A 72,089-nucleotide genomic window follows, 5' to 3' on the forward strand; every position below is an offset into this window, starting at 1 on the left:
TTCAGTGATCTCAGATTTTGCTTCCATTGACTACTTGATTTTGATTTGTTCCGGTCATTGGTCACATTTCCTGCTTTTTCTCTTGTCTTGTAATTTTGTTTTGTAATTGGTCCATACCAAACACTTTGGGTAAAAGAACAATAAAAGTAAAAAAGGTATTAAATATTTATACCAGAAAAGACCCCAGGGCCCCTTCTGTTGGTGTCCCAGAGAAGGAACAGAGTCAATTCATTTTCTAGATGAGCTAGTTTAGAAGTTCACTGCAGCATTTTTAGATGCAGTTCACCAACAGCTTTAAATATTTTGAAGGCAGAATCAGGCCATTCTCTGCAACACTGCTTGAAATTGAAGCCCAGCAAAACTGGAAACACCACTGAGATACAAATCACACCCATCAGCTTTTCAAACCGTTTGAGAGCTCGTGACGCAGTCATCACTGACTCATGTCCCGTGGACTCTGGCCGGCCACGTTCCTCTGTCCATGGGATTTCCCAGCAAGAATAGTGGAGTGAGTTGCCTTTTCCTTTTCCAGGGGATCTTCTGACCGAGGGATCAAACCCAGGTCTCCTGCATTGCAGGCAGATTCTTTACTGACTGAGCCACCAGGGGAGTTGAAACTTTGCTTTAAAATAAGGCCGCCAGCATCAGAGTTCTCTTTGCTCCATGACTTGCTGTGCCTTGAGAAGGTTGTTTTCCATGCCCTACCATGGTCTTTGCAGTTATGTTTGTCAACAAAGTCCTCAAAGATGTCCCCTGCAGTGCCTCTACCCTACAAGAAGGCTCATTGTACAGCTTGACACATAGATGGAGCCCTAAGCAACCCTGACTCATCCTTAGATTTTTTTTTTTTTTTTTAAGAGAAATGCCCCAGTACACTTGATAGAGATTAGTGGTAAGATCTGGGTGTGAGTGTGGATTGATGGTGGAATTAAAGCTTCTCTGAGTATGAATCTCAAAAGCCAGTCTTGGCAAGGCTGCTAATTGAGTACCCCCAAAGGTTCTGGTTCTCCTTCCTCTCATCTATGGCATGTTCCTTGTCCAGCAGTGGTGAAAACACCAATGGGTCTCCCCTGTCTAAAAAGGACTTTTCACTGCATGCCATGCTAAGTCGCTTCAGTCAAGTCTTTGTGACTCTATGACTGTAGCCCACAAGGCTCTTCTGTTCATGGGGTTCTCAAGGCAAGAGACACTGGAGAGGGTTATACTGGAGAGGGTTATACTGGAGAGGGTTACCATGACCTCCCCCAGGGCATCTTCCCAGCCCAGGGATTAAACTCACATCTCTAACATTTCCTGCATAGGTAGGCAAGTTCTTTATCACTAGCCACCTGGGAAGGTTCATTCAGATTTCCTGTGCTTGCTTCTCTCTGATGAGTTAAACAAATAGAAGAATACATACATGTGTGTTTGTGTGTCTGTGTGCGTGTGTGTGTTGTTGTTGTTGTAGTATGTATGCTCAGTTATGTCCAACTCTTTGCAACCCCATGGACTATAACCTTCCAGACTCCTCTGTCCATGGAATTTCCCAAGCAAGAACAGGAATACTGGAGTTGGTCGCCATTCTCTGCACCAGGGGAACTTCCCAACCCAGGGATCAAACCCAGGTCTCCCACATTGTAGGCAGACGCTTTACTGTCTGAGCCACAAGGGAAGCCCTATGTATATATATAAGCCAACTTAATTATCTTGTTCTTGGAATGATGGTCAGAACAACAGTTCTTGGGATTTCTGTATACTAACTGCAAGTGAAAGCCATCATAACTGACTTTTCAACACATTCTTATTGCTTATTTTCTGTATTTTGGGCTATAAGAAATTATATTTATCTGTATCAGGTAAAATGGTGTCTTGAAGGACAAATTAATTATAACTGAAACCAGAATCCAAGAAAGATAAGTATATTTTTCAACAGATGCTATACCATATGGCTAAATTTTAAGACAGAACACAGTCAAGGATAGAAGAAAAAGAGTTTAATAAGTGCAATCTTTCATTTTATGTTCCATAGCAAAGGGATTATATGACTACTGGCTGGAAAAGTATAGGTTCACTATTCAAGAAACCTCTTAAATTCATAATTTTTTAGTCTTTTAAAATTAAAAATCTGATTGTATTGCACACATAATTTTTCCTTCCTTTCCTACATTCATTGATTTTTTTTTTTGAGTAAAATACAAAATTGGAAATAAAATTCTATGGACAATAATATACAATTAAGAAAGAGTTAATTCAGAATGTGAGCTAATTATATTTGAGCCTGTAATATTTGTACAATTATAATAGTATTTATGTATTGTAATTAGAAGCACAAAAACAATGATTAAGCACTTCTATATTAACCTAAGCATGCTACAGAATGCTTTTTTAAGTTTTATGATTTACTAAGGGATATTTGGATTTCATTTACTTTTATGTTTACCTAGAAAAAAGTTCTGCTAATAAATATTGGGCCATGTAGACATACAGAAGAGACAGAATCACACCAGTTACGTGAGCCTGAGCAGATGTTGAGCAGCAAAGCCACTGTCCATAGCTACATCGCCTCCAGAACTCCAGTCATTAGTCAACAGCATAATGACTAAAACCAGACAAAACAAATGTGACACTGAGAAGTTTTCTATCCAATTGCTAGAACCTAAGGAAGAGATAGCATTTGCCAACGAGACGCACGGAACAGTGACAAACGAATTCAAGTGTCCTAACCAAGCTTTGCCGAGTCCCATGATGGAAGTAACAGAAGCAGTGCGGTGTGCTTGTGTAAAGGTTTAGTGTGTGTGTTAGCCACTTAGTTGTGTCCAGCTGTTTGCGACCCCATGGACTGCAGACTGCCAGACTCTGTCCCTGAAGTTCTCCAGGCAAGAATACTGGACTAGTTAGCCATTTCCTTCTCCAGGGGATCTTCCCGATCCAGAGATTGAACCCAGGTCTCCTGCACTGCAGGCAGATTCCTTACTGTTTGAGCCACCAGGGAAGTAGTAAAGTAAGAAACACATTAATTAATTACATTCAATGTGATACTTAAAGGCTTTAGTATCTGGGGCTTCCTTGGTGATGCAACTTAGCAACTGAACAACAACATATCATAAGTAAATTCGTAATTGTAAGTAAAGCTCATGTTAGTTAATTTATAGGAAAATCACTTTGAAACTTACAAAGGTTTGTATTAATATTAGTAAAATAACTGATTAAATGTGGGAGCTAGGTTATCACTAGTGTCACAAAGAAGTAGCTCATGTAGGAGAGGTAAAACTAGCAGGATTCTGAAATATGAGGCAACAAGAAGCCCAGAATAAGGAGGAAAAGGATAGTGTGATCAATGGGTGGTGAAAATGAAAAGATTTTAGTTTTACTAGAGCAAATAATATTTTTATGTGGGAATGGCTCAGTTCAGTCACTCAGTCATGTCCAACTCTTCGGGACCTCGTGAACCACAGCATGCCATGCCTCCCTGCCCATCACCAACATCCCGAGTCCACTCAAACCCATGTCCATTGAGTCGGTGATGCCATCCAACCATCTCATCCTCTGTCATCCCCTTCACCTCCTGCCCTCAATCTTCCCCAGCATCAGGGTCTTTTCAAATGAGTCAGATCTTCGCATGAGGTGGCCAAAGTATTGGAGTTTCAGCTTCAACATCAGTCCCTCCAATGAACACCCAGGACTGATCTCCTTTAGGATGGACTGGTTGGACCTCCTTGCAGTGCAATGAACTCTCAAGAGTCTCCTCCAACACCACAGTTCAAAAGCATCAATTCTTTGAGCTCAGTTTTCTTTATAGTCCAACTCCCACATCCATACATGACCACTGGAAAAACCATAGCCTTGACTAGATGGACCTTTGTTGACAAAGTAATGTCTCTGCTTTTTAATGTGCTGTCTAGGTTGGTCATAACTTTCCTCCCAAGGAGTAAACATCTTTTAATTTCATGTCTGCAATCACCAATTGCAGTGATTTTGGAGCTCAGAAAAATAAAGTCAGCCACTGTTTCCACTGTTTCCCCCTGGTAGGATACAGTATTTCATAAGTGTTTTTAAAAAAAAATACTTAAATTGTTCTGCCTTAGATCGTGTCATTACCGTTACCAACTCTCCATCATCTTTTTCAAAAATTTATTTATTTTTAATTGAACTCCAGAAGATGGCGATGGACCAGTGTGCTGAGATTCATGGGGTCACAAAGAGTCGGACATGACTGAGCAACTGAACTGAACTGAATTGAATTGAAATTTATTTAGATTATTTAAATAAATATTTTATTTATATTTATTTATTTTTATTTATTTTTATTATTTTTAAATTTTATTTATTAATAATTATAAATTTCTAACAGATAAATTATAATTTAAATATGATTAAATAAATTTAATTCACCTAATATATTCATCTCATTTTTAATTGAAAATGTATTTAATTTCATAAGTAAATTTATTAATTTTTAAATTTCTTTATAAATTTTTGCTGTTTTCTGTCAAACATCAGCAGGAATCAACCATAGGTATACATATGTCCCATCCCTCTTGAACCTCCCTCACAGATTTTAATTCCTCTGTTCACTGAGAGCTCAGAGAAAATTGCATGATGATTCTTCATATATTTCAAACCTAATAGGATCCACCATTGTTTCAATGCTCCTCACCTCCCTCATGTCTTCAGTTTCTTCTCCTACCCAACTTTAATTCAGAGTCAATTATTATAACTTAGTTGCATTAGCTTTTGTCCTGTTCTCACTTTTTAGACTCCTCTGGTATCAACTACACTGGTTAAATAGAATTTCCACTACTTCATACTCCATATTCTGTGTGCTTCTGGCTTAACGTGGCTGGATCAGGCCCTGGGGCTTGTCACCATGCTACTTGATAAACTAAGAGAAATTTTGTACTGTATACTGTTCAACCTCAGAATGTTTCAACAGTCAATTTTTTCAGCACCCATTAGGAGCCTAATGTTTTGCAGGTTTATAAAAGTAGTATTGTATACATAAACATATCATAACCATTGTGGCAGTGAGATTCTACAGCCAGTGGTTATACTTAGAAAGCTATTTTCCATTTAGTAATGTTTGCCTAATGTTGATCATGTTAATCATAAAATTTTCAATGTCAAGGACAATATAAAACATGTCAAATGGCAAACAGCTGAAAACATACATATTTAAATAATAAATTATTCACATCATATATTAAAGTATATTTGAAATACGTTTAGATCTTGGGCTAATGATCTCCCAACTCATTTTTATGAGTGTCTTCCAAATCATAATTCGCCTGATATTTTCTCAAAAGTGAAGGATAAATAAAAGTTGTTATGTCACTCGCTTGAAAGAGACTATTTTTCATGACAACTGTTATTTCAGTATAAATTTTATTAAGATTTTGCTTAATAACTTACTCTGTACAAATTCTCCTAATATTGCTAAGCAAATGAGATTTTGTCTGAGAGTTTGTCTCTGCTGAGAATCAAGAGGGCACACAAATATTTCAGAAACCCTCAGTGTGTACCAGATCTTGGTCAAGATGAACATATGGTTGAAAAGTTCAGGATATGGCCTAAGGCATTTAGTGACATAAAGTGGAAATACTACTTCATTAGCTTAGAGGGCAAATTTATCTTTTTTTTTTAAGTTGATAATATATCAGTTATATCCAGAGACAATATAATTTTTAAAGAAAATAATCTACTTATTTTATGAGTGAGTGGCTTTTTAAAGGTATTAATTTATAACAGTATTGTACAAGTTTGGAGATAAGATTTCCTTTTTAAGCATTTTATAGAAGTGGTTTTAAATGATGTATTATTTTAATATCCAAGTACTGAATTTATTTATAAATTTATTTACTATAATAATGTATTATATATGTATTTATTCATGTTCTTTCTAAAGGCTGGTATTCTTCTATATAAGAAATCATCAGGGAATTTTATGGAAATATCTTAAATATTAGTTAAAATTATATACTTCCCAAGACACTTGTAAGTCTTTGAAACATACAGTAAAGCTTTGTGTCAGATTCTAAACTACTTTATCAGAACTCAGCTGCAAAGTGTAGAAGGTTAGATTGTGATGAGATACAGTAGGATCACAATTAACAGATCCAATGTAAAAAGATAGTCAACAAAAATATTTGTAATATCAGATAATTTTTATAATCATAAAGATTGTTTTTTAACCTGCAATTATTGAAACTCTGGAAAAGCCTAATTTCCATAGGTGCAAATTTTTCTACCTCTGAATACTATAATCCTACTATAACTTAGAGAAAGTTTAACATAAAAGTATATGTTTATGTAAACTAGCATTGACTACCTCCCCTTCTGGCCAATTAAAAACCCATGGAAATAATGCATTAAAAATATATTTGCCAAATTAATAGGAAAATTACATTCACTCTTAGAAACACGTATGGAGCTTAAGGTTAGATTAATAAACTGGAATTGATGCCACCCCTGGCCATTGGGTGTCAAGACCTGGGAAATGAGGGCTCAGATACTTCATGGTAGGGATTCTTTTTCAGAGCCTGAAATCTGTGAGAATCCTTGTGTTTAGAAAAGTTCTGCCCATCAGCCTAGAAAAGCTTGCAAAGATGCTCACTTTCTGCCTAGAATCATGATTAGAGAAAACAAGAACAATAACAGTAACAGCCAGTTACAAACAAATGACAGCCCAAGACCTGCTGCTCCATGATTCTATTTCACATACTCCTACTGCAACCGTAAACCAAGAAATCAACATGAGCAGAGAAATCCTCTGTAGCACAGGCAAAAACAACAACAGCAACAGCAACAAAAGACGCTTGGACAATATAAGACAACTGGTACACAATGCTCTTTGGGAAAAAAATACAACCCCCCTCCTACCAAAGGAAAATGAAATTGCAGGAAGAAGTATACTAAAGAGGCTTAATTACAAGGTGTAATAGAATATTTTGATTCCTATAAGTGGAGGTAAAAAATAATGAGAAGGAGTATATAGCATAACTAATTCAAAATGATTAAAGGGATAAAAGTCACAAAGAACTAATAATAAAAAACCAACTACTGTATTTAGAGGGGAAAAAAAGATGCAGTCATTGAAATGAAAACAGAATTTAAGGAATTGCCTTTTGTATTACATGGTACTTGATACTGTAGGAGATACAAATGTTTTGAGAGATTGTTTAATATATAATCAAAATTTAGTGTATAATGAAGACTTTTTCATAAACATAAAATAAGTGTAATGTATAAACAAGAAATTCTATAAGGCTGTATTGTCTAACAAATTAAAGGAAGAACAGCATTCAGAAATCTTTGGAACAAAGGAATTTCATACTTCAGAAATCCAATGTGTTCTTATGAGTTTGTCATTCTTTCTTAAAAACAATTTTAATTACATTGGTACCCTTGTTTTTGTTTAGTAGCTCAGTTGTGTCTACTCTTTGCAACCCCATGAACTGTGGCCTGCCAGGCTCCTCTGTCTGTGGGATTTCCAGATGAGGATACTGGAGAGAGTTGCCATTTCCTTCTCCCCATGATCTTCCCAACCCAGGGACTGAACCCATATCTCCTGCACTGCAGGCAGATTCTTTAACACTGAGCCACACTTATTTTAGTGTGGCATTAACACTATCCCAAATATTTGACTACAGATATAACCTTTAAAACCATATTATATTGTCCATAGAGTAGAATTCCTGCTCTTTGACATTTTTTAAAGTAAATCCATTCTCTGGTTTTTTATTGTACATCATAAAAATGATTTGGATAACACTTAAGATTTTAGAAAGTGCAAACATATGCAAAATGTAGTCTGAAGAATTTTGCCTGAAGCGTCTGTGAAATAAAGACGCTTGATTTTTTCTGAGAATAAAGTACAAAAATACTTGTATTATATAGTTTTTCCTTTTTACATCTCATAATATCCCATGTCATTTTACAGCAGGGCTATGAGGGGGTGATTTCGATTAGATTGTGAAGTAATGACTATTAATAAAAATAAAGGACAGATTATATGGAGATAATGGGAAGCCAGGAGACTTGTTAAAAACTTCGGTAGCATGTATAAAACATCATGGTGGCAAATAAATCAAGCAGAGAAGGCCAGATCAGAAGGGGGGAGTGTGGCTAGACTCTTTAACTCTTAGAATACATTAGATAGCACACCAGGTGACTGAAATCTAAGACTGTGTTGAGCCTCTCCTTGCCTAGTTCATGCTGTAGTGAGTCCCCTACATTTGAACCTTCGAGTTACAAACTTTCAAAGACGCAGCCGTGCATTTGCATGTCCGATCACTTAAGTCAGTTCACATGTCTATTGTATGCTGTCACATATGTGCGGCCTTGACAACTGTTTGTGCTTTTGTGAACTTTGCCGTATTATACTGTTTAGAGTATGGTAGCTTTATTTCAAGCCTAGGATACCAAGTGCAAAAGCAGCAAAGATATAGCTGGCATCTCCTATTGAAGATGAGCCTTCCATTCTACCACTTCCTACCACCTCTTTCTCCTCCAGTCTGATACCGAAGCTGAAACTCCGATACTTTGGCCACCTGATGCGAAGAACTGACTCATTGGAAAAGACCCTGATGCTGGGAAAGATTGAAGGTGGAAGAAGGGGACGACAGAGGATGAGATGGTTGGATGGCATCACCCACTCAAAGGACGTGAGTTTGGGTAAACTCCGGGAGTTGGTGATGGACACAGAAGCCTGCAGTGCTTAGTCCATGGGGTCTCAAAGAATCGGACATGAATGAGCGACTGAACTGAACCGAGGATACCGGTGCAAAAGCAGCAATGGTACAGTGGTGTGTCCTACTGGAGATGATCCTTCAGCTCCACCACTCCCCACCACCTCTTCCTCCTGCACTCAGTAACTCTTCTTGCCGGGTCACTCGATGCCAGCCCCTGTGTGCCAGCTGTTGCACTGTACTACTATACTTTTCACAGTACTCTACTGTAAGATGAAAAATGTCTCCTTTATTTTTGGTTTGTTCTTTATGTATTATTTCTGTGAAAAGTATTGTAAGCATATTACAGTACAGTACCATACAGCCAACTGTGTTAGTTGGGTACCTAAGACTGAAGTGACTTAGCATCAGCATCAAGCTATTTTTACTGGACTTACACGCCTATTCTCAGAATGGAACTTGTTTGCATGTAAGGGACTTACTGTATTCTTTGTTGCCCCCCCCCCTCTTTTTCTTCAAAAATACTACACTGTAATGCGATTCACCAAAAGGAATGTGTTATCATGTCACTCAGGGCAAGTCTTTGAAGAACCATAATATCATGAAAAGAAATGTGCAAGGAAGTGTGTAGGCTGTTACTTCTTGACACTCCGCCTATAACCTCATGGGTGTGTTCATTCAGGTCTGACTGCTACCCCATGGACTGTAGCCTGCCAGACCCCTCTGTCTCTGGGATTCTCCAGGCAAGAATACTGGAGTGGGCTGCCATTTTCTTCATAGAGATTTATTAACCACCAAAGGAAAATGGGAACCTGGGTCTAATTTCAATAGGATTAGAGAACACAAATGTCAAGTGTGGAAACTCACTCACTCTTTACCACCATGGAGAAAGTAAAAGAAGAAAAATTATGTATAGAGTTAAAGAATTCTGTGTACATCTGTAAGGAGTAAATAATACATTGTGGAAACATCAGTAAATTGGGGATAGATGACGAACTTGAAACTGACAATAAAAATCCTTTGGTAATTTGAACCCAATTGCTTTTGAAATATTGCTCCACCTCAACTAATTGATCAAAATAAATATTCAGGAGCTTATTGAGGTGTGTTCCATGAGCAGAGTTAGTGAGAAATCGCAAAAGCACATGATTATAGTCACTGTTCAGTCTCTGTGCTGGTGGAGCTATTCACATGAGATTAAACTTTTGAAGTATTGCAGAACCCAAGTTTTGAAGTGAAAGGATGGAAAGTGAAAACTGGTAGGTTCACGCAGCTCTAAAAATTATGCATCTTGATGAGGGAAAGACACGAAACAGGTTCCCACTATTTGATTACCTGCGCATTTATCATCGGTCTTGTCTGAAATTTCCTCTGAGCACCCTACAGAGGACTGTACAACTAAAAGGTTTTCCATTAGATGTAATTTTAAAGAGCGCAAATGGTATGCAATCATATACAACGTGAGAAAAATTAGGACCATCACTGTCTTGTTTCCAGAGATATTCACATTTAGCCTCAGTCTCGATTTTCTCCCAGGAAACCAGGGACAGACATTCTCGGCAGTTTTCTGAGGGTCGTGGGTGGAGAGGGCATGCTTTCTGCTACTCTAACAGGAGTATGTCAGTCTTCTGCTGATGGCATGCATGTTATGCCCACACACAGTAGATGTAATTGGCAGAGAAGCGAAGTACCAGTAACACAGATACAATGCTCATCTACCTATCATATTGTCGCCCTTGCTCATCTTAAATTCCCCAGATGATAGATGCTCCATCAGTATTTCTGGCACACACATATGCATTTAAACACTGACAAATGATGTTAATCAATTCGTAGGGCTCTCATATCAGGACAGCAGAGAGTACGTGGCACAGTGTTTGATAATGAGTGTTCACAACTTTTGTTAGTGGAGACATAAATCTCTGAGTGAATGGAAGGCTTCTGAGTACACCTCTGATTCCCCATGATGATGACACTCATTACCTAGATATCTATCCTAATTATCCAAGACGATCTGGTCCTTACCCCAATTTTAAACACAAGTTACCTAGAAACAATAAGCTTTTCCCTATACATTTACAATGGAATAAAAGTACCTCCAAATGTCAGAAATGTAACAGGAGAAAATTAAGCAGTTTTTTTTTTCACTGCAATTTTCCGCCTTACATTTTCACTTAGTATTATTTTCATTATAAATGTGTGTCTTTTGTAGACTTCATTTATTGTTTTTTAAATTTGTTTTCATTAAAAAGAAAATATGCACACACATTTCAAAAGTGAAGGAGGAAGATGATATCCTCGGGCTGGGTGGGAAGACCTCCATGCTATGACCATGTGGCCACAAAGGAAGAAAATCAATTTGCAGATTTGTTTCTGCAGAGCCTTGAGAATTTATTTCAGGAGCTGAGCGACCAGGCATCGCCTTCCCAGCAGTTTTGTTTCCAGTTCTGACTTTCTCAAGTCAAGATTCTACAGATTGGCTACCCCAGGATATATAAGTCTTATGCTACTTGGGGTTTGATGTGAAAAAGAATCCTACTGTTCAGAAGCAAAGGCCTGTCAGAACAGAACCAGCATCATTTCCCATCTTTCTCTGTAAGATAACTTAAGACAAGAGTGGGGGAAAGCTACTTTTTCTTTATGAGGAAAAATATAATCAGAGCCCTCACGAGTCTCGCGTGATTTTTGGAACCCCAGCAACATTTAGATTTAGTCACTGCCCCGCTGCTACGACGTGCTTTTCTTGATCAGGGTGCTTTTCCTAATATCCTCTGCCTTGCCAGAGACATACCTTCTGAAAGCTCAATACAGATGAGAGACTTGATTCTGTCTGACGCTTAGTAAAAAGTGAACAATTCAGATCATCACCATAAGGGAACATTTATCCGTTCCTTTAAGTCATATATAGGAATCTTGCCTACCTCCTTAAAGTTAGGACCCTAGGGGACTTAGGAAAACTATGGGCCTATCACAGCCCTTATTTGGAGAAAGCTGTGCTCTTCTAAGACAACATTTTCTTCCTTGCTGGCCTGCCTTTCCATGGGTGTGCAAGTACCTGCATATGTGTGCTCGTGTGTGCATGCCCAGTGACCAAACACTCGGACAGATCTGATAAGTACAGCACAGAGAACGTGTAGGTCCCATTTAGAGTCTGATGATGTAAAATGAGGCAGGAGGCAGACAATTATTACAGTAATCTTAGAAACACAGGTCAAAGGTGCCTTAAAATAGGAACCCCTTTCTCGTAACGTATTGTAATAAGTTAAAAATAATAATGCTTTCTATGTTTATTTCAGCCAAGTGGATATTGTCATAAAACCAAGCTATTGCATTGAGAAAAGCTACTGGAAAAGTAGGAGACCCGAAACACATCATTCTCATTATGGGTTATTTCCTCTTAAATGTATCATTTGTGTAAAGTGAGAGAATCTCCACTTTTTGCATAGAGTGTGTTTACTTCTTTTAATAGAGAGCGCTCAGAGCCCTAACAAAAGAGCCTGCATTAGTGCTTATATTTCCTGCCGAGGCTGTTCAGTGGCATTTGAGAGCCAGTACGTACCCCTGCCACTGTGCTCCATGGGGAAGACTTCAATATTGCTTTTTCTCCCTTAGTAATGCTAGGCAACCTCCTGGTGGGCAAAGTTGCCTAAAACCCTTATACACAAAGAAAAACTTAAGACTCCTTCCAGTCTTGTCTTATCTCTGGATGTATTAAAAACAAATAGTTTGGCAAATATCTCTATTTTAAAGCTGAAATAATCTGTTTGTCTTGATTTGGAAGGCATATTTGTTTGACATTTGCTGTGATGTTTTCTGCAAATGGATGCAAATAATCACAGATGTGGCTAAATACAGATGTGGACCACGTTAATAGTCTTTGGCAAATCTGAATTCTCTCAGAATATACAGATGTCACGCTGGTGGCTCAGTGGTAAAGAAACTGCCTGCCTATGCAGGAGACATGGGTTTGATCCCTGGGTGGGGAAGATCCCTCGGAGAAGGAAATGGCAATCCACTCCGTATTCTTGGCTGGAGAATCCCATGGATAGAGAAGCCTGGTGAGCTACAGTCATGGGGTTGCAAGAGAGTCGGACACAACTTAGCGACTGAACAATAACCACGAAGTTATAATAGCATAGAATACAAGAAAATAACTCAGCTATATCAAGAATTTGCTAACATGCTATGAAATTGGTAGAACCCAGTTAACTTGACATAATTACTCATATGTTAAATAAAGCATTTCCTTTTTAAAGCCTCAGTGAAATCCTGCAAAGAGAGACACTATTTTCAGGATCATTTTATATCTTGCTTCTCTTGCTAAGGCACATTTCTTTTTAAAAGGATTCAGTTCAGTTTTCTTGTAAAAATGTAATTTTATCTTGGCATTTTGGATTGGATATGAGGGTTTTAAAAGGTAATTGTTTCTTTTGATATTATTTTTGGAAGAAATGCAGAAAATTAACAATTCTTACGTGAATCACATGATGCAGTAAGAGAACTATTTGTTGTAAATGTTACAACTTGGAAGAGACATATCTGAATAAAACTGAACAAGTCTGATTCAACACTTAAAATCATGTCTTAAAATTTATAGTGTTATAATTAATCACAACCTTACCTTGCCATAAAGACTTCTATATTTTTGGAGGAAAAATATGTAAAACTATGTTTTTAAAACTTGATGCAAGCTAATTTTTTCATTTTCCTACAAAAGAAGCGATGTATTTGGAGAGAACTGTAATGCTTACTCCATTGTATCTCTTAAGGAGATTATTTTCCTTTTGATTTGACCATACTAATTCTCTTCTTGTGATATCTGTCATATATAAATCACCATTTTTCAATTGACTTTTATTATTAAATATTCTCACTTTAGGTTCCATTTTGAAGTAGTTATTGGACACAGGATTAAAGAATAAAATATTGTGAATTGTGATTCTTTCTAAATTAAAGTACGATGTGATGGAGACTATTAAGTAGAAATGAGCTATATCTACATGACATCAATAGGGGAAAGCTTTGGAATGGTGTCTGTGCTCTCTGCCCAATTGGTGATATATTTCATTTTGTTATATTAAAAAGAACAATAATTAGGCATAAGTATTTAAGCCATTAGATCAATGTTTTCAATCATTTCCACTGCTCAGTGATTAACTTAATGTGCAATTCTGATAATTGTAAGAAATCTAGTATAGATTACTTTATCAAACCTCAGGAGTCAGCCAATATCATTTTAAAGCTCTTCTAAAACATTATCAAATATTGCTCGAAGTAATTTAAAGCCCCAAAGAGGGTTTCTTCAGTAATATGATCTGCCTGTAAATTTTTCCCATTGATATTGAACTTAATTTTTTACATTAAGTTTGTGCTAAGGCAACATATTTTTTTTAATTTTTTAAATATAAATTTATTTATTTTAATTGGAGGTTAATTACTTTACAATATTGCATTGGTTTTGCCATACATCAACATGTATATGTCACAGGTATACACGTGTTCTCCAGGCAACATATTTTATGTTGTTAAGTTCAGATTTCTCTTACATCCATCTGATACACAACTTTGCTTTCCCAAGCTTCAGCCTCTTTGAGGTAGAAATCAAAAGTGTCTTCCTCCTGCTCTTTCCTATTTGTACTGAAAGTAGATGTTAATATTTAATACACAATTTTCGTTAACCAGTAATTGGCAATAAAGAAAAAATAATTTACTGTTTCAGGATTCCTCAGTGTTAACTAATTAAACTAGCCACAGACCTGGAGCACAGGACAATGGCAAACTTTCAGATGAATTAATTTTATGGGAGACCAGCTGAGTAATTGGACTCCAATTACAGGCAGTTTAGTTCAATCATCACCTTCATATATAATTAAATTCAATTGGTTGATACAGCTTCTATTTTTATGAGGCCACTTACCAGCTTTTTGAACCCCACTGTGACTCTGGATCCAGGCCAATCAATTATTAGTCATTTCTCTTTCAAATGGAAATGCTCTGGATTAGGCATATCTCCCATTATGGCCACAGTTAAAATCTCTTTCTAGGATGTTGTGATATCTTTGGATCCCTCTTTTTTGCTTCTACACGGAAAGGATATTCATTTGTGTTCAAATGTCATAAGATGAACAGCAATAGGGCATAGCCATATGAGTATGAAGGCTGGTTAAGATAACATCCTAGATCATCTCATTTGCAGATGAGTCTTATCCTTTTGGAAAATTGCAGGACAAATTTTGACTTGCTTTAAAAAAATTTTTTTTTTGTTTCCGAAGCTCACCTAGAAATCTCATTTGCTTATTATTTTAAAGCTCAGTGTGACTTTTCTTAGGCTTTAGGAAATATATACCAATTCCACAACAAAACTATTAAATATTTCTGTAAAAAATGCCATGCATACATTATCGTAGGTGGATTGATCACAGGTTTTGATCTGCATGTGCATAAATTGCTAATGTTAATGATTATAAATGTATACTTATTTGAAAGTACTTTTTAAAACAGTGAATTTTTTTGAGAACATATTTATTGGCACTTATTAATTATTCTGAAAGTTTAGATTTGCTTTATTTCTCTAGAAACACATTCATAGGAAAAGGGAAAGCATTTCTCTAAAACTCAGAATTATTTGAGGGGGCATATTTTTGCTCCTTCTAGTCTAATCTGTTAGAAAGAATGTAATTTATTGAACAAACAAAGAAATGAATTCTTTCTAAGGTCTTCTGATCAGTCATAATTAAGTACAAATTACTGCACTGATAAGGCAGTCTTGACTATACTATTGATAGCATATTTGTCATTTTTGCAGTGATTTTTAAAAATAGTAATATATTATAAATGGTAAAGTAAAATTTAGAAGTTATGAGGTTGTACAGTAATACAGTAAAACTAATACTTACTTCAAAAGTCCTAACACAACAAAAGACTTTCATTTCCATCTATGTAAAGGGAAGGCCATCACTTCACAAGAAAAAAATTGGAGAATCAAGGGAATGATCTGAGGTAAATTAAAGCATAATGACTTAATTCAACCAAATAAATGTTGTCTTGTGTTCATTGTTTGAAAGATTTTGAATATTACTTGAAATTTCTTTCTTTACTCTCTTTTTCTAGCTTCAATTTTATGAGAAAATTACAATTTAAAATTGAGCAAATTACTAACCAGTTAGTAAAATTTCTCAAAGAGACATCAATGAAAAATAACAGGATAATAATTTATTAATAACCAAGATGATAAAAACTCTAAATCATAAGAATAATTTTTAATAAATTTACTCAAGTAAAGTTACAAAGATTAAATTTAATCATGCAGATAATTTAAGAACTTTGGATCATATGTAAATAATAGTTTATAAACATATACATTTTATAAATACATATATAAGATAGCATGTATATATAAAAAGTAATATAGAAATATTTCTATATATAATAATTATATATAAAATTATATATTTATAAATAATTAATATATACATGTTATACATATTTATACATACACACTGATGCTGATACCTATTTGAAAAAATAATTGAAGCAATTTCAAGTTATTATAATAATTTATATATCATAGAAAGCATACTTTCTTTAGGAGATAATTGTAGTATTATTTATCACTCATAATCTTAGTGATTATGACTCAATTTCTCCAACTTAATTTCATATTATATGAATTACTCAATATATTTACTAAATATCCTACATAACAAATTTTCTAACTACACTTTTATTGTCATATAGTTCATTAGTAATCTTTAATTATTTGAAAATAAGTTTAAAAATAATTTTGCTATGGATATATTTAAAATGAAGAAAATGTCCTTATTAAGTGGATGACAAACATATTAAAAAGCAGAGACATTACTTTGCTAACAAAGGTCCCTATAGTCAAAGCTATGATTTTCCCAGTAATCACATAGAGATGTGAAAGCTGGACCATTAAGAAGGCTGAGCACTGAAGAATTGAAGCTTTTGAACTGTGGTGTTAGAGAAGGCTTTTGAGAGTCCCTTGGACTGCAAAGAGATCCAACTCATACATCCTAAAGGAAATCAGTCTTGAATATTCATTGGAAAGACTGATTCTGAAGCTGAAACTTCAATACTTTGGCCACCTGATGTGAAGAGCCAACTCACTGGCAAGGACTCTGATGCTGGGAAAGAAGAAAGGCAGGAAATGAAGGAGGTGACAGAGTCTGAAATGGTTGGATGGCATCAGCAACTCGATGGATGAGTCTGAGCAAGCTCTGGGAGATGGTGAAGGACAGGGAAGTCTGGCATGCTGCAGTGCATGGGGTCGCAAAGAGTTAGACACAACCGAGTGGCTGAAAAACAACAACGACAAAATGGTAATTTTCTCAAAGAATTGTTTTTATTGGATCATGTCTTTTAGATAAACATGGGATATTTCCAAACTATACCTGTAACACAGTGGAAACATTATAGAGGACCATGATAGATTGAAATAGTCTTTGGTAGAAACTAAATATTTTCTGACTTCTCTGGCAGCCCAGCAGTTAAGACTCAGTCCAATCCCTAATCACGAAGCCAAGATCACACATGCCGCATGGCATGGCCCCCCAAAAATTTTTTAATAAATAAAAATTTAAAAAAATAAACTGTAATGTTTATTTTTTCCCCCTTAAGAAAATGTACAATGTTATCTTAACTCAATCCCCATTCCCCAGAAAGAAACATCTGCATAGAATCCTAAATATATCAATGAAGAAACATCCAATTTTTACATGAAAATCCAAACACTTAAAAGTCTTCTTGGACTGAGGTTACACATTACACAGAAGGTACTGATATATCCTGAGCCCCAAATGCGTGCTCAGTTGTGTCCAAGTCTTTACAGCCTATGGACCGTAGCCTGCCAGTCTCCTCTGTCCATGGGATTCTCCAGGCAAGAGTACTGGCGTGGGTTGCCATTTCCTCCTTTAGGGTATTTTCTGGACCCAGGGATCAAACCTGTGCCTCCTACAGCTCCTGCCTTGGCAGGCTGGTTCTTTACAACTGTGCCACCTGGGAAGTCTCACTGAGCCTTAAATAATGTAAAACTTAACTACGTATTACACAGCCCCAAGCTGAAACAAGGAGATGGAAGCAGTCACCAAATAATTCACAGTCCCAGGTCCGAGTTATGCCTAATGCAACCATTCAATTTAATATCCAGGAGGGACAATTCAGTTATCCACTCTGTATCTAAGGAACCAGTCTGAGTAAAGTATTGATATAAAAACATAAGCTTCACAATCAATACACATTACTTCTTCAAGCATTTTAAAATATCTTTAATGAAGTTCTAAAGCATTGTGCACAGATCATACAGCCTTGGCATAACCCCAAATAAGTAGACTGATAGTTGACCTAGAATAAACTTTCTGAAAACTAGAGGATCAATAATAAGAGAAATGATTGAGCATTAATATTAATGTAATTTTAAATTTTACTTCCTGAATTATATTATAAATCTTGTATTTGTTGACTTCTGTTCCATGTATTAAACAGGGCATTCATGGTGATATAGTTATTTTACAAATAAAACTGAACACTCAAAATATCAAGGACACATCAATATTTGCTCACTTAGTCTCATATTCAAATTTTTACAAGCGATAGTGTTCATTCGACTGTATTTTGTGTAACTGCAAATCTCATGAGTGTTGTCTGCTTTGTGTTCATATTTGCACTGCAATGCATCATAATATTAAAATATGCAGTCAAATATTATCCTATTATGGTTAAAGACATTTACAAAGAATTAAAAACAAAATAACGGGGAGAGCCGTTTTGAAGATATTCTTGTTTTCCTTAAATCTATTTTTGTGGGAGGGGAGCATAGAATAGTGAATAATGCCAAGGGACATTTTCAAATAGTCATTAATGCTTTCTAAATTTTTCTAAAATATGTGATCAATTACCACTATGGTATTATTTTTTTCCCTGTCTAGGATAACTAGAAAAATTGGGCAAATGCTGCTTATTTCTCATGATAAAAGACAAGAAGCATGATCAATGATGTAAATCTTCATTTGCCATTGGTTAATCAAGGCAGGGCTGTTCTTATTTCGGGAGTCATCTGAAGTCACCAGGCTCATATTGTATAAAAAGGATTCCATCCTGATCATAACCAAGTAGGGACCTTTGCCTTCCCTGGGAATAGAATCACCTTTAAGCATCATCTGAATCAGGAGAATATGCAATAAGTTGTCTGTCTCTCCTGCTTCTCTGAGTTTAACTGAGATGGTCAGCATCCCCCCACCCCCGCCTGCCACCAACAGTACAACAAAAGCCCTTGTGTGCCCTGGTGTCAGCTTCACAAAGAGCATTGAGCATGCAGGCCTCCTGGGCAGAGAAGCACATCACTAACCCAGTGGGAAGCGGCACCAACAGAAGGTACACACGGGTCAGTCCCAGAAAACCTGGTGAGGGCTCGGGCGCAGTTCCGCAGACGCGATAAAGAGAATGACATCCCAGGGGCCCGTCCTTCCTTTCAACCCGGATTCTCAGTTATTAACTGTGGCCTAACAGCATACAGCCACAACAAAGCGAGACTTGGCCACTTTCAGCTATCACGCAGATGGCAGACTCTGAGCTCCTGTGAGAACTGGTCGGTGCCCATTGTGTTATGGCTTATTCAGCTTGGGGGTAAATGGGACACAGAAATGTTCCAGTTTAAGTAAACACTATCCAGTCATGTACTCTACTAGACCTGCCCAATTCTCTGTCATTATTTCTTAGGGCAGGAGGAGAAGGGGGCGACAGAGGATGAGATGGTTGATGGCATCACTGATTCAGTGGACATGAACTTCGGCGAACTCCGGGAGATGGTGAGGGACAGGGAGTCCTGGTGTGCTACAGTCCATGGGGTCGCAAAGAGTGGGACACGAGTTAGCAATTGAACAACAGCAACAATCCTGTCATGTACTCATCTAGGCTGCCCAGTGATCTGTCATTAATTTTTAGGGCAAGAGGAGAAGGGGACAACAGGGGATGAGATGATTGGACGGCATCATCGACTCAACAGACAGGAGTTTGAGCAAACTCTGGGAGATGGAGAAGGACAGGGAAGCCTAGAGCACAGCAGTCCTTGGGCTCACAAAGAGTGGAACACAACTTAGCAACTGAACAACAATTTATTAGGGGCACGTGAACTCCATGGAAGATTTTCAAAATTCTGGGCATAATTTTTCTGTCAAAAATTGGCAAAAGAAAATATCATCACATAGACATTGCATATATGTCAAAGCTTTTTTTTTTTTAACATCTGAGCAGGAATTCATTAGTTTTGACTTTAGGTTTGTTGTTGAGTTGCTCGTATGTGTCCAACTTTGTGACTGCATGGACCGCAGCACACAGACTGGATTTAGTGGGACTTTATTGCAAGATAAGTCTTTTGCTATTCATATTAAGTCAAATAAATATACCTTTATAATTTTTCTATACTTCTGTTATGTTTCTACTTGAACTATAAAATTGAGGAAAGCAATAGGGAAATGATGACTCAATAAGTTGAATGCAATTCCATGACGTCCACAAAGTATGTTGGTATCATGAGTGGACTCATTGCTGTGAGAATTCCAGGCTCTTTATTCTGGAACTTAGTCAGGGAAGTGGTGTAAGTCTTTGGGCTTTTCTGGATTATAAACAGAAAGTTTGGGGGAATGTCATTATTCACAAAGCATCATTGTATCAGATAAATTGAAAGCTTCAATCTGAGTACTCATTCAAGTGTTTAAAACACATAAAGATTTACTTTGAAGTGTTTATTTTGAAGTATCTTGGGAAAATATTTGCAGAATTTTTTACTGGAAACACAGTCAAGTAGAATTTTTCTATAACAGTTATAAAACTGCATATTTTAGTAACCTAATCAAATACAAATTTACTCTGTGAAATCTAAAAAAAATATTTTTAATATTTTTATTATTATTATTATTTTTTTTACTTTACAATATTGTATTGGTTTTGCCATACATCAACATGCATCCGCCACGGGTGTACACGTGTTCCCCATCCTGAAGCCCCCTCCCACCTCCCTCCCCATACCATCCCTCTGGGTCATCTCAGTGCACCAGCCCCAAGCTTCCTGTATCCTGCATCCAACCTGGACTGGCGATTCGTTAAAAAAAAAAAAAAACTTATAGTCAACTTTTTTCCAATTCTATTCACTTAACAGGTAAGTCATAATGCAACTGGCTTTCCTATACGTCTAATAAATAATTTTTCGAATGAAATCATGTTTGACCATGGAAGGCCCCATGTTTAGTAGTCTTCTACTGAACTAAATATCACTTTGGTTCCTGTTGTATTTTTAAATATAGTGAAGAACCATAGTAACACTAGGTTTTCAGGACAGCATGGCTATTATTTTATAGCAAAATTATGTCCCATCAGATTCTTTCTTTACTAATGTAAATGTATAAAATACCCCATGATGGATTTAAATGCATAACACAGCAGAAACCTTAATAACCTAGCTGTGCCTTGTAAAATCTGCCCAGGATGTTTGAAAAATAGAATTTCAGAAATGAGAAATACATTCACGGTAGATTTTAAGGAAATACTGAGTAGTCATCATTGTAAAATCTAAATAATAAAATGAAGCTGTGGTGGAAATGTATGACTATGTTCAGAAGTACAGCAATATGAATATGTATTAGAATTTGCTACCAATTCAATTACTCTTTCCACCTCATCAGTTAGGTAAAAGCTTAACTAAACAAATTAATATTGAGTAGTTCCCCGAAGGCCAAGGACCTTAGCTTTGTTGTAACGAAGAGGAAATGAGTTCCAGATATGTGTGTCCTTTGGGGAAAATGGCAGAAATTCAACTCTGAGGATCACAGACAGGAGTGCCTTATTGATCTCTTTTCTCCAAGGGTGGATATCATGAAGGTAAGTAAGTAGTCTCTGAAGTAACTAGAGATTTAACTATTAAACAGGGCAAAATCAATATCTGAGCTCTCTAGTCAAGCAAATATGAGGTTCAACTGTAATACACAGATGCAGTCAGCTCATTAAATGAAGAGGATTTATCTAAACGTTTCATGGACAGGAATTATTTTCACAATTATAATTTATGGGATATTTTAAAAACATACCTAGAAATACTGTGATGTAGAAATTATTCAGAGAAGATGGTAGGCTTAAAGGTAATGAGAAGTGTCATTCTATATGTTTACCATTGCCTTCTTTAAAAGTCATTTTAAAAACTAAAACAGTAACTCATCAGTAACTCATCAGTTATGCATCAGTAACTCACCTCTCCATTTCCTTTTTTATTGCAATTGAAGAAAATGGTTGTCTACAATTTAGAGAAATCCAACTACTGCAAGGATTTCCCATTTGAAAACCTCTGAGACTTATTGCTTTCATTTCTTTATTTGTTCATTTATTCATTAAATATTTATAGGAGTGGATAACATTTGTCAAGAACCATCCAGATTAGGAATAAAATATTAAGTACAGAAAGAAATTGCTATCATTAGGAAGAGACAATTAACCATGAGGGAAGATGGAAATTAATACTGAATATTGGCTATTAACTCATGCTATGAGGCAGAATGTGTTCGGAAACATGAAGGGAATGAAGGTGGTTCTATGTATGTATCCATGGGAAGTGGGTTCCAGGCAAAGAAAAAAGTGCAGACAAAGGCCCTGAGGCTATAATTGTCTGGAGAACTCACAAAGCTGTGGTCTGGCCTAGGTGATGTGAAAAAAAAAAAAGAAAGCAAATATCAATTAAGGGGTCTCTTGATGAGGGTGAAAGAGGAGGGTGAAAAAGCCTGCTGAAAACTCAACATTGATAAAACTAAGATCCTGGCATCTAATTCCATCACTTCATTGCAAATAGATGGAGGAAAAGTGGAAACAGTGGCAGCTTTTATTTTCTTGGGCTCCAAAACCACTGCAAATGTTGACTGCAGCCATGAAATTAAAAGATGCTTGTTCCTTGGAATTAAAGCTGTGACAAACCTAGACAGTATATTAAAAAGCAGAGGCATCACTTTGCCGACAAATGTGCATATAGTCAAAATTATGATTTTTCCACTAGTCATGTAAGGATGTGAGATTTGTACTATAAAGAAGGCTGAGTGCTAAAGGATTGATGCTTTCAAATTGTGGTGCTGGAGTAGCCTCTTGAGAGTCCCTTGGACAGACAGCAAGGAGATCAACCTAATCAATCCCAGAAGAAACCAACCCTGAATATTCATTGGAAAGACTATGCTAAAGCTGAAGCCCCAATCCTTTGGCCACTTGATGTGAAGAACTAACTGACTCATGGGAAAAGACTCTGACGCTGAGAAAGATTGAGGACAGAAGGAGAAGTGGGCGACAAAGGATGAGATGGTTGGATGGCATCACTGAGTCAATGGACATGAGCTTGAGCAAATTCCAGGAGTTAGTGAAGGACAGGGAAGCCTGGGTGCTACAGCCCGTGAGTCACAAAGAGTTGGACACAGCTTAGCAACTGACCAGCCACAACAACAATATGTGGGAGAAAAAAAAAGGAAGTCAGGGAAGACAGTAGTTAAGAGGATGAGGTCAAAGAACTGACAAGCTGAAGCTAGTTTGTGTCAGGCTTTGAAGGTTGGATGAAAACAAACATTTGAATTGATAGAATGAGTAAAGATCACCCTCAGCAATGCAGGGGTGCCTCATCTGGTCCATTGAGGGCTCAGATAGAACAAAAGCAGAGGAAGGGAGAAATTGCTCTTTTGCTTGAGTTGAGATACCTGTCTTCTCCTGCCCTCAGACACTGGTTTCTCAGTTCTCAGGCCTTCAGACTTGACTGAGACTTACGCCATCACCTCCCCACCCTCATTCTTAAGCCTTTGAACTCGGACTTAGACACACACCCTTGGTTCTCTAGTTCTCAGGCCTTCACACTGGGACTGAATTAGCCCTCTGGCTTCCCTTGTTCTCCACCTTGCAAACACAGATCCTAGACTTGTCTGTCTCTGCAATCACACGAGTCAACCCCTATAATAAATATATTTCTTTAGCTGTATCTATTTCTATCCTGTTGGTTCTCTGAGAACTCTGATGTCTTCCCTCAGTCTTCCAACTCCTGGATAAGCATGTGCCTACAGCTCCTTATGAAGGACACCTGGTAATTGTGTGAGACACGCTCACCTGGAAGGCTGGAGGCAGAGAGGCAGACTTGGGTTGCAGTTTTACCTTTCTCTCCTTTAATCCCCTTCCACTGTGCCTTCCTCCTCTTGGGCGTCTTGATTTCAGATCCAATACTAGTTGCAGAAGTCACAACCATAGCATAGACTGTTTAACTGGTTTCCATAACATAATAAAGGCTAGTTATTACAATGTGTTCTTTAAATTGTATTCCCTCATAGTGATTCTACCTTGCAGATCAAATTCTACCTAACACAATGATAACAGAGCTGCACCAAACTGCCAAGATTTGAATCTTAACTCTTCGTCTAGGCAGCTGTGTGACATCTGGCAAGTTTACTTAATCTCTCTGGGGCTCAAATTTCTTCATCTGGAGAGTTGAGATAAAAGTAATACTTGCTTCCTAGGATGTATGATTAAATACGATATCTGTGATGATTAAGTATGTTATCACATACAAAGCACTATGACCAGTGCCTGCTTATATGTTTTCAGTAAATGATGAGAGTAGCTTGACTAGTAGCATTAAAACTATTTGGAGTGATATCAATGTGTATTAATGGGTGTAGTACACTTACCTGCATTTCATCTGAACTTTAATAAGCAAAACACTTTAAAATAAGACTTTAAAATGATGAGACATAAGACATAAGGTATTGGTTAATGTTCGTTTGAAGAGAAAGCTCCTCAGACAGTAATAGTTCTATGCTGTCTTTAAATAATAGGGCCTACCTCTTCCAAAATAAAACACCTCTTCCTGTTTGTTTGTTTGTTTTTAATAGACTGTAGATGTGACATTTGGAAAATATGTGTTATAAAATTTCAAAAATGCATATAAATATTTTTTCTATATGATCTCGTATTAGAAACAGTAGTGAAAATTATGCTGCTTTAAGAAAAGGCTTTCAAAAATGAAAGGACATGTGAACAAGCAAAATCAGTATTTCCACCAAAGATATCTATATTTCTAGCACACACTAGCAATGAAGAGGTAAATATTAAAATATTTTTAAAAAATCAGTACATTAAATATACTTTAGAAGCTTAATTTGTTGACTATAATCAATTTATAGATTTTAATTCAACATTTCTTAATGATCATTTTCTGCTGAAGAATGAAGGTTGAAATGAACATGACCTCTATAGAAGGGAAATTAAGATATAGAAAACAAAGGAAGCCAGTATATAATATACTCTTGCCTGGAGAATCCTATGGACGGAGGGGCCTGGTAGGCTGCAGTTCATGGGGTCACAAAGAGTCAGACACGACTGAGCGACTTCACTTTCACTTTTCACTTTCATGCATTGGAGAAGAAAATGGCAACCCACTCCAGTGTTCTTGCCTGGAGAATCCCAGGGATGGGGGAGCCTGGTGGGCTGCAGTCTATGGGGTCGCACAGAATCAGACACAACTGAAGCGACTTAGCAGCAGCAGCAGCAGCAGCAACGGCAGCAGGAGACCCAGGTTTGGTGCCTGGGTCAAGAAGATCCCCTGGAGAAGGGAATGGCTACCCACTCCAGTATTCTTGCCAGGAGAATTCTATAGACAGAGGAGCTTGGTGGGCTACAGTCCATGGGGTTGTAAAGAATAGGACACAACTGAATAACTTTCACACACATACACAGACTCTAAATCAGGGGCATTAAGTTTCATTTACAAGGTCATATGTTGGTTCATTCAAGGATAGTTTTTTGAAGGCCTATCCTGCTTTATCCCAGCTCTTCTGTTGCCTAGCCCTGACTCCTTCATTTTAGGAGTTGAAATTAAATAATTCACTGTGGTCTCTTTGTGCTCTGACATCTTATGATTCTTTACAATCTTAAGAAGGTGCAATGTTAAATTGCATATGTAGGATACTCTTAAAATGAAGCCCAGGACAAATATTTCATAGATAAGTTTGAATTGATAAACATAACTGGCTATCTCCAAATTATATTTTAAAATAAAACTTTAGGATTCACTAAATCCCTTCAAGGAAAAGAAGGATCAACTATTCTGGGCTGTGTAGAGTCAGTGAAAATTTGACAAATTCTTAGAGCTCAGTTCAGTTCAGTTGCTCGTCATGTCCGACTCTTTGTGATTCCATGGACTGCAGCAAGCCAGACTTCCCTGTCTATCACCAACTCCCAGAGCTTCCTCAAACTCATGCCCATCAAGTCGGTAATGCCAGCCAACCATCTCATCCTCTGTCATCTCCTTCTCCTCCTGCCTTCAATCTTGCCCAGCATCAGGGTCTTTTCCAGTGAGTCAGTTCTTCCTATCAGGTGGCCAAAGTATTAGAGTTTCAGCTTCAGCATCAGTCCTTCCAATGAATATTCAGGACTGATTTCTTTTAGGATGGATTGGTTGTAGCTCATTGCAGTCCACAGAACTCTCAAGAGTCTTCTCTAACAACACAGTTCAAAAGCATCTATTCTTTGGTGCTCAGCTTTCTTTATAGTTCAACACTCACATCCATACATAACTACTGGAAAAACCATGGCTTTGACTAGACGGACATTTGTTGCCTCTGCTTTTGAATATGCTGTCTAGGTTGGTCATAGATTTTCTTCCAAGGAGCAAGTGTCTTTTAATTTCATGGCTGCGGTCACCATCTGCACTGATTTCGGAGCCCCAAAAATAAAGTCTGACACTGTTTCCACTGTTTCCCCATTTATTTGCCATGAAGTGATGGGGCCGGATGCTATGAACTTAGTTTTCTGAAAGTGAGTTTTAAGCCAACTTTTTGACTCTCCTCTTTCACTTTCATCAAAAGGCTCTTTAACTCTTCTTTGCTTCCTGCCATAAGGGTGGTGTCATCTGCATTTCTGAGGTTATGGACCTAACATTCCAGGTTCCTATGCAATATTGCTCTTTACAGCATCGGACCTTGCTTCTGTCACCGGTCACATCCACAAGTGGGCGTTGTTTTAACTTTGGCTCTGTCTCTTCAGTCTTTCTGGAGTTATTTGTCCACCGATCTCCAGTAGTATATTGGGCACCTACCCACCTGGGGAGTTCATCTTTCAGTGTCCTATCTTTTTGTCTTTTCATACTGTTCATGGGGTTCTCAAGGCAGGAATACTGAAGTGGTTTGCCATTCCCTTCTCCAGTGGACCACATTTTGTCAGAACCCTCCACCATGACCTGTCCATCTATGGTGACCCCACATGGCATGGCTCATAGTTTCACTGATTTAGACAAGGCTGTGGTCTATGTGACCAGTTTGATTAGTTTTCTGTGATTGTGGTTTTAATTCTATCTGCTCTCTGATGAATAAGGATAAGAGGCTTATGGAAGCGTCCTGATAGGAGATGCATCAGGTACAAAGAAACAGTGAGAAAAAACAGAGCTCTCCACTGTCCTGTAATTAGTTTTCAAATATGATGTACTGTTCCCCGTCTCTGTATTACAATGTAAAGCTCGGCTGTATTTGGAAGAAGCACACACACACACACACACACACAAAGGAATTAACCATATACATTGAGAAGGATTTTCTCTCTCAGTGTTTCACTGACACCAATGTCCATGACTTTTATCCATGTGCTTCTTCAAGAAGGAAGAAACAATCAAGTGATATTGGATTTTATTTATTTCTTCCTGTTTTCAATCTTTGTGGAAACATGGAGAGATCACAGGGTGTTGGGTAACTCTTGGAATAGAAATTAAGATTCTTTCTTATGCAGCAGAAATAAAAACCAGTTAGAAAATAAGTAATCTTGGCATTACATGATTTTACAAATAATGAATCCTGCCTGGGATTTCTTCTCTGTTCATTTTAAAGACAAGGTTAGCTCATGTGGGGGTCTTTCTACATTTATCTCTGCAGTTCAGCTGCTTAAACAGTCTAAATGGAGTTTGATTATTGCCAGGGGAAGAACTTGGTTTAGCTAAACAATTGTCAGATTTTATAAAAGATATTTAACCCAAGCTGTTAGAGCATTTACTGTTTTCTTTAAGAAGTCAGCAATGAAAGATGAGACAACCTTTGGAAATGGATATGACTTTTAATTACTTTTAGATCATGACTAATTTAATTTGAAATCTTTAACCCCCAGGTATGAATTAGGGAAAAAAGTTAACCATTGTAGCTTGTTAATGGTAACCAATACACCAGCTTTATAAATAGCATTTGGTACAAAAGAATCACAGGTAAGAATTTAAGCACAAGAAAGAAAGTTAAATTATTAACAAAAAAAGCTTCCATTTACTAAAGTTAAATTATTGCAAAAAAAATCTTCCTTTTATGTTACTCAGTTTAAGGGAAAACTGTCAGATTGCTTAAATCTTAAAACTGAAAAAAAATAAGAGTCAAGTTAATATTTTGTGGTTTACATAATACACATATTTGTCATGGAAAATAGAGTTACACCTAAAAATAAATTAAAATGGCATTTATACATTATGATTATCACAAAATTTAACACTAAAAGGGGACGCAAACTTGTGTTAGACTCCATATTCATTAACAGCTATCCCAAAGATATGGATACCATTGCCGTAAGTACAAGTGAGAGCATTTTTGAACAAAGGAAAGTAAAATGGATGCAGAAAAATGCATCCAGTGATTCACTGACGTGTATTTGAGAACAGAATATATTTACTTTCTATGTTATTAGTACCATCGCTATGCTTTTTTCAGTAGCTTTTTGAAGATTTAGCCAAATTAGATTAGATTTTTGACCACATTTTTGTACACAGACTTCAATCTGGTGGTAAGCATATCAGATAGGACTAGGTGAAACACCCCACCCTCCCTTGCTTGACAATTGAAGTCCTTTCAAAAAATGTAATAAACACCATCTAGTTGAAAATATGTATGCTAATGAGAATGGAAAAATTCAGCAAAACTGAGAGATGAAGCAGTTTGGGCAGTGCAGATACAGTGCTTCAAAATCAAGGAGGTGGAATTGGGACAAGTGGCCTGAACGTTTGATTGAACCTTCAACTCTGGAATTTTATGACCTAAGGAAGTATGCTGAGAGATTAAAAAATATTGTTAAAACAGCATATAGAGTCATAGGTATTTTCCACATTCACTTTATGATTTTACAAATTTGAGGCAGGAAAGCTGAATCAGTGCATATAGACATATATACTGTACACATCTGCATGAGTGCTCAGTTGCTTAGTCATGTCTGATTTGTTTGTGACCCCATGGTCTGTAGCAGGCCAGGCTCTTCTGTCTATGGGATTTCCCAAGCAAGATTACTGGAGTGGGTTGCCATTTCTTTCTCCAAGAGATCTTTCCAACTCAGGGATCGAATCCGCATCTTCCTCATCTCCTGCATTGGCAGGTGTATCCGTGTGTGTGTGTGTGTGTGTGTGTGTGTGTACACAGAGAGACTGAATGATTTTAAGGAGCTGACTTACATTATTGTGGAGGCTGGCAAGTCCAAAATCGATGAGGTAAACCATGAGCCTAGAGACCCAGGGAAGAACAGATGTTACTGTTTGCTGGCAGAATTTGATCTTTCTCTGGGGAAGATCAGTGTTTTTCTTAAGATCTTCAAGTGATTAGATGAGGTCGACCCACATCTTGGAGAATAATCTGTTTTCTCAAAGTTTATTGATTTAAATGTTAATCTCATCTTAAAATATCCTTACAGTGACATCTTGACATGATTGACCAAATACCTGGGTACCTGTTAGTCTAGTCAGGTTGACAGGGAAAATTAATCAGCATGGGAGCCATTTTAGAAAGCGTTAGAGAAAACAGATGCCATGGTGCTGGATTTTAAATGAGTAAATTGAATGAGGATCGGGAAAGTAAAGTTCTTGCAAAGAAACATGTTTTATATAATAATAAAACATCTGAAAATGCTGGGTAAACTGTGATACATGATCTTATAAAGGATTAACTGAAATGGCACACACAAAAAGTGGGGGAAATTCCCAAAGGATAAAGATGAAAAGGTAACTGTAAAAAAAGAGTGTTAAGATGGGTCTCTGTTTGGCCATTCTCAGGATGTTTAAATATTCAAAGGTTTGGGGAACAAACAAAATACAGAAAAATCTTTAGCCCGTAAAGTAGGAAAATTGAGGTGGTCACTAAATACAATGGAATAAATTAATGAATTAGCCTCTAAGAAAGTTCTGCCAACTTATCAGGAGGAACATGTCTTTTCTGTTCTAGGCCCAAAAGATGATATAAAATAAAATACCCTTCTCAAAAATATATTATCCAAGACTTGACATTGGATGTGGAATGTATAATACATGCACGGTCCAGGAAGTGTTGAGCAGAGCAATTAGCATAAAAATGTTTAACACGACAAAAACTGACAAAACTACCACAGATATTTCTCCAGTAATAAGTCATCAGCAAATACAGGAAGAGAACATATCCACAGGAAAAAAAGTTAGTGGAAAAATATGAGAATTAGTAGTAGAAATATATAGTAGATTTTTCCATTGCTGTATATAAACATTATATATGCAATATTAATATTAGTAAAAAAAGTTGGAATCAAATCACTCTACCAATTAAAAAAATTAAGGCAATGTTAGACACTGACTTAATAAGATAATAGCAAATACAATGATGACCAAGTCTGGGAATTAGAATGTTTATCTGAAATATAAAGATAAAATGAGGTCAGGGAACCTTTGTGAAGACTGTATTGTTTAGGCATATAAAAAAAATATTCACCACAGCTCTAACCACAGTGATATTATTATAAGTAAGAGGAGTTTACTAAGATATTTTTGTTGTTGTTGTTCGGTCTCTAAATCACGTCTGACTCTGTAACCTCGTGGACTACAGCAGGCCAGGCCTCCCTGTCCTTCACTTTCTCCCAGAGTTTGCTCAGACATGTCCACTGAGTCAGTGATGCCATCCACCTATCTCATCCTGTCCCATCCTCTTCTCCTTTTGCCTTCAGTCTTTCCCAGCATCAGGGGCTTTCCCAATGAGTTGGCTGTTTGCACCAGGTCAAAGTATTGGAGCTTCAGCTTCAGTCCTTCCGAAGATATCTTATATGGTGGAAATTTTAAATACACAACATTATGATCAATGACACCACCTTTATGGCAGAAAGTGAAGAGGAACTAAAAAGCCTCTTGACAAAAGTGAAAGAGGAGAGGGAAAAAGGTGGCTTAAAGTTCAACATTCAGAAAACTAAGATCATGGCATCTGGTCCCATCACTTCATGGCAAATAGATGGGGAAACAGTGGAAATAGTGTCAGACTTTATTTTCTTGGGCTCCAAAATCACTGCAGATAGTGACTGCAGCCATGAAATTAAAAGACGCTAACTCCTTGGAAGGAAAGTTATGACCAACCTAGAGAGCATATTCAAAAGCAGAGACATTACTTTGCCAACAAAGGTTCGTCTAGTCAAGGCTATGGTTTTGCCTGTGGTCATGTATGGATGTGAGAGTTGGACTGTGAAGAAGGCTGAGTGCCGAAGAATTGATGCTTTTGAACTGTGGTGGTTGAGAAGACTCTTGAGAGTCCCTTGGACTGCAAGGAGATCTAACCAGTCCATTCTGAAGGAGATGAGCCCTGGGATTTCTTTGGAAGGAATGATGCTAAAGCTGAAACTCCAGTACTTGGGCCACCTCATGCGAAGAGTTGACTCATTGGAAAAGACTCTGATGCTGGGAGGGATTGGGGGCAGGAGGAGAAGGGGACGACAGAGGATGAGATGGCTGGATGGCATCACTGACTTGATGAACATGAGTTTGAGTGAACTCCGGGAGTTGGTGATGGAAAGGGAGGCCTAGCGTGCTGAGATTCATAGGGTCGCAAAGAGTCGGACACGACTGAGCGACTGAACTGAACTGAACTGAAGATTTAATGACACATACTAAAAAATACAATTGAAAAATAACAAAACAAAAGAATTTGAAAGTTTAGTTTAATTGTTATTCATCAGAGTACCAGATGAGTATCAGAAGAGTACCTTCTCATGAGGTACTCTGCATAGAAGTTAAATAAACAGGGTGACAATATACAGCCTTGATGAACTCCTTTTCTGTTTGGAACCAGTCTGTTGTTCCATGTCCAATTCTAACTGTTGCTTCCTGACCTGCATACAGATTTCTCAAGAGGCAGGTCAGGTGGTCTGGTATTCCCATCTCTTTCAGAATTTTGCACAGTTTATTGTGATCCACACAGTCAAAGGCTTTGGCACAGTCCATAAAGCAGAAATGGATGCTTTTCTGGAACTCTCTTGCTTTTTCCATGATCCAGCAGATGTTGGCAATTCGATCTCTGGTTCCTCTGCCTTTTCTAAAACCAGCTTGAACATCTGGAAGTTCACGGTTCATGTATTGCTGAAGCCTGGCTTGGAGAATTTTGAGCATTACTTCACTAGCGTGTGAGATGAGTGCAATTGTCTGGTAGTTTGAGCATTCTTTGGCATTGCCTTTCTTTGGGATTGGAATGAAAACTGACCTTTGCCAGTCCTGTGGCCACTGCTGAGTTTTCCAAATTTGCTGGCATATTGAGTGCAGCACTTTCACAGCATCATCTTTCAGGATTCGGAATAGCTCAACTGGAATTCCATCACCTCCACTAGCTTTGTTCGTAGTGATGCTGTCTAAGGCCCACTTGACTTCACATTCCAGGATGTCTGGCTCTAGGTCAGTGATCACACCATCGTGATTATCTGGGTCGTGAAGATCTTTTTTGTACAGTTCTTCTGTGTATTCTTGCCATCTCTTCTTAATATCTTCTGCTTCTGTTAGGTCCATACCATTTCTGTCTTTATCGAGCCCATCTTTGCATGAAATATTCCTTTGGTGTCTCTGATTTTCTTGAAGAGATCCCTAGTCTTTCCCATTCTGTTGTTTTCCTCTATTTCTTTGCATTGATCGCTGAAGAAGGCTTTCTTATCTCTTCTTGCTATTCTTTGGAACTCTGCATTCAGATGTTTATATCTTTCCTTTTCTCATTTGTTTTTCGCTTCTCTTCTTTTCACAGCTATTTGTTAGGCCTCCCCAGACAGCCATTTTGCTTTTTTGCATTTCTTTTCCATTGTTATTCATAGAAGGTGTTAAAGAGAAAATTTTTCTAGCAAAAAGTCACATACTAAAATTATTTAAACATATTTTATTATATTGTAGTATAACTGATTTACAATGTGTTAATTACTGCTGTACAGCAAATTGATTCTGTTATACATAAATACACATTAACTTTTACATAAATTATTTTCCATTATGATTTGTTATAGGATATTAGCTAATTCTAGATTGAGAAATTCTTGAAAGGACAAGTCACTTAAATAATGTAGAAGAAAAAAATGCTAACTACAAGAGTTTACATTATCAAAACTGATACAAGTAAAATTAGAAAATATTAATGATTCTTTGATCACTTAACAAATTTTATCTTGAGCAAAATATCTATTCATAAGATTTGTCAGGCTAGCTTTTCACTGTATTAGGCTAGTGTTACCTTCACACCAATACCCAGGAAGGACAGAACAAGAGGGAAAAGTTACACACTAGTCATATCAGTTGGCAGTCATTTAGATGTAAGTAAAATATTATTGGACCAATCCTGTGTTATAGATTAAAAACATATGATTATGTTGGGTCGAGGCATTCAAGAGTAAGGATGGCTGACCCTTAGAACACTCTATCCATGTAACAGCACATTAACTGATTAATGCAAGGAAGATTAGATCATAAAAGAGAAAAGGAATTTGGTAAGACTCCCACACACATTCACGTAAAAAGATATTCAACAAATAATAATTTGTTTAATTTTAAACTTTCTAATATCTGTATTTAAAAAAACTTAGATGAAATTAAAATAATAGTATATTTTATTTAATCCAAATAGAAAATATTATGATTTCAACAAATTATCAAAGCAAAAAACTCTATGAGATATTTTGCATTATGAAAAAAGTGAGTTTTGTTCATGAAGTTCTGTTTGTATTGGTTCAATCTTGAAAAAAGTAGTGAATCGCATACATAAAAGCTGCTTTATACAAAGCCTATGTTTTTAGAGTGGGTGCTGTTTTCATATGATGTGAGGTGTGGATTTGATATTGATTTAGCAAAAAATATTCCACAATCCTACTAAATTTTTCCTAAAATGGAAAAGCAATTCTGTGCTCTTTCAAGTGTCCTCTGAGCTTTTATAGTCAGTTGGTGATCATGACTATCTCTGTGTGAAACAGCATCTGTTTGGAGTGGAGTATCTCACAGCATCATTCATGCAATACATCTTAGACACATTCAATTAAAAAAGAGTAATTAAAGAAGCCATAAAGATGAAAAAGGCTACCATATTTTAATACATATTAGCCTTTTTTGTCAGAGAAGGCAATGGCACCCCACTCTAGTACTGTTGCCTGGAAAATCAATCCCATGGATGGAGGAGCCTGGTGGGCTGCAGTCCATGGGGTCGCTAGGAGTCGGACACGACTGAGCGACTTCACTTTCACTTTTCACTTTCATGCATTGGAGAAGGAAATGGCAACCCAATCCAGTGTTCTTTCCTGGAGAATCCCAGGGACGGGGGAGCCTGGTGGGCTGCCGTCTATGGGGTCGCACAGAGTCTAACACGACTGACGCGACTTAGCAGCAGCAGCAGCAGCAGCAGGCTTTTTTGGAGAAGGCAATGGCATCCCACTCCAGTACTCTTGCCTGGAAAATCTCATGGATGGAGGAGCCTGGTGGGCCGCAGTCCATGGGGTCGCTAAGAGTCGGACACTACTGAGCGACTTCACTTTCACTTTTCACTTTCATGCATTGGAGAAGGAAATGGCAACCCACTCCAGTGTTCTTGCCTGGAGAATCCCAGGGATGGCGGAGCCTGGTGGGCTGCCGTCTATGGGGTCGAACAGAATCAGACTCGACTGAAGCAACTTAGCAGCAGCACCAGCAGCAGCCCTTTTTTTGTAAATCAATGTATTTATTTTAATTGGAGGCTAATTACTTTACAATATTGTGGTGGTTTTTGCCATACACTGACATGAATCAGCCATGGGTGTACACGTGTTCCCCATCCTAACCCCCCCTCCCACCTCCCTCCCCATCCCATCCCTCAGGGTCATCCCAGTGCACCAGCCCTGAGCGCCCTGTCTCATGCATTGAACCTGGACTGGCGATCTATTTCACATATGATAATATACATGATTCAATGCTATTCTCTCAAATCATCCCACCCTCGCCCTCTCCCACAGAGCCCAAAAGTCTGTTCTTTATATCTGTGTCTCTTTTGCTGTCTCGCATATAGGGTCATTGTTCCCATCTTTCTAAATTCCATATATAAGCGTTAGTATACTATATTGGTGTTTTTCTTTCTGACTTATTTCACTCTGTATAATAGGCTCCAGTTTCTTCTACCTCATTAGAACTGATTCAAATGTGTTCTTTTTTAATACCTGAGTATTCTTCCATTGTGTATATGTACCACAGCTTTCTTATCCATTCATCTGCTGATGGACATCTAGGTTGCTTCCATGTCCTAGTTTTTGTAAACAGTGCTGTGATGAACATTGGGGTACACGTGTCTCTTTCAATTCTGGTTTCCTCGGTGTGTATGCCCAGCAGTGGGATTGCTGGGTTGTATGGCAGTTCATATTAGCCCTTTGAAAAATATTTGAAGTGTGTCCTACTACCGTTACTGAACTAACATCTGATTTGGCTTTAAGTATGGGCTTCCCACATGGCTCAGTGGTAAATAACTCGTCTGCTAGTGTAGAAGGCCTGGGTTTGATCCCTCGGTCAGGAAGATCCCCTGGAGAAAGAAACAAAATCCACTCCAGTATTCATGCCTGGGAAATCTCAAGGACAGAGAATCCTGGTGAGCTACAGTCCACAGGATCTCAAAAGAGTTGGACACGATGTAGCGACTAAATAACAACAAATCAATATAGTCTTTAATGGGGCAAGACATGCTTTTTATGGAGTGAGTGTCTGTTCCTTTTCTGTAAGAATCATGTTTCTATAGGATACCTGTTCCTTTTTTTTTTTTTTTTTTTTACTATTGATGATAATCTTAGATTTATTCTCTCTACCATTCAAAGTTTTACCTTGGGGGTGACCCTTTTTAATGAAGTATATTAGTGTATGACTATGTCACAGTAGGCCTGCCCTCACCAAACTGCAGTATCCCACAGGAGAAGTTGTTGAAATCTGTGTGTCTCCTTTTCAGGTTCCAGAAATGCAAGGGGGGTCTCCTGACAAGACCTCAAGTCAAATAACTCATGGGGCTTATTTGTCCTCCCTTCACCGACCCTCAAGGATACTATCAAAAATCAACAGCTTCTGTCCTCAGTACGTCTGTGTTCCAAGGTGGAACCATGCTAAACAAATACAGTTTACCATGTTCATGACTGTTAATGTTACCCATGATATATTTACATTTTAACTCTGGTTCTTGTCAAATACTGTCTTATAAAAATATTTTTCATGTTCTTCATTTATTCTAACTCCAGACAGAGATTGTGCTCCATTATTCCACTTGATTTTCACAACCTCAGAGGAAGAAAATTTTCAGACTGTTTTAGAGATTAATAAGTTGAAGTCAAGTAACTTGATTGAGGTCATACTGATGATAAAACAGTGATACTGGATTGGAACCTGGCTTTTCAGATTCAGAAGCTGTATTCACTTAAAGACTGGTTCTTCTTGCATTTGAGTGACTTTATTTCCACCACTGTAGCAAGTAAATGGGATTTTAAAAATAAAAACTAATATTATTTTACTTTCCAAAATTTATGTTTAATTTTATAATTACGCAGAAGCAGTTCAGGGTTCAAATTATTCTTTGTATTAGTTGATACTTAAAGATACGATTAATATGTCAGATCTTGTAATTTTAGCAGAAAAAAAAGTTTTATTTCTATCAAAGTGAAGAATGGGAGTCATTCTTCAGGCAAGATATTTCTCAACAATCAATAATACATTTGACAGTTAAGATAACATGTGGTGATTAGAATATAGGTTTAGATACTTGGAATTAAGCAAGTACAATCACACCGACCCCCCCCCCCCCCCGCCAAACCCATAGTATCACTTTCTGCAATTTCAGTTACTCATAGTCAACTGCAATTTGAAAATATTAAATGAAAAATTCAAGAAATAATTCATAAATTTAAAATTGTAAGCCATTCTAAGTAAGGTGATCAAATCCCACTTGACCTGCTCCCTTCTGCCTAGAATGTCAAACATCTCTTTATCCAGCACATCCTTACTAGTAGTAGCTTAGTAGCTGCTGAATCATCAGATTAAATGTTGCAGTGCTCGTGTTCAAGGGACCCTTATTTTACCTAATAATGGCCCCAAAGGGCAAGAGCAGTGATGCTGGCAATTCAGATATGCCAATGAGAAGCCATAAAGTGCTTATTGTAAGTAAAGAGGTGAAAGTCCTAGACTACCCAAAGGGAAAAAAAAAAAAAAGGTATATTGTGGTTGCTAATGCTAAGATCTACGTAAGAATAAAACTTGTATCTATGAAATTGTGAAGAAGCAAAAAAACTTTGTGCTTGTTTTGCTATCCCATTCAAACTGCAAAATTTATTGCCACAGTGCTTGATGAGGGTTAGTTAAGATGAACAAAGCTGTAAATTTGGACAGTAATATAGTTTGCATTCATATAACTTTAATTACAGTATATTGTTAAAATTGCTCTGTTTTGTAATTGGTTCTTAGTATTAATTTCTTACAGTGCACAATTTATAAATTTATCCTAGATATGTATGTATAGGAAAAAGGCATAGTATATATAGGGTTTGGTGCTATCCCTGGCTTCAGTCATCCACGGGGGGTCTTGGGCAACATGCCCCCCCAGATAAGGGGGTACAGCTGTCCGCCAAAACAAGATATTGACAAAGGGCACTCAGGAAAAGCACTTTGACTCACAGCAAACAAACAAACACCTTCTAAGAAATTTGATCTGACATTTCAAAGAACAGCAAACCAAGGAGACAAACGGTCATTGAGATAGAAATCTGATTTCGATTTAAGAGATTTCACTGTGAACTAGAGTAAACCTTCTTTAAGATCACTTTTAGAAGATCATTTCTGTTTTCTGTGTAAATAAAATTTCTCTGGTTAAATCCAAACAGTTTCACCCATTTCTTTATCTGTTCATTCACAAATCTATACTTCCATGCCTGTGCAGATCCCACTGTCAGCTCAAGGGAACTTATATCAACCCTGTGCTTCTTAGAACACAGCTGCTGTTGCTAAGTCGCTTCAGTCATGTCCAACTCTGCGACCTCATGGACTGCAGCCCACCAGGCTTCTCCATCCATGGGATTCTCCAGGCAAGAACACTGGAGTGCGTTGCCCTTTCCTTCTCCAATGCATGAAAGTGGAAAGTAAAAGTGAAGTCGCTCAGTCGTGTCCGACTCATAGCGACCCCATGGACTGCAGCCCACCAGGCTCCTCCATCCATGGGATTTTCCAGGCAAGAGTACTGGAGTGGGGTGCCATTGCCTTCTCCCTAGAACACAGCAACTAGGTTCTAATACTATGAAATTAGAAAAGATTAACACATGGGTTGAGATTGAAGAACTCCAAGACTTACATAAAAATAAGTTATAAATACAGTTATGAAATGATACTCTGCCTTCAGTTATTCATTTGAAAAGAAATTAATGGGAAGGAGTTAGATATGTATCATGTGCAGCTTTAAAGGGCATGGAATTTCTCTAAAAGTGATGTACATGAAGGAACTGCCATCTGGGGACCTGTGGCTTTAGTGAGCAAATGTAAATGAAGAGCAGGGTTGAAAACTGATCTTAAAAGCAGTGTTGGAAGTGAAAGTCGCTCAGTCGTGTCAGACTCTTTGTGACCCCAGGGACTATATGTCTGTGGAATTCTCCGGGCCAGAATACTCTAGTAGCTGGCTTTTTCCTTCTCCAGGGGATCTTCCCAACCCAGGGATCAAACCCTGATCTCCCGCATTGCAGGCGGATTCTTTACCAACTGAACCATCAGGGAAGCCCTAGAAAAGGCAAAATTAGCCTGTACAGAAAAGCAAAAAAAATTTTTTTAATTTCATTTTAAAAGTTTTTAAGAAATTCCAATCTTCATAGCTATTAGCTTTAATGGATAAATTAATAGAATATTTAGTCTTATTCTTATCTGTGTGATATATATATATATATATATATATATATATATATATATATATATTATTTTTGGTAAAGAAAAAATGTTCCAGGTAACAAATTTACCTGTAAGTTTGTCCACAAACAAAAGTGATTGGAAAGAACTGGTCAAAGTTTTTATTTTTCTTTTATTTAAAATAAACCTAATCCATTTGGAAAGATAATTCTGAATAATTTAAATTATAAATATTCTACTTTTCTCTGATTTAAAATTTTATTTCCTCAAACATTGCATTTTCCAATTTCTTTCAAGATGTCTGCTATTGATAAAAACAAAGCAAAAAACACAAAACAACCAAAAACTTACACACAATGAAATACCTCTTCATATATTTTATGGAAATAGTTTTCAGAACATACGAATCAGTTTTGTCAAAACCAGTCTATTAATAGCAAATGAGTTGACCTTAAATTCAGTATTTTCAGAGTTGAATAGTGAATGAATGGTCATAAATAGTACAATAGCTACTAAAGAAATAGATCCTTTTTATACTTGAAAGCTTCATAGCCACGAGATTATAAAACAGAAGGAAATCATGGGGCAAAGAAGGGATTTCCATTTATTTACTATACTACTGAGAACTAGGAGAGAAAAAACTGTAAGCTTTCAGTCAATAAAGGCTGTGAATAATAACCTAGAGTGAGTAGCAGGTGAATAATAGTTTACCTAGGGGCTAAACTATAATTGTGCCTGTCCATCAGAACATTGTGTAAAAACTATGTCCCTGAAAATAGTCATATGCTTAAATATTTTAATGCAAATAAAACACAAGGTGGACATGAAAGTTGCTCAGTCGTGTCCAACTCTTTGAGATCCCATGATCTATACAGTCCATCAGATTCTCCAGGCCAGAATACTGGAGTGGGTAGCCTTTCCCTTCTCCAGCGGATCTTCCCAACACAGGAATTGAACCCGGGTCTCCTGCATTGCAGGTGGGTTCTTTACCAACCGAGCTATCAGGGAAGCCCCAAAACACGGTAGCTCTTTATAAACCAAAATATGTCTGACATATTTTAAAGAGCTATGTCTTCATACCAACAACTGAAATAGTCTTACTCAGTTATCAAAAATCTTTGTTTAAATCTTGGAGATGCTTTTTTCCTTAGATATATTATGTGAATAACTTTTCAAATAATAAATCATGAATGAAAAATAAGCTGCTTTTAAGTATTTCCAAAATTTATGACCTTCTTAGAAGTAATCTGTAATATTATATTAATTGCACTGGGAAATTCAGTAGTGTTCTATCCTGAAGACTTTGATTATATATATATATAATGGCTTTTTCCTTCTCCAGGGGATCTTCCCAACCCAGGGATCAAACCCTGATCTCCCGCATTGCAGGCGGATTCTATATATATATATATATATATATATATATATATATATAAACAAGTCAGCATAAAATTAAACTTTTCCATAGACACTTAATATTAAAATATGTTATTTCTGCTGCCTGGATTTATTTGCTACACTTTCCTATCTTAAATTCCTCCATCTTCCTGGTGATTTGGCTCTGCTCTGGCACAGTCTGTCTTTCTTTTATTTTCTTTTTGTTCTGTTTTTGAAATTTTAAACTTTTTATTTTGTACTGGAATACAGCTAATTTACAATGTTGAGATAGTTCCAGGTGAGCAGCAAAGGAACTCAGCCAGACATATACAGCCATCCATTCTCCCCCTAACTCCCCTTCCATCCAGGCTGCCACATGACACTGATCAGAGTTCCCTGTGCTCTACAGTAGGTGCTTGTTGGTTATCCATTTTAAATATAGCAGTGTGTATATGTCCACCCCAAACTCCATAGCTATCACTTCCCCCAACCACCACCCCCCCCACCACCACCACCAGTAAGCATAAGTTTGTTCTCTAAGTCTGTGCAGACTTTCTTTTAAGGAGATGCTTAATGAAACAATCAGCTCTTCCCAGATTATGGTTTGATTGGAGCAGGAAGACCATTCGATAAATATTTTCTTCCTTGTTATCATGACACTTGTAGTCCACTTTTTCTTAAGAAAAAATAATGAATGTTTAAAAATTTTCTATTATGACCTATGGATGTTGACTTTTATCCATAAGGATGAATGCAAATTAGTGTTAACACATGGCTCTTTATACCAAATTTGTTTGAGTTGTAGATTATCTTAAAGCCAGGATCCCTTTATCAGTCAAAGACTAACCCTGATTCAAGTCTAGAGTTAAGGTTTTCATCTGAAGGCAGGGATAAGGGGACATTGACAGCCTTTATCTTTCTTGTGTCCTTAAATCAGTTCTCTGGTCACAACTTCCATGGCCTGGCATATGAGTGAGCCACAATCTTATTGCAGTAACAATAAATTATTTCTACTAAGAATCAACCTTCTTCTAACATTTTAAAATATTTCCAGTAAATGTGTGGTTATCCTTACCAAATTATCACTTCATTTTCATTCTGATGTACTTTACCAAGAGGGAGGGACGAGTTGCAATCAGAGCTAGTACAGAGAAATGTGCTTATACTAGCTGTTTGCTGTTGTTCAGTTGCTCAGTCATGCCCGATTCTTTTGCAACCCCATAGACTGAAGCATGCCAGGCTTCTTTGTCCTTCGCTATCTCCTGAAGTTTGCTCAGATTCGTGTCCACCAAGTTGGTGATGCTGTCTACCCATCTTGTCCTCTGCTGCCTCCTTCTCCTTTTGCCTTCAATCTTTCCCAGCATCAAGGTCTTTTCCAATGATTTGCTCTTTGCATCAGGTGGCCAAAGTATTGGAGCTTCAACTTCAGCATCAGTTCTTTGGAAGGAACTGATATTCAGGGTTGATTTCCATTAGTATTGACTGGTTTGATTTCCTCAAAGCTCAAGGGTTAGAGCAATTGGGGATGATGTCTCTTGTCATCTCCATGATGCAGAAAACAGCTGAGATGCATCTATAATCATGCACACGTGGAATACTGCACAGCCCAGAGACATCAGAAATACGACTGGCATCGGAAGGGAGGACAATAGTGGGCACATGAACGTGTTCCTTGGGCTCAAAAACACACTCAAAACGTCTGCTCTCCCTCTCCCTCCAAGAAATTGCTCAAAATTGACGTTGACTCGGTTTCCTTCTATAGTAAGTCTCCTATATGTGAATGAGTTCCATTCTGAGAGCATGTTGGTAAGTCCAATTTATTCCTAGTCCAACAAAATTGGACTTCCCAGGTGGCGCTGGTGCTAAAGAATCTGCCTGCCAGCGCAGGAGACCTGGGTTCAATCCCTCGGTTGGGAAGATCCGCTGGAGAAGGGAAAGGCTCCCCACTCCAGTATTCTGGCCTGGAGAATTCCAAGGACTGTATAGGCCATGGGGTTGCAAAAAGTTGGACGCCCACTGAGTGACTTTCACTTTACTTCATAAATACATGACATCCCATCAAATTTGAATTTCATATAAACAACAAACAAATATAAATAGGTCCCATTAAACACTGCATATTTTTTTTCTAAATGTAACTACTGCAGATGGTGATTGCAGCCATGAAATTAAAAGACACTTACTCCTTGGAAAGAAAGTTATGACCAACCTAGACAGCATATTCAAAAGCAGAGACATTACTTTGTCAACAAAGGTCCGTTTAGTCAAGGCTATGGTTTTTCCTGTGGTCATGTATGGATGTGAGAGTTGGACTGTGAAGAAAGCTGAGCGCCAAAGAATTGATGCTTTTGAACTGTGGTGTTGGAGAAGACTCTTGAGAGTCCCTTGGACTGCAAGGAGATCCAACCAGTCCATTCTGAAGGAGATCAGTCCTGGGTGTTCATTGGAAGGACTGATGCTAAAGCTGAAACTCCAATACTTTGCCCACCTCATGAGAAGAGTTGACTCATTGGAAAAGACTCATGCTGGGAGGGATTGGGGGCAGGAGGAGAAGGGGATGACAGAGTATGAGATGGCTAGATGGCATCACTGATTCGATGGACATGAGTCTGAGTGAACTCCGGGAGTTGGTGATGGAAAGGGAGACCTGGTGTGCTGCGATTCATGGGGTTGTGAAGAGTCAGACATGACTGAGCGACTGAACTGAACTGATGTCTTAAACATTGACATGGTCTTCCCTCGTGGCTCAGTCGGTAAGGAATCTGCCTAAAATGCAGGAGAGCTGGTTTTGAGGATATTTTTCTCCAGGAACTACCCTGGAGAAGGAAACGGCAACCCACTCCAGTACTCTTGCCTGGAAAATCCCATGGACAGAGGAGCCTGGTGGGCTACAGTCCTTGGGATCGCTAAGAGTCAGATACGACTGAATGACTTCACTTTCACTTTTCACTTTCACTTTTCACTTTCATGCATTGGAGAAGGAAATGGCAACCCACTCCAGTGTTCTTGCCTAGAGAATCCCAGGGACTGCGGAGCCTGGTGGGCTGCCATCTATGTGATCCAACAGAGTTGGACGTGACTGAAGCGACTTAGCAGCAGCAGCAGCAGCAGCAGTGAGCTCCACATTGTCATTCTGTAGAGTTTGCAACTTGAAGGTTTCTATATATGGGATGGCTATAACGTATTGACAGTACATAATGAATTTGCTTCAAAACAGATACTTCTATGGGTTTTGAGTTCCTATTTAGTTCTTTAACATTTTTTGCCTTTTGATTTGTATGCTTACCACCACATAATATGTCAATGTTCCTATAAAGTGTGTTATACTTGTTTTCCTAAGACTGTCTTACTTGAATTTTAAAGTCTACTTGGATACACATGATTCATTACACTTGAGAGAGAACTGGTGGCATGCACCCCCCACCAAAAAGAACATAAAGTCTTTTTTGCTAACGTGAAGATGAGCTGTTAGCTGTGTGTATGTTGACTTTTCACCCCTAATTTAGTGCATTTTCTGAATGCTATTCAAACTTACACTTGAACGTAATGAATAGTTCCTTTCATTTTATAAGTTGGTCCTGCTCTGAGTGCTTTTAGCAAACTCTGCCTTTAGAGAAAGTGGACTTGATTTAATAGAAATTGAGGCAGGGTACACAGAGAAGTTAGAGAAAAGGCTTCTGAAAAAAGAGACTGTAATTTACCATTTTGATGTTTATCTGAAAAACTACTTCATTTTAGTACAAGAGGGAAGAAAACACAGAGAGGCCATTATGATTCCAACATTTTAACTAATAAAGTCCCATCAGTATTTTTTAATATTTTTAACATTTAAATGGTGCCTAAGCAAATTTTATAAAATGAATAAGTCAAGTAGAAAACATGAAATATAAAATTAATGATCCTACTAAAGGTCTTAGATTGCAGCCAGCCTTTTAATGCCAGTGTTCACCAATTTAAGAAGTCCCTTCCTTAAAAGGATTCATCCTGATATGCTTCAATTATATAGCAAAGTTTTTTTTTCCTCTCTCTTCTTGATTTCTCTCCCTTGCCCGTAAAAACTTATCTATCACCTCTTATTTTCATAGAATGAACAGTAAGTGGCACTATCTTACTTAATCTCTAAACCCCGATCTTCAAACCATTTCTCTAAGCTAGGATCCCATGTCACCATGACAGCTTTTGTGGAAGGGTTAAGCATTATCATTTTCTACCTCATTTCCTCCTCCAGGACACCTTGACATTAGAAAATAAGTTCACACAGCAAGTTAATTCATTTAAGTACTTTGCAAGCCATCGACAATTGACTCTTCTTGGAAGGCCCATTAACAGGGAGAGATGCTCTATATCAGACTTTCTACGGGGACCACACTGAAGTTAGTTTACGACTTAAGAAGCTGGAGGTTAATACCTGTTCCTAAAATTTTCCAAGCAAGAATCAGCTCACCTCTGGGTGATGTTGCAGGACTTTCTGAGTCTCAAATGAACACTTGTTCAAAGACATTAACAGGAAGTGTGCATACGTGCTCTTTCGCTCAGTCATGTCCGACTACTTGCAGCACTGTGGGGGGGACTGTAGCTTGCCAGGCTCCTCTGTCCACCGGTTTTCCCAGGCAAGAACACACGAATGGGCCTACTCCAGGGGATCTTCCCGATCCAGGGTTCCAACCCATGTCTCCTATGATTCCTGCTTTGGAAGGCGGATTCTTTACCACTGAGTTACCTGGGAAGCAAGAATAAGCTCACCTCTGGCCTAGGCTGCAGGACTTCCTGAGTCTCAACTGAACACTTGTTCAAAGACTTAAGCAGGAAGTGATTCTACAAGACTGTGAAAGCAAGGGCATTGCCATTAAGCAAATCCAGATTTGAGTCTTGACTCTTGTTTTTTTTCCTCTGTAAAATATGAATCATCCTTGACAAAGTTCATTAGGAATGTAACATGAGTTCATTTATGGAAAGTTTCAGTAAAGTGTTTGACAACAAGAAACTAACTTTCAGCTTTTTGTGATATTTTCATTTACAGCTAAAGCCATTTAACTTTGGGAAAGTCAATTCATCCAAGCATCCATTCCACATCTACAAAATGAAATTACAACACCAGGTTCATAAGTTATGGTTGTGAGTGTGATGATTAAATGAGGCAACAACTGTACTTATATATTCTACACCTCAAATGAATATGTATATTTTTAAATGCTGTAAAGGACACACGATCATACAAGTTTAAAAAATTATTTAAAGAGCTTTGAATATTGACATTTATAATAATAACCAGTTAATCATAGAATTTAGTATAAGAGGCTTGGAAATAATTTGGACTCAGCTTCAGATCGTAGTTCTTTTATTTATTTGCTATATGTATCTGAGTAAAACATTTGATTTCTTTACCCCTCAATTTTCTCATTTTGAAATGAAGGAAACTTATTTTTCTATAGAAAGTCAGTGAGAAGTATACAGTAATTAATGACAGTATACAGAGCTCAACCCATAATCATAATAAGAACAAGGGTAGTAATAGCTAACATGTCAGTAGTCATGGGCAGATATGAGATTTGAACCATAAAGAAGGGTGAGCACCAAAGAATTGATGTTTTTGAACTCTGGTACTGGAGGAGACGCTTGAGAGTTCATTGGACTGCAAGGAGATCAAACCAGTCAATCCTAAAGGAAATCATCCCTGAATATACATGCATAAGCAGCATTTCTATGCAGTTGGTAGCATTTACACATTACCACCATATAACCAGATATACTGGCTAAATATGTGTGTCTATAAGGAACAAACACATCATTATTCGAGACATTTACATTTTTAGATCTCTTGATGCGTGCGTGGTGCTCAGTCTTGTCAGACTATTTGTGACCCCATGGACTGTACCCCAGCATGTTTGTCTGTCCATGGAATTTTCCAGGCAAAAATACTTGAGTGGGTTGCCATTTCCTCCTCTAGGGGATCTTCTCTCATCATAATTTACCCCATAATACATGGTACATGCATAAATTTAGATTTTTTGATGTGTTTTGTTTCTTGGGCAAAATACTAAATTACAAATGGTGCAGAGATAAGGTGATATTTTTTTCTACTTTCTGTTTTTTCTACTTTGAAAAACTCGTGTGTAATGATCTCACCTTGCATGATTAACACTAAGCATGTGTCTTGATTTCCCTACAAGTCTCCAAACTCATTGAAATCAGGGGCTGTTTCATACACCACTATTTATACTTCACCTGACTAGAGAATTGCTTTCAGTTTTGTAAAGGTCAACAATTTGCAAGGGATTAAACAAGTGATTGAGGGCACACCTGTGACTCTCGTACACAGTGGTGAGGGCACTTTTGGATGGAAAGTGTTCTTCCCTCCCTTAAAATATGAAACACCAAAGGAGCGTTTTTTCTTTTTTATTTCCTATAATACTTCTTCATGGCCCCTTTGAAATTCCTTTAATTTGGCACAGATACCGGTTTATGGAGATTCAGAACACACTTCTCCCTTTGCAGCATTAATTTTTAAGTTTGTTTGGGTTGGGAGTGCTTGTTGGGTTGATTGTTGCTTCAGTTCTAGCTAGTGATCTGTACACAGGCCATGTAACGTATGCTCTGTAATGGAGTGTGTCGGGTATGAAGAGCCAAGACATTAGGCAGTGCATTAAGCAAAGCCTCTCCAACTCCTGCACTGGGCTTGGCTGGATCTGCGAGAGGCCAGACCTCTACAAACAGAGCCCTTGAGATGCATTTTCTTGCGCTGTCTTTGTTTGTATTCTCTGATGTTTGCAGATGCGGTGTGACTCTTTTGATTGATTCCATTTGGTTGGTTCAATGCGCACGCCCAACAGGCTTTGTTCTCTGTGAGTTGAGATAGCAAGAAACTATAATGAAATGCTTCCACCTGCGCATAAAGATCTTATCATATGTTCCAGCCAGCTTTATCGTGTTCAATGCTGATGGATTTTCTGAGACTTGTTAGCTATTAACAAAATGCCTTTTTAAATCCTCTACAAAGTTCATAAACATCAAACGTCTATTGTCCATTATCTACACATAATCTTTCCCCCACCAAAAAATCAGTCTTTTATATCTTACATTCAATTATCTAGATGTGGCAAATAAATTTTGATTAACAATTATCTGAAACATGGCCTTATTTTTGCATGTGATTTTTATGGTGAATGGTTTACAGAATATAACTCATTTCAAATGACTGATCAGCTAAGGATGACTTTTACATTTTATAGATAGATTTAAACAATTTATACATTATTTATACACTTATTTGACTATTACCAGAGGAAAGTTTTCTGTACTTTAAATTACAAGTGGAGTGAAAACAGAATCCATCAGTTTTATTTACTTAAAATCATTCTCTATCAAACTCTTCCTCAGTTGTATTAACTTTTGTAAAAATGAGTGTGTATATATATATATATATATATATATTTATGGCTTCATTGTTACACATAGGCTTTTCTTTTTTTATAAAAGCTCATTTTATAAACTTTTCTTTCCCCTAATCTATAGAGCTAGTACCTGAAGATATTTATCATTTTATATTTATTTATTTTACAAGCAGGCTCTAGGCCACACGGGCTTCAGTAGTTTCGACACATGGGCTCAGTACTTGTGACACATGGGCTCAGTACTTGCGACACATGGGCTCAGTACTTGTGACCCCCGGGCTTCAGTACTTGTGACACATGGGCTCAGTACTTGTGACACATGGGCTCAGTACTTGTGACACATGGACTCAGTACTTGTGACCCCCAGGCTTCCGTACTTGTGACACATGGGCTCAGTACTTGCGACACATGGGCTCAGTACTTGTGACACATGGGCTCAGTACTTGTGACCCCCGGGCTTCAGTACTTGTGACACATGGGCTCAGTACTTGTGACACATGGGCTCAGTACTTGTGACCCCCAGGCTTCAGTACTTGTGACACATGGGCTCAGTACTTGCGACACATGGGCTCAGTACTTGTGACACATGGGCTCAGTACTTGTGACCCCCGGGCTTCAGTACTTGTGACACATGGGCTCAGTACTTGTGACCCCCGGGCTCTGGAGCACAGGCTCAGTAGTGGTGGCGACAAGCTTAGTCGTTCCACAGCATGTGAGATCTTCCTGGACTAGGGATCCAAACTTTACCTACTGCTTTGACAGGCAGATTCTTTACCACTGAGCTATCAGGGAGCCCCCTTAATTTCTTAATTATGTTGTTTCCTTACTTAGAATCATTTCTTCAAGAATTGACTTTTTTTTTAAACTATTGTTGAGATTTTTTTCAAGTCTATTGATTAAACTTTCCTCTATCTAATTTTTGGTAATTTGTTATTAGAAAGTCTTTAATCCTTGTTACAATTATTTTTTAATAAAAACTCATTTTATAAAGCTTTCTTTTTAGTGGTAATTGAATAGCCAGGCACACATACATCAGAGTTGTCCTAATCTATAGAGATAGTACATGAAGATATTTATTAAAAATGTTTCTTACAGATGCTGTAACTATACTGATACTTTACCAAGGATGAAATAAAATAAGCAAACAGATGCATACCAGACATATGAAATTACAGTGAGAAAATATGAATGATCAAAGCAGTTGGTTCACTATGCTTTGTTTATTACATTAACAAAAATATAGAGTATTTATGGATCATTTTTAGGCAGACCAGGAGTTTGTGAAATAATTTTTAGTATACCAACTAAGGTTTACATAGGAAAAATTATGTGTAAGAGCAGATTTTCAAAGTTGATAAGACTGGCTCGTCTTACAAGGAAACTGACAAGCCTATAGAATACAAATGGGATCTTGGCTGATGATACTGTTTGGAGGGTCACAGGAACCTAACCCCCTATTTCCCTCAGTGGCAATAGATTAGTATTTACCAGTTCAGCATTCACAGGAACTTTATAGCACACACCAACATCAGTGATGAGAATCAACTCTGTGTGTGCATGTATATTAAAGGAAATGTTGACAATATTAAGTTAAATATTGTTTTACTTGTCATGCTTCTCTTATTCAAGTAGATGTAAGATTCTAATTACTTCACGATGGCCATTATGATAGTAGGGCTGAAGCATTAAAAAAGACATATAAATATATATGCAATTTTAACATGAGTCTCTCTTTTTTCATTTGTATTAGAATTGCATCAGTTTATTGATTTTTTTTTAAAGATATGTGTGAAGGAGGTTATACTAAATAGAAGTTTTATTTCAGAATTGTAAGGGAACATTACAAAAAAGAATTTGATTTGGTAAGATTAAGTACCACTGAGGTAGAGTAGTCACATTTTTCAGAGAAGTCAGAAGCTCTCTAAATTATAATTAAGAATTTAAAATATGATTCTAGTGAGACAAGAAGGCCATTAGAGAAAGATTATTTAATAAAAGATAATGGAAGAATTGTTAATCATTTGGAAATAACATAGTTAAATACCTAATACATAACATATATCAAAATGAATTTCGTAGGAAACTGATGTACATGTATAATCTGAAATAAGTGTAGGGATTATTCAAAAATATTTTTTAAATGACAAAAATTCTAAATACCATAGAATCTCCAAAGGAAGACTTTGTATAACAAATTCAATGTGCTCACAAAAACTACTGTAAACAAACCTGAAAGACACACTGGGACGTGATGAGAGTTTTCATGGCTAGATTAAGAGAGAGGAGGTGGAGGGTTCAGGAGGAGAATTGAAAAGTCAGTCAGAGATCTGTACTCCCACGATGCTGGTAGACTACACTGGCACAGCGTTTCTGAAATGTTAGCCACATACATCAAAAATTCTAAAAATGTTCATCAGGCAAATCCGCATTTCAGAATGTGTCTCAAGGAAAGAATGAAGTGCATACTACACACACACCCCAGCACCCCGCACATACAAGTTACACATATGACATCCTTTACACCTTTGCTTATTATAGTGCATTATCACTATGGCACCCCACTCCAGTACTTTTGCCTAGAAAATCCCATGGACGGAGGAGCCTGGTAGGCTGCAGTCCATGGGGTCGCTAGGAGTTGGACACGACTGAGCGACTTCACTTTCACTCTTCACTTTCATGCATTGGAGAAGGACATGGCAACCCACTCCAGGGTTCTTGCCTGGAGAATCCCAGGGACGAGGAGCCTGGTGGGAGGCCGTCTCTGGGGTCGCACAGAGTCGGACACGACTGAAGCGACTTAGCAGCATCACTATACCACTAGGCAAGGTAAGTTTCAGCAATCAAAAAGTTACTGAATAAAATTGTTGATCTATTTTATTTTAGGAAAGCTAAAAGATGGACATATCAGACAAGAAGGAGGAGGAGCAGAAGGAAGAGAAGAAGAAGAAGACGGAGGAAGATGGGGAGGAGGAGCAAGGAACAGAGGAAGATGGAGAAACAAGAGCAGCAGAGCCAGCTGGAGACCAAACACGTGTTTAGAATGAGCATGGGCAGGTTTCCTTAGCAGGTGTAATAGAAACTGAGAAAACAACTGCAGATAGTTAGCTTAGGACACCTACCTAATTCAGGAGTATTTTAAAAATTAAAATTCCAGATATCATGTAGATTAATCATAATTGAATGCATGATCCTTCCAGTATCTGACATGCAAATTATGGGTTTCCGTTGATAACATGTGATTCTTTAATTAACCTTATCCAATAAATATTGATCTGCATTTCTATTTGAATTATGATGCATTTCTAGATTTTTAATGTTTTTAAAAACATAAGGCAAGTATTTTTGCAACAAACATATAACAAAATGCCCTTCTAAGGAGAGTATGGAACACACTTCATTTATATTATCACTGAGTATTAAAATTTTTATAAGTTGCACTTATTTAATACTCAAAACAGGTATAAATTTTGCTCTAAATTTTCAAATTCAAAGAAAAAAAAAAGTGGATGAGCCCATGATGTTATCAAGAAAAGAAAATGCCATTTCAATTCTTACCAAACCAATAAATCCTACTTTTCCTTCTCCTTTTATTTCTATTTTTGAGGTAACAAACTTAAATATGGGGAACCACTAAGAAAGAGTTTCAAACTATCTTGTTTTGACTGAGGTTTTATTTTTATTCTGCTTTTTCTGGGGCTCAGTGATGCTCTATTGAATCTTATATTTTTCTTTGTATCACTGAGAAATAAAATGTATCAGATGGACTATAAGTGCAGTTTTATGAGGAAAAGAAACTATATGAAATTGACACTTTCATTCTCAACATATCTCTTATTGGTGTTATTTTGAGCCATAAGCCTGTTTGTTCTACACAGGAACAAGCTGTTTTTGCTGCTGCAAGAACTCAAGAGTCAATATAGTTACAGGAGAGTAAGTCGAATTGTATACCTCCTTGCACATCATGGACTAAATTGTCAATGAAGTAATTCCTAAGAAGCTTTATTATTAGGCCCTGTGTGAGAAGCAGAAAGACCAGCTTGATTTTTCAGGTCCCAGCCTGAGTCTCCACTGCTGGCAGTTACAGCAATCACCTTTTTTCCCCACATAAATATAAAACATTACTGTAAAAGTCATTGAAAAAGAATGAATACAGACCCCACAATCATATTTTCACTGCAGTGCTTTCTGGACTAACTGCACTTGAGTAAATACTTCTTTTTCTTCCTTCATACCGTTATTCTGTATGTCTCTTAAAAATTGTTTTCTTCATTTCTTGCATTGGCACAATTGTTGAATTCTAATGGCAGGGAATCCATGCTCCAAGCACTTTACTTTTCAAGGTAATAGATGTGGGTGTTCTACATCCACCCACCTATCACATACTTTTTCAAGTAAAAGTTAGCAAAACTCTTGCAGATATTTGTTGATATGTTTCAGAATTCTTTACCAGCTTGATCATATGGAACGATTGAGTTACTGAGTTTTTCTTCTATCTACTAGAAATGACGATATATTTATTTAGTCAATTTTAATCCCCTAAATGAGGCTCTTCATTTTCACATGCTTAGTTTTTAAAGTTCAGAACTGCTCTGAACACTTGTCTAATCCATACAAAAATCTCGACTGATTAAAATAAATCGAACTTGTGTGTGCTACTATATTCCATAAAAATACCAAGGACAATTCTGAGAAAAATTAAAATTCTCAGTGTTTGTATGAGTATCTCTACCACCAACGGGGTTTCCCTGGTGTTGCAGATGATAAAGCGTCTGCCTGCAGCATCTGACTCGGGTTCAGTCCCTGGGTCGGGAAGATCCCCTGGAGAAGGAAATGGCAAGTCTCTCCAGAACTCTTGCTTGGGAAATCCCATGGACAGAGGAGCCTGGTGGGCTACAGTCCATGGGGTAGCAAAGAGTCGGACATGACTGAGTGTCTTAATTTTCTTTTTCTTTCTCTTATCACCAACATGTGGTTAGTATTTCTGTTTTGAAGCACTCTGACAAACGCACTGTAAAAAAACAATGAAACCTTGTTTATTGCCCAGTTTGAATGAATGATGTATAGATAATGAATGATGTATAGATAATGAATCAGAAACATGTTTTGCCACCCAATGGCCTTTCCTTTCCTTGTATAAATCCTACCAAAGCAGTTTAATCTAATTGACATGCAGTGATAAAAACATCATTTGGGATTAGCTCAAAATTTCTCTTTCTGCCATATAACATACTCCATGTTAATATACTTTTAACGACATCCATTACATGCTCTAGTTCTCCTACCTATCAAGCAAAGATAGAAAATCAGCAATTTGAGGCATTCAATTTAGACCTTTTCTGAAAAACAGAATAATTTCCTGTGCACGCTAGTATGTAGAATACTGCCCAACAGTAAGCAACGTATGCCATTTTCCAGAGATGTTGGGTATACTGGAGTGAATTATTTTACTAAATGTACCACAAATAGCTGAAATATTTAATGAAAGTCCCAAGGACTTACATCTCAGACAGTAATTTATCTATGGGGAAAATTTGTATAAATATTTACAATTCAAACAGCCAAAATTTTATAATAATTAGACTGTACTGTGCACAGGCATTATACCAGTTGTAAAGGTAAGACCCTGAGAGAGATCCCCTAGCATTGATTGGCAAGATTATGTTCTGTAGTTACAGAGGAATGTGTGGTATGGAGCCCATGTGAAATCACGAAATCCATGTTTTCAACTAGCTTAGACCACGCAGATTTCAAGTTGTTTTTATACCTGGTTAAAATATTATTTTTGGATTCTTTTAAATGCCTAATTTAAAAGCTGAACGGCAATTTGGCCTGTAAAACAGCACTGTTATTATAACATTGTGATGAGATAAGATTAAATGAATCAGAAATGATACATTAATTCCACATTACAATATGCATGGGTTTAAACATCAGGAGGGGGAATGTTCTTGGTCTTTAATCAAGGATTTGCTATTTCCAAACATTAAAAAAGAATAGCTGATGTTTGTCAGGAAAAAATACTATTGCTAAGCTCACTCAACTCAATTCATTAAAGTATTCTGTGAGTGCAGGGGACAAAGCTAGGCGTAAGCTTTGCTGTTTAATATGCCCGCAGGACATTGCACATGGCTTACAGAGCCAGCCAGTGGCTATACTGAAAAATGGATGAATTTTTATTTCCATTACACTCAATACACTCAATATACATGACACTCCATGACACCTTGTCCATGGCAGCTCACAGCTCCCTCTTTTTAGTTCCCTCTGCTCAGCCTTATCCCATGCCTGAATTCCTAGGTCTGCAGTACATATAATTACTATTCAGCTTGCTTATTAAAGTGTTTGGATTCCCACGGAAAAAAAGAAAATCATGTAAACAATTATAAGGTGGGAATGTGTATCTTCCTTGGGGCTTTCTAGGTAGTGCTAAGTGGTATCACCTGCCAAAGCAGGAGACACAAGAGACATGGATTCGATCCCTGGGTTGGGAAGATCCCCTGGAGGAGGGCATGGCAACCCACTCCAGTGTTCTTGCCTTGGAACAGAGGAGCATGGAGGGCTATAGTCCATAGGGCTGCAAAAAGTCATACACGACTGAAACAACTCAGCACGCACATATCTTCCTTATTCTCCGATAGTATGATTATCACGTATACAGGGTCTTTCTAGCGATACATCACTGAGTTAATATAAGTTAACGATCTTCAGCTTTGCATATGGTCAGGAAGGAGAGTGACATGAGACCTGTAGCCAATAAGTTGCTCGCAAAAAAGAAAAGTGGCTATTTTCCTGGTTCTATATTTCATGCAAAAGCTTCACAAATTCTTTTTTGAAAATATTAAATTTGAAATGCATTTTTCCAGGCAATAATTCATATTATTAAAACTAATATGTAAATGTTTATATAAAAATAAAAATGAAAACTTAAACCTGCATAGTGATAGCTAAGAAATGCTTAATGTTTATAATACTTTCACTTGTTGTTGCTGTTGCTGTTGTTTAGATGCTAAGATGCTAAGTATCCAACTCGTTTGAGACTCCATGAATTGTAGCCCACCAGGCTGCTCTGTCCATGGGATTTCCCAGGCAAGAATAGTGGAATGGGTTGCTATTTCATTCTCCAGGGGGTCTTCTCAACCCAGAGATTAAACCCACGACTCCTGCATTAGCAGGCAGATTCTCTACCGCTGAGCCACCAGGGAAGCCCGATACTTTCAATTACGTTGTGTTTTATTAATACTTCTTGAGTTTAGTTGAGACTCCGTTTTGGAAATCCTCCAACTTTTGTCAGTTCATCTCATTCCCTTACATCATTTTGAGAGCCTGCATTCGACTTGACCATTCAACTCAACCATCCCTCTAGGATGGGTATACGACCTATGGTAACTGAAGTTAATAATCTTTCCGGGAAAGGTAAATCATTCAGGGGTGGTTGGAGCTGGTTCATTCAGGGTTGTTTTGAGTGTTTTCTCTTTTATCCCTCTGTCATTTATTCCTGGGCCAGATCTGCTCTATGTGGGGACAGAGACCTGATGGAAAATAAAGCTGGCAAGACTTGAAAGCGAAGACAAGTAGTCAATCTGGACAAATAAGTGTAGATAATATAATATCAGTTGTATCTTAGACTCATGAAATGGCTTTTCATGACCATAGATTTGGGGACTAGATAAAAATAAAAATAAGATATGTACTGAAGTGTGTTGCCTACTATTTCCAGCCTTAAGTGAGATTCTACAAGGAAATGTGTATACACCCAAAGGGCTGATGAGAAAGACGAGAAGAAAGAAAATACTTCCAGTTTTCCAGAACCACTGTAGGCTTGTGGTCAGCAACAAATGGGCTTCCCAGGTGGCGCTAGTGGTAAAGAACCCACCTGCCAGGAGATTTAAGAAAGTCCAAAGGATTTCCGGTTTCTATCCCTGGGTGGGGAAGATCCCCTGGAGGAGGGCACGGCAACCCACTCTAATATTCTTTCCTGGAGAATCCCATAGACAGAGGAGCCTGGTGGGCCCCAGGTCATGGAGCTGCAAAGAGTTGGACACGACTTAAGTGACTTAGCACACACACAGCAACGAATACATTTAAAGATCCTGAAAATGTGCCTTATATCTTTGGGAGAGTGTGTCACATTCAGTACCCCAGGGACATGGAGGCAGCAACCGCAACAGAGAAAAGATTCTGATATAGACAGAGACAGAAAATAAAAATCGAGAAGCTGGCTACCACAATTATTCTGGGTACTTCTTCCTTAACAAAGCCTAAAATTTTTCTCGCTTTGAATTTTTTTTTATCTCTTTTTGAAGAATGGACTATCAAATCACCCATGCTGATTTGCCATGCATCTGGCATGACAGACTCAAATAAAGCTTGCCCCTTATGATCTTTACTGAGTAAAACCTGCCTGTTTCCCTTGAGAGTGGAGGATGCTCAGAACTCAGTATCGGGAGAAGGACTTGCGCCCCCTCCTGGCTGAGGTGCGAAATCACTCGATAGGTCAGCATCCCCCCCTCTATGCTGGTGGAGCTGGAGATGCTTAGCTTTGCCTGCAGTGGGCTGTGCCTCTCTCCTTGGATTCATAGACCAGAGAACAAGAGAGTCATCAGCCACTTGGGTCACCTGAAAAAGATCCCCTCTATCTCACCCCTAGGAAAAACAGCCATCTGTTTCCACCATTCGTTTCACCAGTGGAGCTTCAACCTGTTGACATAGGGGACTGCTGTAAAACCTTCCTTGATGAACCACTTTGTAATCTAGACCATGATCACAAATAACTGAAGCAAGATGAACGTGGAAATCCTTTGGGCTTGTCTCCATTTGGAAACTGATGTCCAGAGGTGATTCCAGGAAAGCAGGGATTGTCTGAAGCCGTGGCATACAGCGGTCGTGCCCCGGAGTTTGTCGAGGAAGGCATCAAACTGTGTCTCCCTCTTACTTAGCAACACTGCTTATTGTTAAGAAATAGGAAGAAGGTTTTACTCAGGACTCTCTATTCAATTATATTTATATGCACAAGGAAGTAATCTGTACTCATGCCAGTGAAGATATATCTGAGAACAAAGTAATGGTCATAGATTTAAAATATGGTGCATTTTGAATATTTGAGAATTATTCAGAGATAACATTGTATTCTTAAATAAGTAAATTATAATTACAAATTGTAGTTATGAATCATATTTTTAATTTTAAAAAATCTGCCTCAGTTTTAAGTTTAAAATGCATCATCTTTTTTACTTGCTTTAGGAATGCAATGTTAATGATAGATTTGTTGTTAATAAACAAAAGATTTTTCAGCTCAAAATGTCTTTTGTATAGTGTCGCATTCAACCTTCTTACCCTTCTTAACAATATGCATTTAATCTCCTTCATCAACAAAAATCTTGCCTTAATTATTTTCTTTTCTCCAAGAAAATTCATCCCAGCCTCATGAATTTACACATGGTAGTATAAAAATGAAAATTTAATCCTTCTCTCAGGGATGGAATTCAGAGTATACTTTTGCCCACCTTCACTCAGATATTTAAGAGTCACCCAAAATAAAGGGACATATCCATTTATATAAATAAACTGTGGTATATAGAATATGGCCTGTAGATATTTTTGAATAGATGACTGAAAGTCTATACGTGGACTCATAAATATATTCCACAAACACACTAGACATAAAGCCTCACTTGAGAGCCCATATTTGCTTCCTCAGAGAATACCACTACAGTACACAAGATTGAGTTGCCAGATCCCTGAGGGCATTTTCCTTTCCTATCTCTATCTCCTTGGACTAAAAGAGGATTTTACTGAACTAAAGAGCATCCATATTTATCTGTGGTGCTCAGTCTCTTCAGTCATGCCTGACTCTTTGCGATCCCATGAACAATAGCCCTCCAGGCTCCTCTGTCCATAGATTCTCGTGGCAAGAATACTGGAGTGGGTTGCCATGCCCTCCTCCGAGGCATCTTCCCAACACGAGGATTGAACCTGTGTCTCCTACGTCTCTTGCATTGACAGGCATGTTCTTTACCCCTAGTGCCACCTAGGAAGCCCATATTATCTAATCCTATCTAATGTCACCACTTCATGTTTCCAGTCTTACTCTCAAAATTGATCAATATGCTGCTGCTAAGTCTCTTCAATTGTGTCTGACTCTGTGCAGCCCCATAGATGGCAGCCCAACAGGCTCCGCCGTCCCTGGGATTCTTCAGGCAAGAACACTGGAGTGGGTTGCCATATACTGATCAATATATTTCCTCTTAACACTGTTTTCTTATTAAAAAAAAACAAAAGCAAAACTCGATGGATTCATTGTCTGAAAAATAGTGACTTGAGTTTTAAACTTATCCTAGAACAGTCTTTGGTATGATTGTTCTCCAGTTTGTGGATTGCCCAGCCGGGGCTCTATGGTGAGGCTATTGTCTCCAAGAGGACTTTGCCACATGCTACACCTCCACGGGATCGCAGAGTCATGACTGAGTGACTGAATAGCACCAACAAAGAACAGTCTTTATGACCTGGCCTCTGCCTATTTTAGTGATATCACTTTTCCCCAAAGTTTCACCCAAAATGAATTACTTGCCATGCTTGAAAACGCCATGATCTCTTGTGCCCAGGTGTCATGACACAGACAATCCTTATTGCCTTTTCACACTCTGACTTCTGCAGCAACATGGGTGAATCCATCTTCCACATTTCTCATCTGATATCACCACCCCGACGACTCCCAATTCCCTGATTTCTTCTGGGAAGAATGCTCCCTTAAGTATACATTGCTTTGGGACTATATGTCTATCTATTAGCCAAAAAAAAAAAAAAAATGCATCTACCCAAATGCATCTACCCAGCATCCAGCTCATTTCAGAGGATCACTAAGTGGTTTTGAACGTCTAAGTTTTGGCATATCAACTTTGTAGAATCAAAGTTGAAAAAAAAATTGCAAAGACTAAAAATGTCTTCAAATATACTTGTAATTTAAAAAATAAATAAATAACGTTGCCTTATTGCTGGCTGAAATATAGTGCTTATTTTCTGATAATAACACAGAACTATTTCCTAGCCTTCCACGAAGTGACAACAGTTGAAGATTATTTTTCTGTGATTAAGGTTCAGTGATAAATTGAAAATAATTTCCTGAAATGTCAAGTGTTTAGGTCTTTACATATTTTTTGTTTTGAATCAATTATTCCTTTAAAATGCCAAATGCACTTTTGAATGTTGTGCCCTTAATCTAATAATTTTTTAATTTTTTATTCCTTAGCATTTGTGTGTACAGAAAAAGGAGTTCAGGCATCAGTGTCTTATGCTAGAAGTGTAAGCTTCGGGATACTGAGTGTGAGTGTATGTTCCGTCTCTCACAGCTTCCTGACATGGGTCCATTTGCATATTATCTAATCTTTGTGATTCTCATTTTAATTCTTGTATGATTTATTTCATCAAGATAACAAATTAACATACTTTTGAAAAAGGACAATGTGTACTTAAATCAATGTAATTATAATACCTGGGGAAAAAAGCCAGCGGCAGCTCATCTCACCTTTTTTTTTTCCTAAGAATTGCATGGTGGGAATTTCCTGGTTGTCCAGTGGTTAGGATTTAGGGATTTCACTCCTGGGTCCTGGGCTTAATCCCTGGTCAGGTAACTAATTTCACAAATCACAAGATATGGCCATGAAAAAGAAAAAAAAAATGACATAGTAATCAAGTTGACAGCAATGAATTCATTTGGGAACTTTCAATGTCTTCAGATAAGGCTCTTTCAAACATTTCCATGAAATAACTTGCAGTTGGGGTTCAGAAAACAGTGTGGCCATAGGTGATTTCACCCTTGAGAACGTAGGATTTCCCTAATTCCACCTCGCACTGCCTGCCTGTCCCCAGTAGTGCTGACCCAAACCATTTGTACAGCAATGGCTCTTCTGGCTTCTGTGAACGTGTAGACGTCTGCCTGTGCTTAGTCGCTCAGTTGTGTCCAACTCTGTGTGACTGACCTCATGGACCCTTGCCCACCAGGTGCCTCTGTCCATGGGATTCTCCAGGCAAGAATCCTGGAGTGGGTTGCCATTTCCTACTTCCAGGGAGACATCTGCCTAGACAGTGTGTTAAAAAGCAGAGATATCACTTTGCTGACAAACGTCCCTATAGTCAATGTTATGGTTTTTCCAGTAGTCAAATACTGATGTGAGAGCTGGACCATAAAGAAGGCTGAGCACTGAAGAATTGATGCTTTCAAATTGTGGTGCTGGAGAAGACTCTTGAGAGTCCCTTGGACTGCAAGGTGACCAAACCAGTTAATCCTAAAGGAAATCAACACTGAATATTCTGTGGAAGGACTGATGCTGAAGCTGAAGCTCCAATACTTTGGCCAGCTAATGCAAAGAGCCAAAACATTTGGGAAAGATGCTGGGAAAGACTGAGGGCAGGAGAAGTGGGTGACAGAGGATGAGATGCTCAGATAGCATCACCAAGTCAATGGACAGGAATTTGAACAAACTCTGGGAGACAATGAAGGACAAAGGAGCCTGGCATACTATAGTCCATGGGGTCACAAAGAGTCAGATATTACTTAGCAACTGAAACAGCGAAACATCTGCCTGCCCAGGGTGGTTATGATGACCCAAGAGTGCCTTAGGTACACTTTTAGTAAACAGCACTGTCCTGCTTTTGCTTCTAGAGGAACTGGGGCTTGTCTTCTGTGGCTTCAGCGTCTTCCCCTCAGTACATCAGTCAGCTCGCCTCTCCATGCTCTCTGCCTGTACTATGACTGAGGGTAAAGATCTTTCCCCAAAGATAGAAATTGCATACTGATGCTCACACATTTAGGGGATATTTTGCAAGGGAATAAATTGCACTTTCTTGCAGTTGGAAGTTGGCTTCATAATTTTTTAACATGAAGATAATGCCTGCCTCATAACATTGCTGTGAAAGTTAAACAAACAAAAATCCGAAGCTTCTTAAACTTTTAAAGTTTAAGAACACATTGTAATTTGGTTCATCCCCAAGACTTTTAATACTGACAAAAATTGCAAGTGCATGCAAGAGGTTCTTCTAGCTCAGAGAAAGTATGATACATTTACTTTTTCCCTTTAATTTGGCAGATATTTTTCTATAGAAGTACAATTATAGCTCTATATAATTTCATTGTCTATATTTTAATTCTGAAAACTAAATAAAATGCATTCGTTTTAATTCTGCTTGTAGAATCAATATTCAATCACAACTTTTACTGCTAGTTTGAATTAACCTTCGAACAAATGAAGGGAAACAATATTTTAAAACTTTCAGAAAATTAATGATATTTAAAGACATCTTACTGTTTATTTCACACTTAAGTATATTTGAAACTAGAACGGGAAGAATAATATTCTAGTATATTAAACAGAAGAAAGAGAAAATACTTCCTAAGCCATCAAATATCCACAATTTATTAAAGAAAACATTGAAGATTTTTAAACCTGGCATTCTCTACCGAAGACCAAGATGGTTTAATTTTAATATCTGAAGGCTAACAGAAATGAGCTCTTCTATTATGACAACTTCAACTAATAAGAGGAGATAGCAAAGTGCTATTTCTTTTTATCTTTTCCCCCTTACAACTTAGTAATGATTAGATCTCTACACATAGATAGAACAGTGAGATTAATGCCCATTAAAGACGTTTGTGCATGCATGCCATGTTGCTGCAGCCATGTCCAAGACTTTGTGATTCCATGGACTGTAGCCCTCCAGTCTCTTCTGTCCATGGGATTCTCCAGGCAGAATACTGGAGCGGGTTGCCAGGCCCTCCTCCAGGGGATCGTCCCCACCTGGGGATCCAGTGGACATCATATTATGTCTCCTGTATTGCAGGCGAATTCTTTGCCTCTAGCATGTTCACCAATAAAATAATTTTTAAAATAGGCTACATATTATTGAAACACAGACATGTAAATCAGATGTATCAGGCAAAATCAAAATTAAGTCAGTCAGAATTAAAAACAAAAGCAAGCATAGGACTTACAGCTAACTGGGCAGTAAGCACTTGTAGTAGGAGAAAAGGAGTTTAAAATGAACTGCGCTTTATCACATATGTGTTTAAAGACGTTATTCTAGAATGTTCTTGCCAGATGAAGATTGAGAAGCTAATTGAAAAACGAAAATGCTGGGAGGTAACACCATAGTAAGAGAACTTTGCTGTTTCCTCAGGTTTTGTCTTTTACCTTTGAGAGAGAGAGAGATATATATATATATATATATATATATATATATATATATAGTGCTGAATGTCTCTGTATTTTTTTTCGAATGACTGCAGAACCTGGAAGAACTGTTACTGCTATTGATGCATGCATGAGTGCGTGCTAAGTCGCCTCAGTCATGTCCAACTCTTTGCAACCCTATGATGTGTAGCCCACCAGGCTCCTCTGTCCGTGGAGTTTTCCAGGCAAGAATACTGGAGTGGGTTGCCATGCCCTCCTCCAGGGGATCTTCTATTGATGCATAACATACTTCTATTGATTGCTTCATAGATATAGAATTTGAATGTTTTGAAACGTTAGCTGTGCTGTCAAGTTTAGAAAAAGTACCCCAGTGTACTGTTTTGGGTTGGCATCACACAGAGATTAACCCATATTGGTCTAGAAATGTTAAAGGTAATTTTTCCATTTGTACGGGGTGGGGGTGGGGCACAGTGTCTTAAATACATGGGTTTGATTATAGAAACTAATAAAGTATTCTCTAAATAAAAATAAAATGAACTTCAAATGTATAGAAGGCAGAGCAGGGTGGTGGAGAGTGAAAGCAAGTAAGCTCTGACGGACTAGCCAGGGCTGTTTCTCTGTTTGTCCTTTTGCTGATGCTTCTGTCCTCAGACATTTGCACAACACACACACAGCAATCGGAGTAATCAGAGACACCGTGCTCTGATCTCAGGCTCTGGAATACCCGTGTTTTGGTCAGATGTGTCTCTTGGCACTGCAGCAAGAGAGGAAATGAAGACCAAGTGGAGAAGAAGCCGTGATGGATTCTGGAGTGAGGGCAAGCAGAGTTGACTTGTGCCCTAGGCTTTTCTCCCTGGGTGGACTTAATCTTAAACATATTATGGGATACAGTTTGGAGTTTCTACATAGTAAACATTTCCACTTCTAAACAGCTGCATTTGTGTTGGCACAATGCTCAATCAATTTGATACACTATCCAGTTGGGCAGAGAATGCAGATTTTGATCCAGAGGGAAAATAACATTTTCAAATGGTTCTCTGCGTTTGATATTTTGAAAATGGAATCAGTGGATTAGGCTAAACCTGCCACCAAAATGCTGAGGCTCTAGTGCTATTCCTGCGGCTTAATAATGCTACTGATTTTCTCAGAGGAGTAGTTTTGATGCTTCCTTGTAGAAACAGATTTAAATGTAACTAACAAATCTAGCCATGTGAGGCTTAACAAGAATCTCAGTAAGGTAAAACATAGAGTCATTAAATTGGATTAGTTTAAATCACTTATATTTTGAACTACTTATCACTGATATTTCTAAGATGTGTAAAGATATTTAATAAGACTGAAATATATACATGATTGCTTTAATGAAATTATTTAATATGTAAGACTGAATCACTGGCAACTAAATGCAGTCACATAGAGATCTTATTAGAAAAAATGGACATAAAAATTTACCAAATTTTTGAAGAATACACACAATGAAAGTCTCTAGGTCTGGCTAATATATTGCAAACCATATGTATAGTTAAAAATTATGTTCCTTTAGAGTCTGTTCTGAATTTTATTCTTATATCACATCAATTTTGGATGCACAATTTTCCTGGCAAATACTTGATCCACATTTAGCCTTCCTTAAATTTATTGTTGGAAAGTAGACTCATAAAAACCAGTTATTCCAAACATACTTAAAAGTTTTCACATAACCAAATTGACCATTGATTTTTTAGATTAAAATTTTCCTCAATTAATGTTAAATAAAATGAAAAGTTCAGTTGCTGTTTTACTATTTGCATTTTAAAATTGCTAACAATGACATTAACGGCTATCGTATTTGACAGATGGTTAATCTAGTACACCCCTTTCAAAAATCTATTTTTAAGGTCAAGGAGAAACAGCACTGAGGGTTAGCTAACACAACTTTCCAATTTTAATTCTTCAAATTAGTTTTAAGGCTAAATAAATAAATGCACCAGTGAATTTGGACATTGTTAGTTGGGCAACATCGTATATTAAGCTCTATAATACAAATTAATATTCTTGATTTGGAGAGGCAAAATGCTTACACTGGTTATTCAGATCAATAGAGCAAGTATGCACAAAATTAAGTCTAAAAAACATTTTTGGTACTAATGCAAAAGTAAACCTTAGTACAACAAGAGAGGATGTAATTCTGACAGTAACTGAAATCACAGAAAAGGCAAAGCACGTTTGAGATTTTGTAAATAGATCAATAACAGCAAAGAAGTGACCTTACTTGTCTTCCATTTACTCCTCCTCCATTGTAGGGGCTACAGGATTCTCAGTTGTCGCAGGCAGTACTGTCTTTTCACAATGGTTGTTTGACTCACAGTCAGCCTGCCATTAGAGATTGAACAAAATCACATCATTTATATGAGAAAAAAGGGAACTAACGGGTCAGAATTATACCAAAGTGAATTTTCTGGACTCAGACACAACTTGGCATGTTTACTTGGATGCCTGGGGAAAATTTGTGGAGTTTAAGTTTGAAAAACTGTCTTTTATATATATATATATATATTTTTTTTTTACATTTCTGCATTATTAAAAACAGAATCTTGGACTGCCCCATTATACTGTACAGTAAGTTCCCCTCCTACAAACAAGTTCCATTCGGAGAGCATGTGTGAAAGCCCCATTTGTTCGTAAGTCCAACTGACACAATCTATATAGTACTGTACTATAATAAGCTTCTAATGCTTTTCACAAAAATAATAAAAACCATATTAAATAATAAGACACAAACACAAAAATAAAGCATTTTTAATCATCAAATACAGTAGCTTGCAAAGTACAGTTCAGTTCAGTTCAGTTCAGTCACTCAGTTGTGTCCAACTCTTTGCAACCCCATGAATTGCAGCACGCCAGGGCTCCCTGTCCATCACCAACTCCCAGAGTTCACTCAAACTCATGTCCTTCAAGTCGGTGATACCATCCAGCATCTCATTCTCTGTCATCCCCTTCTCCTACTGCCCCAATCCCTCCAAGCATCAGAGTCTTTTCCAATGAGTCAACTCTGCATGAGGTGGCCAAAAGTATTGGAGTTTCAGCTTTAGCACCAGTCCTTCCAATGAACACCCAGGACTGATGTTCTTTAGGATGGACTGGCTGGATCTCCTTTCAGTCCAAGGGACTCTAAAGAGCCTTCTCCAACACCACAGTTCAAAAACATCAATTCTTTGGTGCTCAGCTTTCTTCACAGTCCAACTCTCACATCCATACATGACCATTGGAAAAACCATAGCCTTGACTAGATGGACCTTTGTTGGCAAAGTAATGTCTCTGCTTTTCAATATGCTATCTAGGTTGGTCATAAATTTCCTTCCAAGGAGTAAGCATCTTTTAATTTCATGGCTGCAATCACCATCTGCAGTAATTTTGGAGCCCCAAAAAATAAAGTCAGACACTGTTTCCACTGTTTCCCCATCTATTTCCCATGAAGTGATGGGACCAGATGCCATGATCTTCATTTTCTGAATGTTGAGCTTTAAGCCAACTTTTTCATTCTCCACTTTCACTTTCATCAAGAGGCTTTTGAGTTCCTCTTCACTTTCTGCCATAAGGGTGGTATCATCTGCATATCTGAGGTTGTTGATATTTCTCCTGGCAATCTTGATTCCAGCTTGTGCTTCTTCCAGCCCAGTGTTTCTCATGATGTACTCTGCATATAAGTTAAATAATCAGGGTGACAATATACAGCTTTGACGTACTCCTTTTCCTATTTGGAAGCAGTCTGTTGTTCCATGTCCAGTTCTAACTGTTGCTTCCTGACCTGAATACGGTTTCTCAAGAGGCAGGTCAGGCGGTCTGGTCTTTTATATTTTTACTGCAAAGTACGGTAGGACAGCACAAAAGCTGGCACACAGGGGCTGGCGCTGAGTGAACAGGCAGGAAGAGTTACAGACTGGTGAAGGCAGAGGAGGTGCCAGACAGCAGAGCTGAAGGGTCCGAGACAAAGGGCAGGCTGCCATTTGATGTGATGACACAGCTTCCGGCTCCTTGCGAGGACCAGATGCATGTTCATATTTTTGAAAGTTCCTAAGTTGAAGGTTTATATGTAGGAGACTTAACTATATTACTGTAGTAATAGTAATAGACTTACTATATTAGTTTCATTGTTAATGACGTTAATTTACAATGATGTTTGTAATCTGTGTGTAATTTACAATGATGTTTGTATAGTCAATGCTCTTGGCATATAGAGATGGAGTCTTCCTCTGAAGTCAGGCAGAACTACTAAAATATTTGATCTCCTTAAGCTCAGTGTTCTGCTTTCATTTCATGCACTGAGTATGAAAGTGAAATAGGAGAGTGAAAAAGCTGGCTTAAAACTCAACATTCAAAAATATGAAGATCGTGGCATCCAGTCCAATCACTTCATGGCAAATAGGTGGGGAAACAATCGAAATGGTGAGAGACTATTTTTATTGGCTCCAAAATCACTGCAGATGGTGACTGCAGCCATGAAATCAAAAGTGCTTGCTCCTTGGATGAAAAGCTATGACTAACCTAGACAGCATATTAAAAAGCAGAGACATTTCTTTGTTGACTAAGGTCCATCTAGTCAAAGCTATGGTTTGTCCAGTAGTCATGTATGGATGTGAGAGTTGCACTATGAAGAAAGCTGAGTGCTGAAGAACTGATGGTCTTGAACTATGGTGTTGGAGAAGACTCTTGAGAGTCCCTTGGACTGAAAGGAGACCCAACCAGTCCATCCTAAAGGAAATCAGTCCTGAATATTCATTGGAAGGACTGATGCTGAAGCTGAAGGTCCAATCCTTTGGCCACCTGATGCAAAGAACTGACTCACTGGAAAAGACCCTGATGCTGCGAAAGATTAAAGGCAGGAGGAGAAGGGGATGACAGAGGACGAGATGGTCTGATGAAGTCACCGATTCAATGGACATGAGTTTGAGCAAGCTCCAGGAGCTTGTGATGGACAGGGAAGCCTGGTGTGCTGCCGTCCATGGGTTTGTAAAGAATCAGGCTCGATTGAGCGACTAACTGAACTGTACTGAGTATGAAGGTGTGACTTGTGCGTCCCTGCCTCATCTCATGGGATTCAGAGGTTTCCCAGCATCAGGGTCTTCTCCAGTGAGTCAGCTTTTCACATCAGGTGGCCAAAGTATTGGAGCTTCAGCTTCAGCATCAGTCCTCCTAATGAATATTCACTGTAGGTGGTGATTTGATGCAAAACTGATGGCTCAGGGGTAAAGAAACTAACTGCCTGCCAGTGGTTAAGACTCTGCCTGCCAACGCAGGAGACACAGCTTCTATCCCTGGGTTGGGAAGATCCCTGATGAAGGAAATGACAACCCATTCCAGTATTCTTGCCTGTGAATTCCTATGGACAGGAGAACGTCCTGGCTAAAGACCATGGGGTCCAAAGAGTTGGACAAGACTGATCAACTAAACAACAAACAAGGAGGTGTTTGAGAGGAGTCAGAGTAGAGAAAAGTGGTCCTAAAGTGATAATTAGTAGAACAAATTATGCAAATAATGAGTTAATATCTTTGGAATCCAAGTTATATAAAGCAACCGGGAATAAAGGTCGGAGCAACGGCAGTTAAGCAGAGATGGACTATGGACAGATTCGGCTAAAACACATTTTACTGATTGATGCATACACATAGTTTTCATTTTTATTTTTTTAAAGAAAGACCTAATTTATCAAATCAGGAGATTTATCACATTCTCCAGGCTTGGATTTCAGGATGATTTTGATAAACTGATTATCTTGGTTCTATGAACCACATTTCCACAAGGAATATCACAGTGAGGCTAAGTAGCAGCTGCTCCCCTTTACATGAGGCGTGTGCTCCTTCCCCACCAGATATATTTAAGCTCTTACTCATCCTTCCTCACTCTGGGAAGGAATCTGCGTTTATGATTACTGGTGTAAACTCTTTAATAGCAAATTAAAGATGTGAGGTTTATTTCCATAAGCCATAGACAGGTTTGGCTTCCCAATCAGTACAATGGTAAAGAATTTGCCTGCCAATGCAGGGGATGCCACAGATGAGGTTCGATTCTTGGGTAGGGAAGATCCCTTGGAAAGGGAAATGGCAACCCACTCCAGTATCCTTGCCTAGGAAATCCCACAGACAGGGGAGCCTGGCAGCCTACGGTCCCTGAGTCACAAAGAGTTAAACTAAACTGAGCAACTGAGTGCACGCGTGCACACACACACACACACACACACACACACACACACACAGACATGTGGGTGGTGAGTAGCTTCAAGATTCCATTGTTTGTCATTATGGAATGAATTTTAGGTTATGGGGATAGTGTGTATGGGAAAGAATAAGTTTGTGGCCATAGTAACGATAACATTGAGAGAGAAAACGTGATCTGAGTATAATTCAAAGGTAAAATAGACTTTTCTAGTTCTCCTACTAAGATGAGGGCGGGAGGAAATGGAAGGGTCCTAAATTCACTGAAATTTTGAGCCCAAGAGAAGAGAAAATAGAAGTACTGTGAACAGACTTTGAGTACCAAAGGGGTTGATGATTTTGGAGGAAAGATAAGTTTATATTTTCACACCTGAGCTGCCGAAACACATCAGAATATTTCCATGGAGGGTTGACAGGTGTGAAATTGAGGTGATCACTGAAACAACAGAACTGAGTAAAATGGGAAATAGGGTATTGTTTTGAATAATGCTTACATCTAGTGGGGAAACACAGAAAGTAGTGAGAAGAGCTGAAAAGAAGGGGCCTGAGTGAACAGAGGAGCCATCCAGAAGGGGCTGGTGAAGACAAGCAAATTCAAAGGCTAAATCGCAGCAGATGCTACAGGGACCTCCAAGCAGATGGGCACAGAGATGCCCTGGAGGACACAGACAGGGGTGATACAGAAATTAACATGGGGTGCTCTAGCTCATTCACATCATAGATGAGGCATAAACGTAAAGTGAGAGTGGAGATCATCAGTACAAACTACTTTTATGCCTCAGGGTAGGAAGGAAAGTAGTGATATAGGACAGTGTGTTGAGTCAGGAGCAGGTTTCTGGCGAGGATTTTGTCAGAGTTTCATTGTATCCACTTTTTCTTGCAACAATCCTACCAGCATAGTTTCTAATGTTCCCTCAAAGATAATGCCCAATTATTATATTGTACCACACTCAAGAGGTAAAGAATCTGCATGCAATGCAGGATACCCCAGTTTGATTCCTGGATGAGGAAGATCCACTGGAGAAAGGATAGGCTACCCACTCCACTTCTCTTGGGCTTCCCTGGTGGCTCAACTGGTAAAGAATCTGCCTGCAATTCAGAAGACCTAGGTTCAGTCCATGGGTTGGGAAGATCCCCTGGAGGAGAGCACGGCAACCCATTCCAGTATTTTTGCCTGGAGAATCCCATGGATGAGGAGCCTGGCAGGCTACAGTCCATGGGATTGCAAAGAGTTGGACACCAATGACCGACTAAGCACAGCACAGCACCACACTCAAGGAGGCTATAGCTCCCCATCAAGTATTGTTAGTTTATTTGTGGTTCTTTATATGCTTCCCACTCTAAGTAACACTGCCTAGTACCATAGATGACATATTCCATATTCTCAGATCAGAAGGAAAAACAAACAAACAAACAAGAAGTTACTCAAAAGCCAAATTCTCATGCAGAAAGGGGAAGGTCTTGTTAAGTTTTACCCACACTCTCTATGAGTATCCTCGTCTCTATAGTGATGTTTAGATAATGTTAGCCATGGTAATATTGAGTGACTGTTTTTGTTCTATTCTATATTTTAAGCTTTATTGAATTTATTACAACATTGCCTCTGTTTTATGTTTTGTTTTTTTGGCCACCAGGCATGTGAGATCTTAGTCCCCTGACCAGGGATTGAACCTGCATCCCTTGCATTGGAAGGTGAAGCCAACCACCGGACTGCCAGGGAAGTCTCTGCTTCATACTTTGAGTATTTTATTTCTTTGGTTATAATGAATGTAAACCTTTTTATCAAAAGATAAAGCGTATATATGCATGTTATCATGGTGAATGAATTCTCATCAGACACAGTGTTCTGTACTTCTGACCATGGGACTAATGCAACAAAGAGAAATATTACATGCAGTCTTAAATGGGATACAGAAATAGTAACTATTTCCGGATGATTTATTTATATGCATACCATTATAAGCTTGCAATCTTATAATTAATAAAGCCCTACAAATCTGATTGAGGGACTATGAGAGAGAATTTAAATTTAAAAAGAGGCCAAGAGTTGAAACATGAGCCACTGAAGGGCCAAAAATAGAGGAAAGAAAGGAAGCCTCTGCCAAGCTGACCAAAGTGACCAGGCGGTTAGAACGAAAATAAGTGAGGTGAGGCTTTCTGCCAAGGAAGGAAATATGCAAATATTTCCAGGGGGAAGGAAGGATCCCATGTCGAAGATGAGGACTGTAAATTGACGATTGCACTTAGCAACAGGAATTTCAGTGGTAACCTTAGTGAATCCCTTTTCATGGGGCACGTTTAGAAGAAACAGCCTAATTCAAATAAGGTTAAAAAGTTTGGACATCTTGAGCATGTAAAGTGTTCTCAAAAATAAATCCCTTTGGGGCCAGCAGAAAGATGAGCCTTGGCTTCTAGTAGCAGAAGAGCTAACTGATGCTAAAGAAGACTCTTGAATTATTACATAAGGAAGAACTATCCTTTATTTTTAGGTAGCTAAAATAGATATCTACTTATCAATGATACAAGGTAAAAATAAAAAGCAAAATAAGATAGTAGGGTTACATTCAGAATGATAAGATTTTACAATGACTATGTTAGGATAGATTTGAAAGATTCTGCTGCCTAAAAATTAAGCTAAAACCTATCAAAGAAAATAATGGAAAATAATGGCTATATATAAATATACCAGAAAATCAAAATTTAAAAAGGTTTCAAAATGAATTATTACTTAAAAGTGCTACATTGATTAAAAGGCTACACAGCTATGTTACTATGAGACAAAAATGAAATTTAAGTCAAAACCATTACAAAAGAAAACAGACTTGCTTTTTTTTTTAGAGAAAAATAATTTTATCTGTAGTTAAGCAATTAAGAACCTTCAAATATTTAAAGCAAAGATTGATAAAACTAACTGGAGTATTGGCAAATGCTTAAAAATGTTTAGAAATGTTTTATAATACTTTGTAAGAAAATGGAAAATTCACTAGAAAGAAAATAACTACAAAGAAGAAATAATAAAGCTATTAATAAGCTTGATCTAAACAATAGATATGCATGTGTCTACTTAAAACAATGAATATAGACAGTGAATTTGGAGAAGGAAATGGCAACCCACTCCAGGATTCTTGTACTCCAGTGTTCTTGGCTGGGAAATCCCATGGACAGAGGAGCCTGGCAGACTATAGTCCATGGGGTTGCAAAGAGTCAGACAAGACTGAATGACTAACATATACAGTAAATTGTTATAAAAATAATTATGCAATAAACCACAGGGGAAATTTCTTAACTTTATATTATTAAAACCGTAATTACTGACCTCAACTCAAGGAAATTTGAAAGTAACAGCAAATAACATCTAGAAATTAAAAACATTTTTATAAAATTGAGGGGATAGAGAAGAAATAAATCAAACTTGAAAAATAATTTGAATTGAATGGCAATCCTAAATATGTGAATATAGATAAAACACTTAAAAGGGTCATGTTTTAAATGCATTTACTGTAAACATAAATGTTTTAAATAAATGAAATAAGTTTTAGCTGACTTGTAAGTTTAGATTTCCCTGCTGGCTCAGACAGGAAAGAAATGAACACATGTCCCTTGCATGCATGTCCAAAAATATATCCAAACCTCTTTAGAACTATACTTGTAAATAACACTTACGGTTGATTCTTTTCCTATGGTAAATAAATAAATAGAACATGTGCCCTCAGTACCTGCCATGTTGGAGCACCACCTCAATGCTCTTTCTTGGAGTCGGGCTTTTTCCTCATTATACTGCTGGTTGCATTACCATAAGGTTGTGTTCAATGCTGGGGTGAGCGTGTTTGCCCTTTCAGTAGAGTTAGTCTCTTCTTGGCTAAACTCCCACTATTTCTGCTTTTCACCATGGTGTGAACCTAAGGATCTAAATCATTCTTCACCTCTGCTGAATTATTTGGTGTTTTCACTAGATCTAGTTTTCACACTTCACTAGATAAAGTGTCAGACTCTTTGTGACCCCATGGACTGTAGCCTTCCAGGCTCCTCTGTCCAAGGGATTCTCCAGACAAGAACTCTGGAGTGGGTTGCCATGTCCACCAGGGGATCTTCCCAACCCAGGGATCGAGCCCAGGTCTCTGACACTG

At 37.9% G+C, this 72,089-nt stretch overlaps 1 long non-coding RNA gene across 2 annotated transcripts; it reads left to right on the plus strand.

Annotated features, from left to right (window-relative positions):
• The first annotated feature begins 18,988 nt into the window (after positions 1-18,988).
• LOC139186153 (uncharacterized) lies at positions 18,989-50,800 on the plus strand. 2 transcript variants are annotated; one of them, XR_011569652.1, is made up of 3 exons: positions 18,989-19,055; positions 19,401-19,489; positions 50,472-50,800. It is a non-coding gene; the product is annotated as an uncharacterized lncRNA (long non-coding RNA). The 2 variants fall into 2 exon arrangements; XR_011569653.1 differs by having other exon boundaries at positions 19,406-19,489.
• The last annotated feature ends 21,289 nt before the right edge of the window (positions 50,801-72,089 follow it).

The sequence above is a fragment of the Bos indicus genome, chromosome 12 (genome assembly GCF_029378745.1).
Source record: "Bos indicus isolate NIAB-ARS_2022 breed Sahiwal x Tharparkar chromosome 12, NIAB-ARS_B.indTharparkar_mat_pri_1.0, whole genome shotgun sequence".
Classification (NCBI taxonomy): domain Eukaryota; kingdom Metazoa; phylum Chordata; class Mammalia; order Artiodactyla; family Bovidae; genus Bos; species Bos indicus.